The following is a 72,089-nucleotide window of genomic DNA, read 5'->3' on the forward strand; positions in this document are numbered from 1 at the left end:
GTTTCTCAGATGATCCAAATGCTCATCCAGCAAGGGATACAGCTTGGACATCGCTCTCCCCACCTTCAAGCCCGTTCCGGGGAATCCCAATCCCAGCTATTGAGCGTTTGAATCTTCTTAGGAATGGGAAAAGCACTGCGAGGACCCCGCAGACCATCAAGAACTGGGTTGACGCCCTCACCATTTATTTATTTATTTTATTTATTTTGGATTCTTATATACCGATATTCTTGTATGATATACAAATCATGTCTGTTTACAATACAACAGAACAATCGCAGCATAGGCGTTACATTGAAAAACATAAAACAAAGCGTCTAATAACAAATAATATAGTACAACTGAGCAATCGCTGCTAAGGCATAACATGAACCTTAGTGTCTGAGAGAATATAAATATAAATAAGCAAACATATGTACAATGCTAATATAGCATGAGGGGGTCCTAAAGAGCAATGGCACTTTGAAACTTGACGCAAAATAATCAATCATCCGACTCCTCTGGATCCAACTTAACCCCCAGCTCGTCTAACACCTGGGAAATGAGAGGGCGCAACTCCTCCCTTTTAAATAGGCAAACTACATGAGAATCATCGCCATCCGCCCCGGAAGCATCCACAGAATCCAGATCATCCTTGGTGGCATCAGGGCCAGGACTCAGACCAATATTCGGGTCCTCCTGTGGCTCATCAGAGTCCTCCAGATCCCTGGAGACAGGGTCCAGAAGAGAGTCCTGTGATCCACGATGCTTGACTGCACGGCCCAGACACCCCCAGACCCCGAGTGTGGTCTCTTGGATGACCCAGAAGACCTCTCCTTGGTTCTCTGAGCATCTGCCTTCCGAGCCAGGAAGGCGTCTTGCATCAGCAAAATAAACTCCGGGGAAAAGCCTCCCGGATCCCCCAAGGTCCGCTCAGGGCTACTGGATGGAGACTCCTCCCCCTCACCACGTCCCTGCACCACAGGTAGGAGGAAGGGATCCAGCATTGCCACAATCTCCAGGGGGAGCAGCAGGAGGGGAACACACACCCTTGACCCCTGCCGCGGCCTCCCATCGGGAGGCCCTCCTGAGTTTTGGCCCCTTGGAGGAGAGGCCCCCCGAGGTACAGCCTGTGCACAGGGAGAGGGAACTCAGGCAGGTGGACCAGGTCCTACAGGCCTTGCAGGCTGCTGCCTGCAGTTTTTCTGCCATCCCAGCAGAAATTCAATCTCCCCATTAAGCAGACGCACTGCTGTGCGAAGTGGGCCTCTCCACGTGGAGGTCGAGCCGCTCAGAAGCTCAGCCGTGGAGTAACCGTCAGAGCCCGAGAGAAAGGCCGAGATGGGCAGGCAGAGCGCGTGAAATGCAGATCTACAGAAAAATACCGCGGTGTGCTGAAATCGCAAATCCCTCGTCTGGAGAAGGCTCCTGCACCTGCCCACGCTGATCCCACTCCCGTACTCGCCCCAACAGCTCCGGAAGCCGGCCACCTGCGGTACAGCCCCCTAGGCCGATTATCTCGGACTAGAAACTCCGCAGAAGCAAATACAGGCTTTTTTTTTAAATTTTATTTTTTAGCTTTTACCCACAAAGATAGAGAAGCAAAAATCCCCAGTGGGGATACTTCCCTGGAGAGTCCAGCGGTGGGCAGGCGGCGACTTCAGGGCGCCGAGAGTGAGCCAGTCCCCTGTCTATCAGGGGCCCCGGAAACAGCGGGTATCCAACGCCCCATTCGCCCGGCTCGACCCGAGGGATAGCCCGCCAACAGAACCTGGCACCTTGGGGAGCTGCACTACTTCTCAAACTTCCAGATCAATCGGGACTGCAGGTTTTCCCCTCTACCATGTGCCTGAGACAGAGAATACGGAGGGACTGCAGGTGGCACTCGTGGTTATGTAGCAGTGCCTCACGGTTTTGTTCTCTGCCTCCATCTGCTGATAGGAGGTATAAACCCACTGATCTGGAGTGATCTGGGTATGTCCAGGAACTTTCAGTGAGTGCTGTGCCCTCCCCCTTACAAACCTGCCTATTGGTGGCAGGTCTGGCACAGCATCCCTCTCCCGTCCCACTCTGTGTCCATCTGTCACTTTCACCTTTGCCAAGCCCTGCATTTCTCTCCCTTTGCCCTGCCTCTCTCCTCTCTTCTTTCCCACAGCGTCCTCCTTTTCCCCCCTCACTTCTTGCTCAGCACATTAGCAGCACTTCAGTTTTTCTTGCCTCCTTTTTGCAGTGTCCAGCATCCTCTTTCTCTCTTTCTCCACTCACCCAGCACCTCTCCGAAATACCCCCCCCCCCCTACATCTACCCAGCATCTATTCCCTTCTTTTTTGTGGTACCGTGTCATAAAAGTGGGCAGGCAGCACCTGGAGGTTTTTTCCTGTCACCCCCTTCCCCCCCGCCCCCAAAAAAAAACAAAACCCAACTTGTGCCCTAAGCAACCGCCCAGGTCACTCATGGAAGAACTGGCCTTGACCAGGAGGAACAGCAATAAGGATCCATGGGCTTTTATTTAATGCTCAAATGGCAGGTTGACAGATTAAAGTAAAGTCACACTGAATTGTAGTGGAACTGTGAGTCAGACTTGAGCTTCAGGAGTTCAGCGCAGCAGGCTTTAAACCAGGGAAACCCGTGTTTAAATCCCACTATTGCTCTTTGTGACCTTGAGCAAGTCACTTTACCCTCCATTGAATCAGGAACAAACTTGGGGCCTAATTCAGCAAGGCATTTCTCCCATTCTGTGTCTATGGGAAAATGTCTTGATGAATCAGGCCCTTAGGTTGCAAACCCCCTGGGGACAGGGAAATATTTACAGCACCTGAATGTAATCCGCTTTGATGTGCCAGAAAGTGGAATGTCACATAAATACATAATAAAGCATGTTACATCGTAATGATGAAGTGAAAGTCTGCATCTCACAGTTATAATTCTTGCTTTTTAGGTATTTCAGCACCAGTTGTATATTTTGTGGACTACTTTTCCAACTGTATATATCTTGAAGATATTAAGGAATCTGTTACTGTCCGGGATCACATTATTTCCATCCAGCAGTCTGGAAAGGATGTGGAAACGCTCTTTCCCTTGGCAGAGAAGATTGGCCAGATACTCGCGCGAATGCACGATGAGGACGTTATCCATGGAGACCTCACCACGTCCAACGTACTGTTACGTTCGCCGTCAGAAGAGCTGGACCTAGTGTGGATAGACTTTGGACTCAGTTTTATCTCTGCCCTTCCTGAAGATAAGGGTGTTGATCTGTATGTCCTGGAGAAAGCCTTTCTGAGCACCCATCCAAACACGGAGAGAGTTTTTGCAGTGCTCCTGAAAAGCTACTCGGCCGCATCTAAAAAATCCAGTCCCGTCATCAGCAAACTTGACGAAGTGCGTTCGAGAGGGAGAAAAAGATCAATGGTTGGGTAGAAAAAAAGGGAAGAGGTGGGGAGGGATGTTGTAAGCGGCTAGGGTTCTGCATACTTTATAATGTTTAGTGTATTACAGGAACCTGTCAAAACAAAGGAACATTTTTGGGGGCAGTTTTAAGACCGCAGGGAAGGATATAAAGTCTTCGGGGTTCTGTTTGCCCACAGACTTTACATCAGTTTTCAAGTCAGACCCCCCCTGCTTGTGCAGACAGAACTAACGTGCATGCGTAAAAGTGTGCATGTGAGTTCCTGTCCCTATGCATGTGCATGCAGTGGTGCAAGCAAAGCACCACTTCACCTCCATAGATGTCCTGCAAAATCTCTCTCCTCCTGTGTCTCAGGGCAGCTCCAGGGAAAGGGTCCCAGATTATGTTGGGCCCATTCAGGCTTTGGTTTTTTTTTAAAGAAATGTGTTTACCGCAGTAGAGGTTTAAATTAACGCTTTCCTTTCCTATCACATCTCCTGTGTGCCTTGAAAAAAAGTTAGATTTGTATCGTATTTCAGTTTATTGTTTGGAATTAAAATTCCAGTTTTACAGACATACTGTTAGGATGTTTGTCAACAATATTCCAAGTAGAGACAAGAAGTGGCTGCAGTGGATGAATTTTGTACTCATTTTGTTGACGGAAGTTTTAAAATTACTTTCAGGCCACAATTTTTCTGCTTTAATATGTGTGTGTGTGTGTGTGTATATATATATATTTTTTTTTAATTCAGCGCATGTTGTACTCTGAAAACTTTGGGCTTTCAATAAAACTTTTGGGCATTTTGTGCCATGTTGTGATTGCAGATTATTGATTATTTACCCTTAACAGAACACAAGGGAGTAACTTGCACAGAGCAGCAATTTACTACTCTTAAATGCATGGGGCAACTTGCATGGAGAAATGGGGGTAAACTGCATGGAGCAGCAGTTTCCACCCTTAACAGAAACCATGGGGATAACCTGCATGGAGCAGAGTTTACTACCCTTAATAGAATGCATGGGGGTAGCCTGCAAAGTGGCAGTTACTACCCTTAACAAAAACATGGGGATAATCTGCAAGGAGCAGCAATTACTACCCTTAACAGCATAGAGTAACCTGCAAAGTGGTAGTTACTACCCTTAACAAAAACATGGGGATAATCTGCAAGGAGCAGAATTTACTACCCTTAATAGAATGCATGGGGGTAAGCTGCACAGAGCGTCAGTTACTACCCTTAACAGAACGCTTGAGACTAACCTGCACGGAGTGGCAGTTACTATCCTTAACAGAACATATGGGGGTTACCTGCACGGAGCAGAAACATAGAAACATATATAGAAATGCGATATTTATCGCGAATGCCGGTATAGAAAAACTTAAATAAATAAATAAATAAATGACGGCAGAAGAAGACCAAACGGCCCATCCAAGTCTGCCCAGCAAGCTACGCACTTTATCCATTTTTTTTTATTTCCCTTTTTCTCTCTCTCACCTGTTACTATTGGCTTCCAGTACCCTCCAGCCCTAATTTCCCTCCACCCCACCACCAATTTAGAGAGCAGCGCCGTATTTGCATCCAAGTGAACATCCAGCTCAATTAGGGGTAGCAACTGCTGTAACAAGCAGGCCACACCCTTACCCCATACTCTTACCCACCCCTGGTTTTTTTTTTGTTTTTTTTGTTGGGGTTTTTTTTTTTTTTTTTTTTTTTTTTTTAGGAGATGGCAGCCCTCCATCCTTCCACTCCATGAAGTTACTACCCTTAACGGAACGCGTGGGGGTAACCACGCAGCGACAGTTCCTATTGTGAGCAAATTTCTGGGCAGACTGGATGGACCATCTGGTCTTTATCTGCCATCATTACTATGTATGTTACTATTTATTTTTTATTTTTAGTGAAGTAATAACTTTGACCCAAATCTGATTTTAACTAATTATCCAGCAGTGGTGGTGCAATTTGATGGTGACTCATCTTGTCTTCCAGCTCCCTTTCTTTCTTTTTTTTCTAACACTATTTATGAGCCTTTATTTGGAAGTGGAAAATGCTGTGTTCTTTCAAGAAAAAAAGATTGAAGATTAACATTAAGTGACAAAATAATCATTGAATCCACTCTGGCAGCAGGCTAGGTCTCATCACATACTGAATATTTTTTTAAAGATTACAGTTTAAGCATAAGTCCACTTTTCTCCTGTGCAGTTTTAAGTATTGTGTGTACTATGATGGCCAAATGTGGCTTCTGAGCTAGGAGGCATTGTGTTTAAACTGGCGCTCAGTGTTGCCCGCCCGCTTTCCTAACACGCGCTCAGCACCTCTGTAGCTGATCCATGTAGTTGCAAAAGTTAACAAGCAAAGACATCTCATATCCCGTGTCCATTACCTCCAGGATTAATCTCTATAGCATTCTTCAAAGATTAGCCTGGAACTTAACAGAGTGACTTATTTGGCCTGCTAGTTTGAGGAATGGAAGCAATATCAACTCTGTTTATATTAAAATGTTTTGAAAAAATGCAGTATGATGCTAAGAAGAATCTACTTTCTATTCTGCACCGTTGTCTAATTGTGACTGACATCTCCTTTGTGTGACAGGTATTCCAGTCTCCTGTGAGTTATAGCATTTTTTTTTTTTGGCAGAATTTGTTGTATTGGATTCCCAAGAATAACAGAGCCAGTTGTATGGGAGTTACTCCATACAATCAGAAGAAATAACTTTAGATTTGCATGAGTGCAAGTCCACTTTTATATCACAAAAGAAACAAACCTTTTTTTTTTTTTAATTATTATTATTTTGCATTTCTTTGAGAAAGTTTGACAGACAGCGTACGGCACATTTCCCATAGCTGCACAATCCTTTTCTCACTTCCCTTGATTACACGAAGGGCCTCTGTGTCTCGCCTTGCCCCAGAGATAGTCCTCTTTCACAACCAATGCTATTGGATATTAGGGATGTGAATCGGGTGCCCGATTGTTCCCGCTTTTGGGTTCGTCTGGCCATGGGAAAATTTTGTTTTCCCGCGGATCCCCGTTTTTTGTTTTTTTTAAGTGAAAAATCATTTTTTGGGTTAGTGCGCGCTAACAAAAATAGCAAAATTAAATGTTTTTATGTTAGCGCGCACTAACCCGAAAAACGATTTTTACGAAAATTTTGGGGGAAAAGTGATCGTTTCTTTTTTTTTTTACCCGATATATTAACAAATTTAGAAATATTGTACAATATTTCAATTCGTTAGAAAAACGATTCACATCCCTAGTGGATATTTCACATCAGCTTTCAGCAGTATTTAGGGAGCAGCTCTTTCTCATGCCTGCCGGCACTGTGGGAGATGCAAGATCTGTGCACTGACCGAGCAAGTACAGTCTGCAGCTAGGCGTCCTGTTTCAGTGTGTGCCCTTTGAGTTCTGTGCTGTATTTATATGGGAACTGCTCTGGTACTTTCTTTGCTTGTTACTGTGGTCACTGCCTCCATTTCATTTTTCTGCTGACAGCAGTCTCTCGCCAGCCTAGTTCATCCCAGCTGTGTGCTTTCTACTCTGCTTCCCCCAAATGCCTGGAGCAGCCTTTCTGGGCTGGTGCATCTGTGCTCCCTCTTTGGCCATAGTCAAATCCCACCGCAATGTCCACCTTTTCCACACTTTTCAGTTCCTAATCTGGCTCTCCCTGCTCACGGCCTTGATCTTCATTGAGTTTCCATAGCCATCACAATTCATGCAGGTCTTGTCCAGATGGTGGGATCCACCGAGCAGGGAACGCTCCCTGTACATACAGGGGAATGTGCACAGAAAAAAACCCCTTTGTTTTTCATCTTATTACTTTGTGTATAAATTTTATTTTATTTATTTATTTATTTATTTATTTAGCATTTTTATATACCGACGTTCTCGATACAAATATCAAATCAGGTCGGTTTACATAAAACAAAACAATCGCGGTGAGGCGTTACAATAAACGGAGTTTCAGAACATGAGAATAAATATTAAACAACAGTGACTCATCAAATGACGAGAATCTATATAGTAAATAACATGTAATAAAATAGATAATGGTGTAAATAACTAACTTGAAATAAAATAAATAATAAATAGAATAGTATAAAATATATATGTAAAGACAACAGTAACTCGTTATGATACGTGAAACATGTAGAGAATAACTAAGAATAAATGATGTGTTAATTTGGGATATACAGGTATCAGGGACCAATGTTTATGGGCCTGGTTATGAGTAATGCATGGGCTAAAGAATTAATGCATCCACAAGTGGAACAATCAAACAGGTGGGCTGTCAAATAACGTGGATTCATGTGGAGATAACTAAAAATAAATGATGAGCTGAACAGTGACCAATGTTTATGTGTTTAGATATCAGTAATGCATGAACTAAAGAATTAGTGCATCCACGCGGGAGGCTTTCCCTACAGGTGTGTTGTAAGTGGGTTGTCCAGATGAGGTGGCTTTCACTACAAGTGGGTTGTCCAGATGAGGTGTAATCGGGCCTTGAAGTCGGGCCACGTGTACATTTCCACATTTTAGATGTGGAAATGTACACGTGCACAGAAAGAAAACAAAAAATGAATGCACATCCCTTATGAGATACTGCATGTACCTGGTGATGCTGCGGAGGTGTTTGTTCCCAATAGTGATAGTGGTCATTGCTTTCTTTAACTGCAGTTCCTGCTCTGAGGTTTCCTATAATAAGTTTCTTTTACAAATTCTACTGTGACCTTGCCATCTGCTAAATAAGGAGACGAAAGGGAACGAGGAAGAAGAACGAGAAAAAAATTCTGGCCAAACATCTTGACTGCATTCAAGCTACAGGAATTATATCTGCATGCAGCTCACCTCAATGAGCAGAATAGTGAAAGCAGAATAGCGAAATTGTCTTAAAAATAAATTGGGCCATGTCTACGTTCCCAGGGACCTTTGCTGCCTCCCCATCACCTGCAGAACTTCTCCTGCTGCACATTCGCATGGAATCCCGACCGGGCCAATCCTATTCCTGCAGCGGCCATGATATGAGTTGCACCATCTGCATGCCCAGAACACTGGCATCTCAGCAGATGCTTAGCCCCAGGCTGCAGTAACACCCAATGCTTCCTGCACCGAGTGCCAGAGCTGGAAATACTTCAGCAGTCCTGGACATGCAGCATGCACTCATATCAACCCACCACGGTGCCAGCCCACTTGACAGCTCTAGTAGCCACAGAAAGGCCGATGCAAGAAAGTGCACCCAGCCTAGCGCATGGGTTAATGAGTGGTTGGACGTGTATTTTGGACGCGCTAGAGTGGACTAACCCCCAATGCATTGAGGGGATCGGCGTGTTCAAAACGTGCGTCCCAACAAAGCTGTAGCCGATAGCGCTCGTCACATGTAAATGCCTTGTAGATGAGGCTATTAAATATTACCCGCCTCCGATGCAAAATATTGCCATGCGCCTATGCACTCTTTTTAACACAACAAATTTAACACTTACCCGAGAGCTGGCATAAAATCTTGCTGCGCGACAAGGGCTCAACTGAAAAATGGAGAAATTACTTACCTGATACTGGTAATTTAGTTTTCCTTAGTGTAGACAGATGGACTCAGGACCAGTGGGGTTACGCTCCCCTGCCTGCAGATGGAGACGGAGCAAGCTGACGTCGCAGTATATATAACCCTGCAGTGTGACCCCCAGCCTGCCAGTATTCTCTTCAAAAGCAACTGTGGACAGACTGGCAAAAAACTTTATTAAAAACAGACAACCATTCATGTACTCACCCATCAATAAACAGTGAACTCAAGTAAAAACATCTAAGGACTGGATGAACACATACCTGTAATTCCTGGGAACCCGTAGCCCCACAGGAGGACTACTGATACAATCATTTGGCAGCCAAGGACGGGAAGCTGAGTCCATCTGGCGACAGTAAGGTTTATCAGGTAAGTAATTTTTCCATTTCCTAGTGTGTAGACAGATGGACTCAGGACCAGTGGGATGTACCAAAACTACTCTCAAACAGGGTGGGAGGCTTCCCGTGCTCCAGTCAACACCGCACATGCAAAGGCTGCATCCTCCCAGGCCTGCACATTTAGATGATAAAATCTGGAAAAAGTGTGTAAAGAGGACCACGTCACAGCTCGGTGGATATCGACAGGCGATAACAGACTTGTTATTACATCGGGTGCCCAGGAGAAGTGGACATGCGTGCGTTGAAAAAACAGGAGACCGATCTGGATGCATGTTTTTACATGCATGGTATCGCATCGGACCCACGGTGATTAACCCGCCTGAGAAGCTGAGTCACAAGTTAGGAGGGAATTTGCACTGGGAGAGAGGAAGGGAGCAAGGATTCGGGAACTGAGCCAGGAGGGAAGCTGAACAGAGAAATGCATATTGTTTGGGGGCAATGTAACCCTTGCCCCCTCTTCCGACCTCTGTCTCTCCTGCCACCTCTTCCCGCTGCTGTGCTACTTCTCCGGGCTCTCGCAATGCCTCCCCTGGAATATAATAGGAGGAGGAGGAGGAGTCATTTCATTGTTGTGACCAAGGGAAGCAGCGTTTCCCCTCTGTTTCAGCCCTTCTCAATACTGGAGCTGCTAAGACGGGCAGACTGATGGGCCGTGAGCTCGTTATCTGCTGCCATGCTTCTTTCTACGAGAGGGCAACGTTTAAAGGAGATTTTCATCTCACAGCACCACATACTACTACAACTCCCCCTCCTCCTTCTCCTCATGCCTTTCCTCATTTTTCCTGGAGAATAAGAGCTGCCCTCTACACCTGACCCAGCCCAGCTAGCAGCAAATCTTCACTAACTTTAAACAATTGTGCAGCTTTCGCCATCTGTACTTTGATTTCTGTTCCCTGTCTCTCCTGGTTCTTGGTCTTCTATTCAGCTTTCCCTCTGCCTCTATATTTCTTCTCTTGTAACTCTTCTTTTCCCATTTTCCTGTCCTTTTTTTATCATTTCTGTCTGTTCTCTTTCCTTTCAATCCATAGTCTGTCTTTTTGCATTTTATCTATCTTATCCCTTCCCGCTACCTCCTTCCCTCTCCTGCCTCTTCTTTCCCTCCATCTCCTCACCCCTTCATGCCTTTTCTTTCCACCATGATCCCCTCACCTCTCACAACCTCTCAGCCCACACAGCTGCTCTCCCATCCTCTTCACCTCTCTCCTTCTCAGCCTGTTTTCCCACTTCTAGTCCCTCTGCCTACTCTTCTTCCTCGCACCCAGATCATGTCCCCTTTTCCCAGCTCCTTTCCTCCTTCACAGTCTGTGTTCCCTCAGCTCCTTCGTCCTGTCTGTACTCCCCTCCGTTTGATAGACTTGTAGCCTACCTTCCCCTTATCTCATCTCCTTCTTTTTAATCCCCTAACAGAAGTATTCTCTCTCCGGGGTAATAACCCCTCTCATTCCTCGTACCCCCTTTCCAGCACTTTTCTCAGTCTATCTGCTTGTAACACCCTTGTGTCCAATTACCTTGCAGGTTTGTCCCAGCAGGGGGACCAACCTGGCAGGAGCCCTCCATCAGGCAGACCCCATTGATCATTGTGCGCTTGGTGCATTCACCTGGGGAAGAAAGTGTTGGTAGGAATTCCCTTCTGTCACCCCAGGAAAGCCCAAAAAAAACCCAGATGGGACTGTAAACAGGGCTGGCAGTATTTAAAAGTATATGCAAGTTGTATTTAATTACACAAGTATATACATTTCTGCAAGATATCAAACAGAACATTGTTATGTTTTGTAAAGTTTGGCTGGACCCTTGGACACTGTGGCAGCTGACCACGCCCACAGGGGGAAGTCCCATGAGGGGCTACAGGTCAGGCTCAGCTCTGGACACACAAACACAGATTATATCTTTTATTAGACAGTTTATGAAGCCACCAGCGGTGGCAGTAGTGAGTAGAAGATGGAGCCTGGCTGGGTTAGTATTCCTCAGGGCGCTGGAACAGTTGTTCCTCCGGTAGCAGTGCTGTAGTGAAAAGAACTGAGAGAATGTGTACAATAAGATATTCACAGAGTCCCCAGTATGGAGAAGCCCAGAGATAGAGAGAACTGGCCCTCGAGGAGTGAGTACCAGATCCCTGGGAGCAGAAACTCGTTGGCAAGTACTCACGCAGCAGTTCCACGCAGGAGATGGCACTGGCGCTAGAATGGAGGCAGGCCCTCGAGGAGCGAGTACCTGGTTCCAGGGAAACAGCTCTGAGGAGTAGATGGTAGTAGTACTCACATATTTTGTCTGTAGCGAATTCTTCCAAGTAGAAGAGGAGATGGACCAGGCAGCGAGCCAGGGAACATGGGCCCTCGAGGAGCGAGTACCGGTTCCTGATAGCGACCTGAAAGAAGCAGAGAGGCCCCCGAGGAGCGGGTACACCGTTAGCAGAAAAGAGTCCAATAGTAGTTGGAGGCAGAGTAGCTGGGTATGGAGAGCGAATCCCATCCTTAGGAAATCCCTTGCTAAACCCATGGCTAGCAATAAACAATAGGCTTAAATATCCGGGCAGCGTGACATCATCACAGGGGGACGCTCCTGAGGTTCGCGCCATAGAGGAAATAAGAATGAGGGCTGCGCAACGCACGCGCCCTAAGGTACCTGAGGAGCATGGTGGGAGGCAGCACCCAAGCCGGTCCGGGGATGCCGGAGAGGACAGTGGGCAGACGCCGCGGCAGCCAGACGTCCACAAGGAGCAGGAGTCGCAGAAAAAGAAAGGTAGGCGGAGTGAAGCCGTCGGGCAGCGACGGTTGCAAACAACATTTAACCACTTGTGGGTATTAATCTCAGACTACACAAATATATATATTTTTACAAGATATCGACAGGCACATTGGGTTAATTGGGGTTGTTTGTTAGTCCCTACAAAATATCACCATAGAGAAAAGAAAGAACCTCTTGCATTCCATTTGATCAAATATAATTATCCACCCCTTTTTCCCTTCCCCTTGTACCTCATATCTCACCCATGTAAAGAAAAGCAAACGAGCTGCTGGGTAGGGTACTGCCAGTCCTAAGAGGGAGGAATCTGTTGCATCCAGACTGCTGCTGCCATCGCCACTGCTCCACATCTGCTGTACTGCTGCGTCCATGCTTTCCTGGGTACTAAGCTCCACCTCTTGAACCGCTGCTGGGGCCCACAACCTCCAGGGGATCTGACTGCCTTCTAATCCACAGCTGGGCCCACCTGGGGATCCACTGCACTTCCTATCAGCTGCTGGAGTCCACCTCCTCCTGGGGGACCCAATATCACCTCTCAATCAGCGGCTGCATTCCACATCCTCCTGGAGGAACCACTCTACTGCCCAATCAACTGCTGGAGTCCACATCTGCCTGAGGGATCCACTCCATCTCTCAATCTGCCACTGGGGTCAACATTTTCCTGGACAATCCTACTTTGCCTCCCCATCAGCAGTTGGAATCCAAATCCTCCTGGGGGACCTACTCCACCTCCAGATCCTCCCTTACCTCTACACAACTAATGCCCTGAGGCTTGTATCCCTTGGTAGGAAAGTTTTCCAATGCTCAGGTTTATAGCTCAGCTAGCTTCATGATTTGTTTTTATGCAGCCTGAACTGACTGCTCCTCTCAGCACAAAGCTGAAACTCAGAGAAGATTATTAAATAATAAAAAAAAAAGGTACAAGCTCTTCCAGACTGTTTTTTTTTTCTCGCTGCTCAGAAAACCCAGGTATCTCACTTTGTTGTTCAGAGTGAGGATCCGTTTGTTTGATAAGGCTATCTTTCAATACATTTCCAACACAAGTCCCTCCTTTAGTCAAAGTTCTATAATTTAGGACTTTGCCAGTAGTTGTTTGTGAAGTGATATTTCACTGTAAGTCAGCAGTAACAGTCAGGGAGTTGTTCCATACAAATCCCCTAACCTGAAACGCTGACTCACACCTCTTCAATAGGGGTTTAATTACCTTCTCAGTAGGAACCTAATAACTTCTTCAGGCTTGTTCTGATTTTCCCACCTGGCAGCTCAGGTTACTCTAGCTTTAGGATAAAAAGAGATGGGGGTGGGGAGGGGGAGGCTGGATTCATGCTGCGCTTCCCCTCCCCAGTGCCAATGCAGGCAGGGAGAATGTCTTTCTCAGGTCAGGCATTCCTTAGCCAGCCAAAAGACTGCGGAAGCTGTAGCCCAGGAGACAGAAGCAAGCATATCTGGCAGTTTATAGCTAAGCACTTGATTGCATTTGATAAAAGGCCTTTTTTCCCCATAAAAGAAAAACCAAGGTGACCTATGAGTTCTGGTCACACTGGGGCCGATGTTATAAAACTCTTGCTGAAACTGGAATTACATTTTAGCACTCTTGCCGTTGAAATCCATGGTACTGCAGGATGCAGCAAGCGAATGGGTTGCAAATTAATCAGGAGTTAAAAAAAAAAACCATGCTAAATGAAAAAAAAAGCACACTAAGAATGTAAGTTAACATGAAAATCTGCACCAAGGCATAAAAGAGCTTTAAAAACAGGAAGATGGAAAGTGTATGACCAAAATGACTTTGCATGCAAGACTGGCACTGTACATGACTTGGGCACCAGCTTGCATGCAAGGCCTTTTGGGCAAGGTATGCCAAATGAAATCAAATGGCAAGCTCTCTTGGGCGTGCATCAACAGCTGAACAGTACAGATTCTGAGCCCAAATCATCCTGATTTGGACACAAAATGATGTGAACTGTTCGGCTGTAGGTGCCCATCCCAGAGAGCTTACCTTTTCATTTCACTTGCTATGTATTGCCAAAAGGGCCTTGCATGCAAAATTGTGCCCAAGTTGGAATGCAATTTTACATGTTTTCCAACACTTCCGTAGGACTACTTAAGTTAATAGTACCTGTACATACTTCAACTGTACATAGTCTCCCTCTTTTCTATTTTATATTTGTTTTATACTTCATCTAGCTATGCCTTTCCCCCTCCCGCTCCCCATCCCCCTTTTCCCACTCCCCCCTACCCCTACCCTCCCTCCCCCCCCATGCCCTGCCCCCTGCCTATCCTCCCCCACCTCTCCCTCCCCCTTCCTCCCCCCTTTTGTTATCGCTCCTTTGGTTCATTTTGTATTCTGAAATTTGTTTCTGTTATTAATGTTATATTGTTATATTGTTTTATTGTATTTCCCGCCTGAGTTCTTTGTAAACCGGCATGATGTGTTTCACGAATGTCGGTAAATAAAAAGTTAATAAATAAATAAATAAATAAATATCTGATTGATTGTGAAGTGATATCGTAAAATGCATGTAAAATACATTTGCATGTAAAATTTTACATGCAAGTGCATGTAAAATTTATATGCATTGTGCTTGCATGTAAAAAAACAAACAAACAAACTGCTTTTCTGTACACCCTCCGACTTAATATCATAGTGATATTAAGTCGGAGACCCCCCCCCCCCCCAAAAAAAAAAAATTTACCCATGGCCCGCGGGTTGGAAAATGAACACTCAATTTTGCCGGCGTCCATTTTCCGAACCCTTGGCTGTCAGCGGGTTCAACAACCGATGCCGGTAAAATTAAGCATCGGCTGTTGAACCCGCTGACAGCCACCGCTTCTGCCAATAAGGAGGCGCTAGGGTTGCACTAGTGTCCCTAGCGCCTCCTTATTACCGCGGGCCCTCATTTGCATACTGAATCGCGCGCCCAGGAGAGAGGCCTGGGCTCGCTTCAGGAGAGCGGGCGCTCACCTCGCAGCGCTGGCTCTCCCGCGCGGTTTGCTGACTCGGCCTGATAGTGTGTAGGGAGGGCGAGACAGAGTGCAAGGCTGTGAGGTTTGCCTGGGGCACCTAATGCCCATGCACAGACCTTTGGCATTTCTGTGCAAACATTTAACAGAGTCTCCCTAATCTGGTGTCATGGGTGAGCCACCAAGCAAGTGGAGAATAAAAACACACACCAAAGGATAACTTCACTAAGGCAGGGGTGTGTCAGATAAGGTAAGATATCTACAGGCACAAGAGCTGTAATGAACTGGTAGTGATGTTTTATTCAATCAGCATAGTTGCCTGGCAGACGTATGTTACAAATTACTGCAGTAGAACAGGTCATTATGATAACGTTGTAGGTTTTCCTGACACGGGACGTGTTTCACGTTGGCTGCATCGGGCTGGACAAAGCAGGCGATCAAACCGATCTTCAACAATGTGAACAACAAACAAATCTTAACAGCCAAATTTTAACCAGCATACCAGTCTGCCAACTGTACACAGTAGAAAGCCATGGATTAAATAATGGGTGAGGCCACAATTTTTCACTTGGTTATAGGCGCCAAATTGCCTAGCTACGGCTCTGACACTGGGCACAGCAATAGATTAACACTGGCTATCGGAAATATGAGTTTACTTCACCTCCAGACCAAGGAAGAGATACATTTCCAGTGTAAGCTCTCTGGGTTGGGCACCTACAGCTGAACAAAATGTAAGCTCTCTGGGATGGGTACCTTCAGCTGAATATTATGCACTTTGGTGCTGTGCATCCTGGTTGGTCAGATGTAGATGCCTGACCCAGAGAACTTACACTTTGTTCAGCCAGGTCTAGGTAACCTCCACAGAGAGCTTACCCTTTGATTTTACTTGTCACGCTTACCAAAATGGCCTTGGATGTAAGAATGTCAGGATGCACTATGCCATTTTGGCAAGGTATGGCAAGTAAAATCAAACAGCGCCAGTGTACTAGGCACTTGCCCCAGAAAGCTTATGCTGGAAATTTAACTCCTAGGTCTGAGATGGGGTAAACTCACTTTTCTGGTGGCCGAAGGTATTCAATCATTGTGCCCAGTGTGGTAGAAGCAGCGAGACACTGCCACATCAATAGAAGAACAGTGCTAGCAGAAATGTGAGTTAAGTATTACTCCTGTTCTGACCCAGAAATTACATTTCCAGTGTTAAGAAAAGTCACGTTAAGCAGGCTTCCCTCTAGCACTTGTTTCCTCTATTGCCTGGTAATAGCTAATACCCTCATTTACATGGGATTAGCATGCACTTGTGCTAATCGTTGTGTTTTTCCACATTAAAACCACTGTTACATACTGGGGTTCTGTTAGCGTGGAGAAATCCAAGCTAAGACGTGTGCTAGGGTCAGCGAGTCTTATTACATCTGCCCCACTGAGACTGGAGTGTATTAGCAGGGCAGGGATGCACGTGGCACTTTTCCTCCTGCACCCGCCTCTCTCTCTTCCCCCTTCCAGGAAGATGATCCCAGCTCTCTCCCCATTCTGTCCCCAAGAATACATCTAGCACTCTCCCCCTCCCTTTGTCCAGCTCCCCAGGCTTGACATAACATCCAGTTTTATTCACTGTCTCCTCACCTCCTCAAGATTTACACCATTTCCGATATCTACTCTTTCTCAAACCAACCCCAGACTTCATGATCCCCTCCCGCCCTTTTCAGCATTCACCTCCCTACAAAGTACTTCCAGGAGTCACTTCCTCCCCCTACCCTAGGAGTAACCTAGTGGTTCGACAATTTATTTATTTATAACTTTTTTTATACCGAAGTTCAGGTAACAGAATTACTTATCACTCCGGTTTACATTATAACAAGTAGAAAACAATGACAACATATGTCTTACAATGAACAAGGGAGTGAACAACTTGGATAATATAACATAACATAACTAGGAACAGTAGCAGTATGCACCATTAGAGTGAAACTAGCGCATGGGGAGGGAGGTTTGCTAATGGGGGGGAGGGGGAAGGAAGGTTGTTCGTGGAGGGGGGGAGGAGGGAGAAATTTCTTATTGATGAGTAAAAACATGAGCATAGGTTCTGGATGTCAACAGTATGAAAACAGTCTATGGGAGCTGTGGAAGACTAAGTAAGTTAAGGGAATGCTTGACCGAATAGCCATGTCTTGAGTCTTTTTTTGAACGTGTTGGGGCAATGTATCAGCCTTAGCTCCGGAGGAAGCAGATTCCACTGTTTGGGGCCTGCTGTGGATAGAGCTCTTTTACTTAAAGATGATTTCATGGGAGGTGCATGTAGAGTTCCTCTTTGTGCTAATCTTAGCGGTCGGGAAGAGGTGTGAAGCTGAAGAGGGATTCTGAGGTCCAGTGGAGTGTTGTTGAATATGGCTTTGTGGGTGATTGATAGAAGTTTAAACAGGATTCGAGATTTGACTGGGAGCCAGTGGAGCTTCTTTAGAATTGGTGTTATATGATCTCTTTTGTTGGATTTAGTGAGACACCTTGCTGTAGCGTTCTGTAACAGTTGAAGAGGCTTTAGGGTGTAGACTGGGAGACCGTGAAGCAGTGAATTACAGTAGTCCATTTTCGAGAAGATGATGGATTGTAACACTGACCTGAAATCGTGAAAATGAAGGAGGGGTCGAAGCCTTTTTAGAACTTGGAGTTTGTAGTAGCACTCTTTAACTGTAGTGTTGATGAAATCAGAAAAGCTCAGATGGTTATCCATGACCACCCCAAGGTTTCTGACCCGTGGGGAGAGAACTGGGAGCGGCGTAAGGTGAGAGCTATTCAATGGAAGGGTGCCATCTTGAGTGATCAGGAGGAATTCTGTCTTGTCAGTGTTAAGTATCAGGTTAAGGTTAGACAGGAGTTTGTTAATGGAGAGGAGGCAGGAGTTCCAAAAAAGTACGGTCTTTTGAAGTGATTCGGTGATAGGAATAAGGATTTGGACGTCATCTGCATATAAGTAATGGGTTAACTTTATGACAATGACATCAGGCTGAGAAATAGGAAAACCAGAGTCTAAATCCCACTGCTGCCTCTTACGATCTTGGACAAGTCACTTCACTCTCCATTACTCTCAGGTATACAACCTTAGATTATAAAATCCTCTGGGAGCAGGGAAATACCTACTGAACCCCAGTATAACTCGCCTTGAAGCACCAATGAAAAGGCTTGAGCAAAAATCCAAAAGCCCTCATGCCTCTGAATCGGGCCGATACAGTAAGGAGCGGTAGGAAGAGCTGCGTTAGTGCCGGGCACACCCGCGGTTGCAGCACGCACAGTCCGGCTCACCTACCGCTCGATACTGTATTTAAATTGCTTGCAAATGCAAGCTGCGTCCAAGAAGCGTTAGGTCCGCGCAACCCATTTTACTGTATAGAGCGCTATACAGTATCCTGGGTGCGCTGGCCTAACGCTTCACGGACACGCTGGTATCTGTCATTTCAAATGTCATTTGAAATGACAGATACCAGGAAGTGGATGGTTCTCCTACGCTCGGGATTGCCAGTCCTCTCTCCCCTCCTCCCGAAGCAAGGCGCAGGGAGGGGGGGAGAGAGGACTGGTGAAACGACATGTAAAGTGTAAAGCAACGAAGTGACTTACTTTTCTTGCAGCCCTCCTCCGGAGACGGACCGCGGCTCCCCTGCCTCCCGGGGGGCAGCCAGTGGTGAAAGTGGCCCCGCCGGCGAAGATGGATGCCTGCACGGGCGAAAGTGGCCCCTGTGCGTGCAATTTGGCCGCTCAAGACGTGACTTCACATGCAGTGATGCCAAACGTCGTGACGTCACGCCTTGAGCGGCCCAATTGCACGCACAGGGGCTGCTTTCGCCCATGCAGGCATCCATCTTCGCCGGCAGCTGCCTCCGGGAGGCAAGGGAGCCGCGGTCCGTCTCCGCCGATATACGTCTCCGGAGGAAGGCTGCAAGAAAAGTAAGTCACTTCGTTGCTACTTTTTTTTCGCTTTTTTGATTTTTTCCGCTTTCATTGCTTTGAGAGGAGGGGAGAGAGGACTGGGGTTGCCCCGGAGGCCAGCACCCATGGACACGGCCAGGGCAGGTAAGGGGGGGGCTGGGGGAAAGTTTGCCGCCTACCCTTACCCCTGCCTCTAACACAGGGGTAAGGGTAGGTGGTAAGTTAGCAGGTTAAATGCGCGGCAAAACTGCAGGTTAAAAAAGCGATAGTCGGGGCGCGCGTTACTGTATGGGAGGGAATAGCTAATTCAATTGTTTATATCTAATATACATGCCGCGGGCGTAAGGGGTTACCCGGTAATTTAAAGAGACGGTAAGAATGGGTTAAAGGGGATAGTGTATCGCGGGTTGGACTAACGCGGCCGAAAAGTGAGTAGAAAGTGGGTTAGAAGCAGGGTAACCGCAGCCGCACTTTTACTGTATTGACCTGAATAATAGAAGGGACTGGATTATGGATCAAAAACAGCTCTTCCATGCTCCATCTCCTCCCCCGCTGCCCCTGAATGAAGGGAGGCAGGAAGCAGAGAGCTCCTCTCCCTCACTTTCACCCCGTCCCAGCTCCCAACTCCTGACCAGTAAACGGTAGGGCAGGAGAGAACAGTGCGGGCGTTGGTGCCGGAAAATAAAGTCGAGCTCAGTTAGCGTCTCATCGGGCGGAGCCGGCGCGGCAGTGTAGTATTATCTCAGGCAGCAAGCAACGCAGTTCATGAGACCGTGGAGAAGGGGAAACGTCGCCGCTTCCAGCTTAGTAGGTTGCAGGTTCGCGGCTCGCTTGGAGCTACCTTAATTGTAGGCAAGATGTCCAAGCGCAGTAAGTCCTCCCCGTGGCTGCTGTGCATTTACACTGCTTGCTAGAAGAAACGAATGGACCAAGTGCCCGATTTGAATCCCATGAAATTGCGGTTCCACCGGTTCATTCACAGTTTTCTTTTTGTCCAACACTCCGCTCAATAAACGGCAAAGCCCTTCGGCCCAGTGAGCCGAATGCCCGTCTTGTCTTGTTATTTGCCCGCGCATTCTTTTAGGGGAGGGCCGTTTGAAGTTGCGTTTGGTCGCCATGCCACTGGCCGGGGTGTGGTTTCAGGAGACGGCAGGTCGATAAGGTGCCGGAAGGTAAAGTCCGCCGGCGTTCACTTCGCAGCGCGGGGCTGTTTGACTCGGTCTGCGGGATGCGCGCTCTCCTGATCGTCTCCCACCTCGTAGTCGCAGGTAGGACGAGGGTAACAACTGAGTCCTTTTCCTCGCATTGCCTCTGCGTGCCGTCCAGTGGGGAAGGAATAGTAGAAAACATTCAGGGAGCCACGGCTTCTAGGGTAGAAAAGACAAAGAGAAATAAAAAAAAAAACAATCTTCCTCTCAATCTGTTATTTTGAACTTTCTGCCGTGCAAGCGCAGACGGGGAGGAGTTAGGAGGTGGGCACGGGATTCCGGGGGGGGGGTTCGGGAAACGGCTACGTGGTGAATGCGGAGGGGCCGAGAACTGCAAGCTTGCAAGTGCGCCAAGGTTTCTTTTTCCGTTTGAACTTGCTCGCCGTGATGATGATTTTTTTGTTTCTTTAAACTCGATCTTGTTCCTTTTTTTTATTGTTTGCTCGCTGCAATAGTTGCAGTAACGCGTATTAACCGCTGGCCTCCCCCCCTCCCTTGGCTTTCAGTTACCCTGAGGGTGAACACGAGCCCCGCTCAGGTCTTCAGCCTGGTGCACCGTGACGTCCTCTTGCCCTGCGATTTTCTCCGAGCGGGCGCCTTCCGGCTGGAGGACGTTGCGGTGAAGTGGACGGCCAGCACGAGGGCCGGGAAGAGGCCGGTGTACGCCTTCAACGGAAGCCACAGCCAGCCTCATCGCCCCGGGGCCGCCGTGGATCTCCTTTCGCTGACCGGAGGCCTGGCGTCGCTCAGCCTGCACGATGTCACGCTGCACGACGAAGGGAATTACACGTGCACCGTGTTAATAAGCCCCGAATATGACAGCGGGACAGTGCAGCTCAAAGTTGCAGGTAACTCCGATTTTTCACTCATTTAAACCGAAAAACAAAACACTGGATTAACACTGGGGGTTTAAAACCCTGCACTTAAATCACAGAACAGGGATCGCACTGTACATTGCATGCAGTGGGGGAATTGGGAAATGATGTGTTATCCATTTAATAAAATACATTTTGGAAATGTTAATTCTAAATTTAGAAACATCCCTGCCCGTTTTGATTCCAGACGACCGAACTGTTTGAATGGTCCTTCTTATTTTTTTTGTATTCTGTTGCTGCGCAGCTCCGCCTGCGGTGGAAATATCGCCGGCAGACCCCCGCCTTGCAGAGGGGGAAGAGAAGACCTTCTTTTGCGAGGTTCAGCATTTCTACCCCGTGGACATTGACATCGCCTGGCTGGTAGAGCGCGCTGGAGACCGGAAGGTGCTGACGCAGGGCATCTGCACTGGCACCGCTGCGCCCAGTGCGAACGGCACCTTCAGCGCCCTGAGCCGCATCACCGTGGTCATGGCCAGGGATGATGGAGGGGCCCTGTACATCTGTCAAGTCAGGCATGAATCGCTAGAACGGCCTTTAAGAAGAAATACAACTTTATTTTTGGCATGTAAGTGATTGTGAGTAGACTTTTTTTTTTTATATCACAGGTTTATCTAAAGCAGTTAGTATAGCTGTGTTTAAAAAAGGATTGAATAAGTTCTTGGAGGAGAAGTCCATTACCTGCTATTAAGTTCACTTAGAGAATAGCCACTGCCATTAGCAATGGTTACATGGAATAGACTTAGTTTTTGGGTACTTGCCAGGTTCTTGTGGCCTGGATTGGCCACTGTTGGAAACAAGATGCTGGGTTTGATGGACTCTTGGTCTGACCCAGTATGGCATGTTCTTATCAGTTTTGTACAGCTTAGGTTTAAGTTCTTGTGTGTTTCATGTCAAATCAATATAAAATCTATACGGAATAGCTGGGGATTTCATACATATAAAGCCATCAGAAAAGTCATTGTTTGTTTTGGCTCTTTAGTTCCTATTTTCTCTCACACCCTTAACCATACTTAAGCTAAGTATGGTAGTCACCATGGGCAAGAGAGCAGCATTCAGCTTCCAGACTAAGCCACCTCCAGTGCTGCTCCTTGGCCAGCTATCAAAGTAGCGTTTGGTTGTTTCTGTAGGAGAAGCCGGACCAGGAGTCAAACTCTGGCCTTCTCACTTGAGAGTTGCATGCCAGCGAGGAGGCTACTGATTCTGGACTTGGTCTTGGAGTAGTCCCTAACCAGCCTGGTTTTTAGGGTATCCACAGTGAATGTGCCTTCATTTTAATGCAAATCTATCTCATGCATGTTCATTGTGGCTATCCTGAAAAGCAGATTGACTCTGGGACCAGCTTCCTGCACTCTGTAAACCAGAATCTTTTGGAGATGCAAGATTGTGTGAAGCAGGAGAGCAAATTTTCTCTTTGGTTGGACCTGAGTAATGGAGCTCCCTCCCTGAGAATTTGAAGGCTAAAATTGATGTAATGAGTTTTAGAAAGGAGTTAAAAACTCATTGGTTCTCTGAAGCTTTCATAGATTTAATTATATGAAGAGGTGGATTGTAAACTTCAGGACTGATTGGCTTTGATTATTTAAACAAGATCATACCTTTTAAATATAGATGTTCGCTGACAAGAGGCACCCACTGGAGTATTGTTATGCACCAGGACTGATTTATTATTATTTGTATTTGAGTTTGTCTTTAATTATTTGTTTTATATTATTTTGTGGCTGTTTTTATTATAACTCCCTCTCAATTTAAAGATACATGAGTCATAAGTGTAGGCCATAGGGCCTCAGCTCAGTTCTAGTCCTGTGTATGCCTGATGCTGTGGTTCAAGAAATGCTTAGAGCCAGCAGCTGAGGAGAAAAATCCTTTTTTAAATTAAAGTCTACAATTAATATAATAAGGTATACTATACTACTGGTACTGCAGTCAGGCTAAGATTTGCTCACTTGTTGGAATGGAATTATAACCAGGGACTTCATTTACAGCACCACAGAGATACCACCCGGAAACTGGACTTGTGCTGGGGGTGGTCATTATCAGCGTTTTAGTGACTGCAGTGAGCAGTATATTCTTTACTGTCTTCTATCAGAAGCACATCGCAAAAGGTAATTTCCCATTTCAGTTTTTCATGACTTTCCTGTCAGATATTGCTTCTCAAATCTGTGCTTGGGACCCCCCAGCCAATCGGGTTTTGCGGATACCCACCACGAATATGTATGAGAGGCACTGTATTTCTTTACTGCCTTTTCAAAGTCAACCCAAGGCAATTTTCAATACAATTATAAAACAAAATTGAAACAAGTACATTACAAACAAAGTGCTTGATGACAAAATTGATAAAACAAGCAACCCAACAAGATAGAGCACAGAAAATCACATAAAGACAAATAGCATCAAAGAGTCTGCAAATAAGCCAGGAGTTAACAAAAATAAAGCTAATAGATTTGCGTATTCTCGTTATTATTATTCTTGTCTCGTGTATATTCCTTGTGCACGATGTCCTGTAAACCTGACTGGCTGGGGGCAGGAGGTTGTAGAAGTCCTGCATAAGGGTACAGTCTGCAGCTACACCCCCCTTCCTAGTGTTGGCAACACCAAAGGGCTGGGAATGTGGACCTTTCTAATTGCTTTAGAGTAAACTGCCTTGTACTGTAGGAGTTAGTGGACAGTGACTTTCATGTCACAAAGAATCCTCACAACACACTTCATCAGTAGGAGTCCCACAGGGCTCTTCCCTGTCTCCTACTCTATTTAATATTTACCTCATACCATTATGCCAACTTCTTACCGACCTCAACCTCAAACATTTCCTGTACGCTGATGATATCCAGGTCCTGATCCCCATTAAGGATTCCCTTGCAAAAACGCTGACTTTCTGGAACACATGCCTTCAAAAAATTCAACTCCTCCTCACCAGCCTAAACCTGGTACTAAATTCCGGCAAAACTGAACTCCTGCTCATCACCTCTGAGAACAGCACCTTTTCACCAACACAAGACACACCAACAATCACACAAGTGAGAGACCTAGGAGTCCTAATTGACAATCGCCTGAATTTCAAAGCCACCATTAACAAAACAACCAAAGACTGTTTCTACCAACTACAGGTGCTGAAAAGAATTAGACCTCTTTTCCATGCCCAAGATTTCAGAACCATCCTGCAAGCATCATTTTTTCAAAATTAGACTATTGTAACACCATCCTACTTGGTCTTCCCGCTTCTTATACTAAACCGCTTCAGATGGTACAAAATACAGCTGCACGAATACTGACAAACTCCAGGAGAAGGGATCACATAACCCCCATCCTAAAGAGCCTCCATTGGTTACCTATACACTTTAGAATTATTTACAAGGCCATCCTTACCACATACAAAAATATCCACCTACTGGCTCCCATCGACATACAGATCCCTCTCCAACTACATAATTCAACAAGACCAACAAGAGATGCATACAAAGGATCGCTACAGGTACCACCGTCCAAATCTACCAGACACATCACACTAAGACAGGGGTCGGGAACCCATGGCTCGCGAGCCAGATATGGCTCTTTTGAGGGCTGCATCTGGCTCGCAGACAAGTGTCGCCATACTTCGCGGTTCCCCGCTGACCCAGCTGCTCCCCGGTCCTCCGCCGCCCGGGCTTAAAATGCTGTCAGCCCGGGCGGAACGCGGCAGGACAGCTGGAGTCAGCGGCACCGGCGTGCTCTCTTCTCCTCCCCCCCCCGGCCCGGAAGAGGAAGTGGAGAGCATCGGGTGCCTGCGCGGGAAGAAGAGACCACACTAGCGTGGTCTCTTCTTCCGCGCAGGCACCCGATGCTCACCACTTCCTCTTCCGGGCCGCCGGGGGGAGGAGAAGAGAGCACGCCGACTGGAGTCATCCGGGTGCCTGCGCGGGAGTCATCGTGTGTCAGCCGGGTGCCAGCGCTGGAGTCATCGGGTGCCTGCGCGGGTCTTCCCGCGCAGGCACCCGATGCTCTCCACTTCCTCTTCCGGGCCGCGGGAAGAAGAGAGCACGCCGGTGCTCTCTTCTTCCCGCGGCCCGGAAGAGGAAGTGGAGAGCATCGGGTGCCTGCGCGGGAAGACCCGCGCAGGCACGCTAGTGTCCGACGGGAAGAAGACTGCAGCGCGGCTCGGAGGAAAATGAAAATCTTCAACCGCGGCCGATGGGACTCCGCCTTCGCCTCCGCGAGGGCTGAAAATGAAGGAGGTTAGCGTTGGGAGGTGGCTGCTGCTTCCGCGAGTTCCCCGGGGGGGGGGGGGGGTGGGAGAGAGAGAGTGAATGAGTGAGCAAGCATGTGTGTTTGAGATCCTGTGTGTGTGAGTGAGAGATTGCATGTATGTGAATGATTGAGAGCCTGTATATGTGAAAGAGAGTATGTCTGTGATTGAGATCCTGCCTGTGAGAGAGAGAGCATGAATGTAAGTTTACCATTGGGAACCTGTATGTGTAAGTTTGTAATTGAAAACCTGTTTGTTTGAAAGAGTATGTGTGTATGATTGAGATCCTTTGTGTGTGAGAGAGATCATGTGTATGTATGATTAAGAGCCTGTGTGTATAAGTAAGAGAGAGATCATGTGTGTCTGTGTCTGATTGACAGCTGGTTTAGGTGATGGAGCATGTGAGTATGTGATTGAGAGCCTGTGTTTAAATGAGAGAGAGAGACCATGTGTGTCTGTGTGATTGAGAGCTGATTTAGGTGAGGGAGCATGTGAGTATGTGATTGAGAGCCTGTGTTTAAATGAGAGAGAGAGACCATGTGTGTCTGTGTGTGATTGAGAGCTGATTTAGGTGAGGGAGCATGTGAGTATGTGATTGAGAGCCTGTGTGTAAATGAGAGAAAGAGAGGACATGTTTGTAAGCATGTGAATGAGAGTCTGTGTGTGAGAGAAAAAGACAGCATGTATTTATGTGATTGAAAGCCTGTGTGTGTGTAAGCGTGAAAAGATAGACAGCATGTGTGTAAATGTGTAATTAAGAGCCTATATAAGTGAGAGAGAAAAAACATTTGTATATGTGAGTGACTGAGAGCATGTGTGTATAGGTGTGTCATTGAGAGCCAGTGTGAGAGAGAGAGCGCTGGTATGTGACTGAGAGAGGAGAAAGTTCCAAGCAAACCACCCCACCTCCTGCTAATTCAGAACAATCTCAGGACACCTGGATATCAAACGTTCCCAGGTATGCAGAGCAAAAAAATTTTTGTATCCTTATTATTTTTCATTACTGGATCTTTGTGTCTGCTATTTTGAAATATTTTGTTGGTATCTGGAAATGTTTTATATGAGTTTTTAATTATTGGATATTCCACTCATCAGCTGTTTCGAAATATGTTCTTTTTGTTAGTACAGTTTTACTGCTGATGATTTTATATTTCTTGATTTGTTTTATAAGGATGTGTGATGTTTCTTTTTTCCTTTGTTACACTGCATACAGAGACTCTGGCTTGTTGCAGTTTCCAATTCAGTTTTTGTCTGCATGCTTCTTGTTATGCGTTTTGGTCTCTTTATTCTATGTTAGGTGAGGGACAGCACGTGATTCAGGTGAGGTTTTCTGCTGGCGTGTAGTTTCTGTGTAGGACTCTATAGCAGCCTGACTTGGTCCGTTTTCCTAATAGGAGATGTATTGGTGTCTTAAGGCCTGGTGTAATATTTTCAGAGACTTATTGTACTTTAAAAGTGTGATCTTACATAAAATGCACACATTTACTTGTATTTAGTTTTAAACATATTGTATGGCTCTCATGGAATTACATTTTAAAATATGTGGCGTTTATGGCTCTCTCAGCCAAAAAGGTTCCTGACCCCTGCACTAAGAGATCGGGCATTCTCTACAGCCATTCCACCGTTATGGAACTCTATCCCTTCAAACCTCAGACTTGAAACATGCATCTCAACCTTCAAAAAAAGACTAAAGACATGGATATTCACACAAGCATTCCCGGACTCAAACTGATCTACCTTCCACGCCAATCCTTACCTTCACATACACCATGACTAACCTTCTTGTTTGAATTTTATATTATTTTACACTATCGTTACATGTTTGAATTAATAACCTGTCCTTTCTCTTCTCTCTCTGCCAAGTTCTAATCTCCCTGTTATTTGTAACTGCCTTTTTCCGCACCATTGTTTTAGTTTTGTTTACGATGCACACTTGTTTTAATGTGAACCAGCATGATGGGACTGCGTTCTCGAATGCCGGTATATAAAAACCCTAAATAAATAAATAAATAAATAAATAAATGTCAGTGTCCGGGGTACTAAGCATGCGGAAGTAGGTCTTCTCGTTAACAAGCTCTTTGGTCTTGTTGCTTGCTAGGTGAATGTAAATTGTATTATTGAAGATGCATCCACCTTCAAATTCTAACTTAAGGGCAAAAATGTGGGACTGTGTTTCAAGCATTCAGGCTTTTCCCATCAACTTCCTTTTGTGTTTCCTGATTACCGGATTGGGTACCCATTGAGCATTTTAGTGGAATAACCTCTGCCGTTCCTATTCATCCCAGCCCTATAACAGGTTTACACAGTTCTGTGATGGATTCCTGTTCTAGTCCATGGATAAGAAAAGGTTTAACATATTAACATGAAGATGATTTAAAAAGAGTGTTTTCTCCCCTTTTATTTTATGTTTACCTGCTGCCATCCTTCTAAAAGGAAGCAGAGAAAATACAAAAGAGCATATTCAAGCAATACCTAAAATATACATCCGCTTCAATGAAGGTTACCTTTTTAAACAGGCGAGCGGGCGCACATGTGCCCGGGTTTGTTGACTCACGCCCAAGGACGTGGCTATTTTATAACATTCGCGTGTATATGCATGCATGTTATTAAAAAAAGGCTGAACGCGTGCACATATGCGCGGAATATTGAGTGGGCGCGTGCCTATGCATGCAAATGCTGCTTCTACCACATAAGTGGGGGGATTTAGGTAGAAGCGCGCCAACCCAATTGCCCATTTTCCCAGTTTGTTCTCAGTTAAGGGATAGGACTTCCAAACCCCGCTGATCTGTGTAATTCTTTTTATTACTTACACGCCATCCATAGCAGAAGTAAAGTTACACGGCAGGGGACCCCGTTGTGTGCCTGTGCTCGTGAGTATTTACATGCTGGTTTCAATGTGAAATCCAGGAATGCCCAGACTGTGCCCACGCCCTGTCCCTATTATGGGAAATTTGTTTTCTGCACGCAGCAGGAGATACACGTGGGCGCCTTTTTAAAATCTGCTCGATGCGCACCGGCCCGACATGTTCGCGTGTCTCTCGGTTTTGCCGCATGCCAGGCTTTTAAAATTTTACCTTTAACTGTCCCTATCCCCCACTCCTCTCTCGTGAGGGGTAGGTACAAAACGAACAATCAAAAATATCATTCCTGCCTCACCATTGCCACAAATGTTCCTAGCAATTTCACAATCTCTCCTGAAGGAGCCGCCAAATGGGCAGTCCCCTCTAGTTCACCCATTCAGGAGTGACCCACAGTGGGCCGGCCCAGAATGACAACTTTAAGCCTGCCATCTCTGCTCCCCCTCACCCCAGACAGCATACCAAGGTGGCTTAGGCGACCCTCGTCAGCCTGATGGCTGGAGAGGCGCAGGCTCGGGGGTTTCTTGTTTGCCAGTAAAGGCTGCCGTAGTAGAGGCAGCTATCTTCTCTCCCTGGGCCTGAGAAAACCACAGGGATCTGTCTGGATTCCACACCTACAACACCATGGTTTGAGCTATGGGTTGACCTAGAATGATGACTTTTAACATGCACATCCTGCAGGGGACAGGGCAGCATCAATACACTGCCTGTACTCATGAAGGTACTGTCTGATAGAGATGAGCCTTGTTTTTCTGGCTTGGGTCGAGTTTCAGTTCGGGTGCATTTTTCGACAAAAACGAAGCTGGAACCTGAACCCGAAACCAGAAAAATAAATTAAATTTAAAAAAAAATCCGAATCGGAAAAACCCCCAACCCTTCACTTTTACTGTATTACAACCCCCCTTCCCCTCACCATCCCGATCCCTCCCCAAGACTTAGTAAAAGCCCTGGTGGTCCAGCGGGGTCCCGCGAGCGATCTCGCCCTCCGGGCCGTCTGGCCTGCTACAAATCAAAAAGGCGCCGATGGCCCTTTGCCGTTAAGATGTCACAGGGGCTAGCGGTGCCATTGGTCGGCCCCTGTCACATGGTAAGAGCACAAGATGGCGCCGGCCATCCATTGCTCCTACCATGTGACAGGGGCCAACCAATGGCACCGCTAGCCCCTGTGACATCGTAAGGGCAAAGGGCCATCGGCGCCATTTTGATTCGTAGCAGGCCCGACGGCCCGGAGGGCGAGATCGCTCGCGGGACCCAGCTGGACCACCAGGGCTTTTAGTAAGTCTTGGGGAGGGATTGGGATGGTGGGGGGGGGGGGCTGTGAAGCAGAATCCAAATGGGAATGGATCTTGGAAACAGCATACAGTCATCAGTTGTTGTAAGTGCCCATCTAGTGCGGTGTTTCCTAGCCCTCTCCTGGATGCACATCTGATCACTCAGGTTTTCTGGATATCCTCAATGAATATGCATGAAAGAGATCGGCATGCATTGAGGACTCAGTGTATGAAAATCTCTCTCATATATATTCATTGTGGCAATCCTGAATACCCAACTGGCTAGGGGGTGGCTCCAGGAGAGGGCTGGGAAATGTCGATCTACTGTCATGGTTGCAGTGACTACTAATCTCTGATCACACACTGATGTAGTATCTGATCTAGTGTCGGATTTTAATTATGATTTTTATTCTGGAAATCTTGTGGCCATAAGCCCTAAGGAAGACAAATGCTGTAGGCAGACAACTTCCCATAGGAAAGGCATTTTACACATAACACATCTTCAGTGGCTCTAGGACGCAGACCTGCCTTATCTTTCTGCATTGTCTTTACAGTTGGCCCTCTGGATTCATTGGTTTTATTGCCAGACCTCATCACCATTAATGAGAAGACTGTGTTGACGTGCAACATAAATGGCTTTAGACCAAAAGCGATCCTCGTTAGATGGTACATCCAGAAGGAAGTGGTGTGCCCGAGTGAGGATGGTGAGGAAGAGTCCTCCTCCTTTCTTCAGCCTCAGGAAGACATAAGTCACTTAGCAGAACAGCATCTGGAGAAACACGGCACCCTTTTCAGTGTAACGTCCCGTTTAACCTATGTCCCCACGGTCAGAGATGATGGGGCCACCATTACATGTAGTGCTGAGCACAAAGCGTTGAAAACCCCTATTCAGAAGAGCGTGTCTATGAAAGTTACTGGTGAGTTCTTTCTTTTGGAATTTGATTTGTAAATAGAGGCCGTTTAAAAAGGACCTCTCCCCCCATTCTGTGTTTATGGAAATATAATCTATTGATCAAGACGTTTAGTGGCTTTTAACCCACAATACCTTCTCCTAATGGAACCTCTCTTCTCCCAGTATCTTGCAGGCAGCAAGTAAATATTTTTGTCATGCATAGGAGTCAGTAATATTTTAGTCATGGTCAAATCACTTGGTTCAAATCTGGGTTTGAATTCTTGCCTTAAATTTACTTGGTAAATAAGATTCAGCTTTATTAAGGTTCAAATCTGATTATCCTCTCTAAACTTTGATTACTCAGATTGGTTTGGATTTAATGGATGATTTGCAAATTCAAAGATGGTGCAACTAATTGAATCCAGATTGGGTTGCAAAATTATAAATTGGGTGAATTTGTTGGTTCCAGATGAGTTGTGATTGGCTTGTATTTATTCAAGTCCTTTCCTGGCCTGGCCCTATTCAACTGATTATTTGACTCTCTCATTTCAAATCATAGTTCATTTTAGATTTAATCTGAAGCAGTTTTAGCTTATGAATGCAATTAAGTAACATAGAATTGATAAGAATGAAAATGGTAGAGGATCAAAGATCCGAATATGCATAAGGTATGATGTTCTACAAGTGGTCAAGTTTGTATTGCTAATAGCTGGAAGATAGTTTAGTCACAACTGTGCAGACGGGAACAAGTTGGCAGACTCTGTGGACCAATAGGTTCTTCTCTGCCATCATCTACTAAGTTTCTCTGCTGCTGTTTTCCTATGAGTTTCTGATTCTTAGGATTGCACAGTTTGATCAGATTCTGTAAAATGATAATCAAAACTCTTCTTGTTTTTAAGTCAACATCTGCAAGTTTTGTTTTGATCCCTTAAATTTCACGGAGGCTGATTGTTGAGCTGACTATCTGTCAGGTTTAAATTTTGGGGGGGGAAATAGGTCAAAACTGTGCAAAACATTTGCAGATCTGTGTAGTTTTTTTTTTTTGCAGAATTTTGTAACAGTACATCTGCAAAAGTTCCACGGTTGGGTTTGTTTTGCACAAGCTGTCATGTATTTAGTTGAATATCATGGTTGCCCTGTTGCAAAATACTTTACCACATACTGTAGGCGTAGGTTTTAATATTTTTGCTTTAAAACAGAAACTTACTGCTGTTTTCTATTGCATCTGCATATATAATATTCATTAAATTGTTTTCCTAAAAGGAAATATATTTTTGTACAGCTCGACCAACAAGTCATTATATTACCAGCTGGCCTCAGGTTCCGAAGTTGGGAGAAAAGTTCGTTCTCAGCTGCATCGTGGAGAAGTTTTATCCAAAGCGCATTGCTTTAACTTGGTTTAAAAATGGGCAGCCAGTCGACAACATTGCTCGGTTTGGGCCTTTTCCTTACGAAAGTGACTATTACAGCATTTGGAGTCAGACTGAGTTTATCCTTACCAGGGATGATGAAGGGGTGATTTATACTTGCCAAATCAACCACAGTAGCTTTGGAAAGGTTAAAGAACTGTCCTATGAAATTAACTTAAAAGGTGAGTAGCATGTTGATAACTTCAGGTGACTTGAGGAGGAGCACTGGGAAGATCCGATGGCATGGATCCTGTGAGTGCAAATCCTGCTCTGTCGCTGGATTTAGATGATAGTTTAGGGAAGTCCTTTTGGATGTTATGGTAAATATCTCATCTGATTATGGCAGCGGCAGTCCTTGCGTCCCTGAATCTGGTCACTAAGTGTTGTTCCTAAGCAGTGACCACCCATCTCTCCCCTCCTTAGAAACAGTATGGGGCCGATTCATCCCAGTTCTTCATCTCGGCAATATTCATGGTAGGAAGTGCTGCATCTGTCCAGTAGCCGTCACCATTGGTGCATGGCTGCACATCGTTCATGCGGTTAGCAAAGATTGATACCCGTTCATCACCAGAAATTGTAAAATACTAAGGTAGAATTATCTGTCCCAGAGAGAACCTTCTGCCAGTCCAAATCTCTTCAGAATATGTGACCAGACGCATTTCAGTGTTTTTTTTTTTTCCCCATTTTGTGTGCATAGCTACGGCGCTTGGCACCACCTCCACCCCCTGTCCTCGCCTTTTCTCTTCTGTCCTCCATTCTAAGCACAGATTTTGTGTTTTCTTACTTCTGGAACGAGCTCTCTTTGGATGCCTCTCTGCCAATGCAGACCAAACCCCAATCTTTTCCAACTTCTCTGTCCTGGACTCTAAATACCTTTCTTCAGTGTTGGCATCCCACTTGTCATTCAGCTCTGCATCATGGCCCTTATTTTGTTACTATTCATAGTTTCTTTTCTAGTTCCAGCATTTTTATTGCTCATGCAAGCATATGAAAAGGGACAGATGAAACACGACTGGGAAAATGCCATCGTTTTCCAGTCATGACTTAGTTATTAACAGAGCGGGCATATTACAGCTCTAAGAGATAAGAATCCAAATAGGCTTCCAGCCTCTCAAAACGAAAAAGGCGATCATAATTTTCAACAGCTGCTCTTTAACACATGCTGTATTCCACCAAAATGCCTCATTAAAGTCTTCCCAATTAGCAAGAGCGATGTTTACTGCTGTAGAGAGAGCAACATGTCAAAAACTTACAATATTTAGATGTAATTGCAGCTTAAAGTATAGCTCGTTTCAGAATAGTCTCATCGGCCAGAACTCTCTTACGATGTTTTGGCCAAAGCACCACGTAAGAACCAGGGGCAGGCAGCTGCCTAGGGAGAAGCACTTCCACCACTGGTTTGTAAGTCCCCGTCATTGGAAGTGCTGCTCCTGTGCAGCCCTGTCCTTATTGTAGGCCGGCCGGCTGACTCGACATCAAGGGGAGCCCGCCACAACTCACTTGAGCTGGGGGGGAAGCTGACTGCCCCAATGCCTAAGGGCAGTTGGAGAGTTAAATCTGCCTGTCTCCATGGTTAGGGAAGTGCTCTTTATTCAGAGCGGGTTAGAAAGGTGCTTATTTGAGACTCTAGGGACCGATGAACTAACCCTCAGGAGTTCGTGGAAATGAGCTGGTACTGTGCAAAGTTTGTTTTTTTTTTTCTTCTGATATTGGCTCATTTAAAAATTTATTCAAATTGTGGCAATTGTGGGCATTTTGTTGTATTAAAGTGTAGAAAAATTGTGGATTTTATTGCAAAAAAGCATAACTACAACGTGGAGGTATAGTTTCACACACAAATATAGTTTTGCATATTTTCCCATGAAATTTAGCTACGTGAACAGAGGTAATGAGGTACTTTGCATAATTATGTAGCTCATTACCTAGTTTGCATTGCACTTTGCAAAAGTTAAAATTGCACATGAAAAAAGGGCAAATAGCATATGCAAAATTTTGCTAAAAAATTGCATGGATTATTTGGCATTTTTTCACATCAGTGTGTTTGCAAAGTGCAGTATAGCTTAGTGCAATAGCTTCTTAGCCTGGTATGTGGATTATGTATAGGCTACAACACCTTCTATTGCCTGACATATAAAAATGTTATAATAGATCACATAGGTCCCATCTTCAGATGTGCTTGTCTGAATTGTGAATTTAATTCTAGTGATTCTTTCACATTAGCATCAAAAAAGTAGAATTTTAATCATCCCCTGCTGGAAATATTTATAAAAATCCACACCTATCTAGGTATGAGGGCAGAGTGTCGTATGTCTTGTCTTTTTCTGAATGTAGGAATGCCGCCTGAGGTCCTGTTTATCACCGGCGACCCCTCTCGGCCTGTGGTGGGAGAGGAACTGAGGTTAAGCTGCAGGATAAACAACTTTTCACCAAACGTTATTGCAGTCAGCTGGTTTAGAAATGGCCATCCGATGCCTGAAGGGATCAGTAACTCTCTGTCCATAATGTGTGCAAATGGCTTGCACTCCATGTGGAGCGTTCTGAAATTTGTGCCTGGAACAGAAGACCAGGGAAGTACATTTATGTGCAGAGTTGACCATGTTGCTTCAAAAGACTCCGAAGAGCGATCATACATGCTGCTGTTTTCTGGTGAGTGCATTCATTGTTATTACAGGACCATCACATCATGAGTTCCAAAAAGCAGAGTTGCTTACCTGTAACAGGTGTTCTCACAGGACAGCAGAATGTTAGTCCTCACATATGGGTGACATCACCAGGATGGAGCCCAATCCAGGAATACTTTTGTCAAAGTTTCTAGAACTTTGACTGGCACCTACTGGGCATGCCCAGCATGGCACTAACCCTGCATCCAGCAGGGGTCTCCCTTCAGTCTCAGTCGCACACTTAAACTCTGGAATTTGTTGCCAGAGAATGTGGTTCGTGCAGTTAGTATAGCTGTGTTTAAAAAAGGATTGGATAAGTTCTTGGAGGAGAAGTCCATTACCTGCTATTAAGTTCACTTAGAGAATAGCCACTGCCATTAGCAATGATTACATGGAATAGACTTAGTTTTTGGGTACTTGCCAGGTTCTTGTGGCCTGGATTGGCCACTGTTGGAAACAGGATGCTGGGCTTGATGGACCCTTGGTCTGACCCAGTATGGCATTTTCTTATGTTCTTATATAGTCAAAAAAGCGTGCGAACAATAAATCGCAAGCATACCCAACTCCGCGGGGTGGCGAGTGGGTTTCGTGAGGACTAACATCCTGCTGTCCTGTGAGAACACCTGTTACAGGTAAGCAACTCTGCTTTCTCACAGGACAAGCAGGATGGTAGTCCTCACATATGGGTGAATAACAAGCTGAGGATTCCCACGCATGTACCAAAAGCACCCAAAGACGTGCAACAGGCATAACAGGGGTGGCCTTTTGGATAACGGGCAGCCTGAAATTCCCAGCGGTCTGTAGGATGGAAGTTGGGTATTAAGCTGAGAATAGATTGCGCAGAACAGACTGTCCAAAGATAGATTCTTGTGTGCCAGCCTTGTCTAGACAAGCAAGACTCAATATGGGGTAAATACCCCATATTGAGTCAGTCATACTTTTTTACTCAAAGACGTGCCAGAGCAAAATTTGCACACATTCAATATATGTTCCTCTCATGTGTGTACAAGGAACATAGAGAAATTTTTGGACACACATGTAGTGAGTCCTTACCATACATAAGGATTTCATCGCACCAGTTTTGCAGAATACATATGTTTACTACACCAAGTTGTCCAGCCTGAATCAAATGATTCTGATGTATGCTCAATCACATTGAAGACACCCATTAACAATAGCCCCTGAGGCAGCTCCTGAGGGAGAGAAACTCGGCCAGAGTCGGGCTTTTTCCAATAAAGGCTGATTTTTCACTGATCAGCTTGTTTTTCCTTGCTTGTCAGCACCTTGGATCGGTTTCCGATTTATTTCCTGAGTCCAGCCTTGTCCAGGCAATAATGGGCTGCAAAGGTATGGAGGGAACTCCAAGTAGCAGCTTTGCAGATGTCAGTAAGAGGTACAGAACGAAGGTGTGCTACCGACGTCGCCATTGCTCTAATGGAGTGCGCTTTAACACGTCCCTGTAGTGGAAGGCCTGCTTGTTGGTAGCAGAAGGAAATAGTCCGTCAATCAGGAGGACAGGGTCTACTTTCCCAGCGGGATTCCTAGCTTAAAGTTATCAAAGGAGACAAATAGCTGGGTGGACTTCCTATGGCCTACAGTGCGTTCCAAATAAAAGGCTAGTGCACGTTTGCAGTCGAAAGAATGCAGAGCCCACTCACCAGGAAGTGAGTGGAATTTTGGAAAGAACGTAGGCAAAACGATAGATTGATTTAAATGAAACTCAGATACTACTTTCGGTAGAAATTTAGGATGAGTACGAAGGACCGCCCGATCATGAAGAAATTTTGTGTAAGAGGGGGTAAGTAACTAGCGCCTATAGCTCACTGATCCTACGAGCAGACATCAATGTAAGAAGGAAGAGCATCTTCCAAGAGAGATGCCGTAACTCGCAGGAATGCAGAGGCTCAAACGGAGGTTTCATGAGTCGCGCTAAAACTACATTAAGGTCCCAAGCAGGGGCCGGGGGACGGAGTGGGGGCTTGAGGTGAAACAAGCCCTTCAGAAAGCGCACTACTAAGGGCTATGTCGAAATAGAGACATCCCCTGTACCCCGATGGAAGGCGGCCACCACATTGACATGCACCCTTATGGAGGAGGTTTGTAAACCCTATTCCGAGAGGTGCCAGAAGTAGTCTAAGAGCTGAGTCATGGGGCAGGGCCTTTGCAGCACACCACAATGAGAATCTCTTCAATTTGGAATGGTAAGATTTTCTAGTAGAAGGCTTTCGTGAAGCTATCAGGACCTGAGATACAGAGTCCGAGAGATTGAGCGGCTGCAGAATCAACCTTTCAACATCCAAGCTGTCAGCGACAAGGCTTGAAGGTTGGGATGGTGCAATTGTCCGTTCCTCTGCGATATCAGGGACGGATCCGTGCCTAGGCGAATCTGCGGATACACTGGGAGGTCTCGAAGGATGGGAAACCATGCCTGCCGTGGCCAGTAGGGGGCTATTAGAATCATTAGGCCCTCTTCGTAGCTTCACGAGAGTCTTGCTGATTAGAGGAAGTGGTGGATAGGCATAGAGGTGGCCCTTCGCCTAGGACAGGGCGAACGCATTCTGTGGTGGAGCTTGACGACTGCAATACAGGAAGCAGAAGTTGTCCACCTTGCGATTGTGAAACGACGCAAAGAGGTCCATGCTCGGATATCCCCACTTCCAAAATATCCAGTCTGCCACCGCGGGGTTGAGGGACTATGCGTGGGGCTGAAATGCTCGGCTGAGATTGTCTGCTAGAACATTGTCCACACCCGCCAGGTAGGTAGCTCTCAGTAGCATGGCATGAGAGAGAACAAAAGCCCCAAATTTGTGCTACCTCCTGACATAGGAGGTAGGAACCGGTTCCTCCCTGCTTGTTGATGTACCACATTGCTACGTGGTTGTCCATTTGGATTAGGATTGTTTTGTTGGACAAGCAATCCTGGAATGCGCAGAGAGCATATCTGATGCTCGGAGCTCCAGAAAATGTATTTGATGCTGTGACTCCTCTGCCGACCAGGTTCCCTGAGTCTGCAGGTGGTTGACATGTGCTCCCTACCCTAGAGTGGAAGCATCGGTTGTAAAGATTATCTGAGGTTCTGGAGTTTGAAACGGTAGCCTTTTGAGCAGGTGGGACTCTCGGATCCACCACGCCAGCAAGAGGCAAAGCTGCCTGGTGATATGGATAATGTTGGACATTGAATGATGTGCCTGCGACCACTGGGATTTTAATGTCCACTGCATTACTCTCATGGCCAGGCGAGCCATTGGGGAAATATGGACCGAGGACGCCATATGTCCCAGCAAGATGAGTACATGAATGACGAGCTGTCGTGGTTCGGCAAGACTGTATAGCACGCGCCAGCAACACCAGCGTGTGAGCTCGGTCCCTGGGAAGAAAAGCCCTTGCCTGGATCGTGTCGAGCTCCGCTCCAATAAAGGAGAGGATTTGAGACTAAATCAGATGAGACTTCTGATAATTGATTAGAAATCCCAAGGACAGTAGCAGCTACTCCGTAAGATGTAGGGAGTGAAGAACCCCTTCCGGTGACCGAGCAGGGATAGACCGAGCAGGGATAGACATGAGTGCCTAGTCTTAAGTATGCGGCCACTACTGCCAGGCTGATGCAAGGCCGAATGGAAGTACCCGGTACTGGAAATGTTGGTTTCTGACAAGGAACCGGAGGTACTTTCTGTGAGACGGGGTAATTGCTATGTGCATGTAGGTGTCTTTTAGGTCTAGAGAGCAAAGCCAATCCCCTTGTTGGAGAAGTGGTAGTAAGGAGCCTAAAGTTACCATGCAAAACTTCGCTTTCCGAAGATGTTTGTTTAGGGCCTGAAGGTCTAATATGAGGCGAATGCCTCCCGTCTTTTTTGATATTAAAAAATATCGGGCGTAGAAGCCGTGTCCCCTCTGGGAAAGAGGAACTGGTTCTATGGCATTTGCTTGCAGGAGGGAAGTTATTTCCTCCTGCAGATGAGTGGTCGGAGGAAGTCCATCCCGGCCAAGGTGGAGTGTCCGGGACAGAGAGGAAGTTTAGATGGTAACCTTGAGCTGCGACTGACTGGACCCACTGGGCTGTGGTGACCTTTAGCCACATGGTGGTAAAGTGGCAGAAATGGCAGAGGGGGAAGACTACATTCGCTCCCTAGCCGGAAGTCAAAATCCCGAGGCAGTACTAGGTTGCGCGGGAGGTTGTGCCTTCTAAGTCCGTGGCTGCCGTGGTGGAGGCTTCTGGAACGGACAAGCCCGTGCTGATGGAGGATAATATCTTCGGGCTTTGTACACTGGTCGTTTCATCTCCCGTCTAAACGGCCGTTTGGAGGAAGTCAAACTCAGCATGAGCAGCCGAGAACTGACGCAGGGTTTCATTGTGATCCTTCAGCTGGGCCACCGTCTCCTGGATTTTTTTTCTCCAAAGAGATTATCCCCTGTGCAGGGAATATCAACCAAATGATCTTGAACCTCCGAGCGGAGATCCGAGGACTTCAGCCAAGTCCAACACTGAGCACTGATGCCGGCCGCTGATAATTGGGTTGCCATATCAAATACATCATACGCCGACCTGACCTCATGCTTCCCGGCATCGAAGCCTTTCTTAACTATCGAGTTCAGCTAATCTTGAAGCTGCTCTGGGAGGGACTCACCAAAGTCCTGCAGTTGTTTGAAGAGATTCCGATTGTATTGGATCATATACAATTGATACGACTCAATACGTGAAATAAGCATAGCTCTGTGGAACACTCTGCACCCTAAAGCATCGAGGAACTTCTGCTCCTTCCCAGGTGGTGCTGCACTAGATAGATCACATCCGTCTTGCGATTTACAGGAGGAACCGTCCCAGGATGCTCCAGGTTGCGCTGCATCAAATCTAGCAGAACCTCATGGACTGGGACAGACATTACTTCCTTTGGAGGATCCAGGTACTGAAGTACCTCCAGCATTTTATACCTGGAGTCCTCCTCTGTCTGCAGTGTAACGGGAATAGTCTCCGCCATCTCCTTGATGAAGCTAATGAAGGAGAGGTCTTACGGCGGACTCTTACGCCTTTCCTCCGGAAGCAACGGCACTGATGGGACATCGGCAGAGTCTTGGGAATCCGATGTGTCATCCATCCATGGATCATATGGCTGATTCCCCGCATCCATCAGTGGTCGTTGTGGGACAAAGGGACCTCCCCTGGCTGGAGGAGGTCTTGGCACCGTGGTAAAAGATGCAGATTTTTTCACACGAACTTTGAAGTTGCATCACTTAAAAAATTAAAAATGACCGATGATTAAATATTGTGGCACCAATTGGATGTGCATGGCACACTGAATCATGTGTACTTACCTCACATTTTGCCCAGATATGATGGTCATTGACAATTATGTGTTGATATTTGTTGTTTATTGATTATGGTATGTCAGGTCCTCTCTAGGCTGCTGAAATAGCGCCATCTTTTCCAAACGTGCCCGACGGCCCTTCGGAGTCATTTGGGCACAATCGGTACATGTCTCCATGTCATAATACACAGACCAAATGAGGGTCTGTGATCGACATTGTCCTTGGACAGTCAGGGCACCGACGAAAACCCATCGCCATCGTGGCCGTCAAAATTTAGGCCGGCCGCGGTCTGTGCCAATAAGGCCTACACAGGTCCCTGCCGGGAACTGACCAAAAACGGGGCAAACTTACCATACAGATGCGGCAATCGGCGGAGAAGGGAGACCCCTAGGGGGTATAAACTTTTTTGCAAGTTTTTAAGCAAATTTCCTGAGAAGAAAATTCCTGTCAGTAGCTTGTGAAGAGCATCAAAAAATCCGTGTGGCCAAAGCTGCGCAGAAAAAAAGAGACTGAAGGGAGACCCCTGCTGTATGCAGGGTTAGTGCCATGCTGGGCATGCCCAGTAGGTGCCAGTAAAATTTCTAGAAACTTTGACACAAATATTCCGGGATTGGGCTCCATCCTGGTGATGTCACCCATACGTGAGGACTACCATCCTGCTTGTCCTGTGAGAATGAGAGGAACCTTTAGAATTGGGCAATACCATGTCAATAATTATAGAAACTGTTTGTGTCTGTGTTGATTCCATGTAGTGGAGGGCTCGCTCCTGGTCGCTGTCCTTAATAGCAAGAGTGGTAGCAGCGGGAAAAGTGATGCATTCCATCTTGTAAGAGGGCATTGAAGGGTGTCTTCTCTTATATGTGAGAATGGTCCCAGAGCATTATTTCTGGAGCCAGTTTTCCTATATAAGTAATACAAATGTATCTCCAATGCAGAGAGTCTGGACTAGTCGATTGAACGGGACACAGGGTAGATCAGCACAGGTAACGCGTACAGGAGAATGATGTGCAAACACAGGGAAAGAAGCAACAGACAGGTCGATACAGTAACGTGCGGTTAAAGATTCCCCGTCTGTAACGTGCTGGGAGCGCACAATACAGACGAGTAAGGCGATCCAGCGATACAGTCTCCAGTTTCACGCGTCCTTAGCGCTTCGTAAAATAGACACATAACCCTTTCCGCACGCAGCATGTATATGATGTGTAAATGAACGAATTAGCTGTATAATGAAGGAATTAGCTATTCCCCTCCGATACTGTAACGGGCACTGATATTATCTCCTTAGTAACCCGCTGTTTTGCCGCGGCCTTAACGTGTTAGTTTACCGCCTCCCCCTAGTAGGTGTTAGGACTGTGAGTCTAGTAACAAATCCATCGACACCGCTTAAGATACTCAAAAACAATAAAACACAATAAAAAAAAAAGCGATACAGAGATGATCGAGAAAATGTAATGCTGTGGGACACATAAAACCTGTCAGAAAAAAAAAATAAAATTTTAAATACCTGTCGGAGGGCCGCGTGGGTCCAGGCGGCTGGCGGGATCCGGGGGGCGGGTGGTCGCGTGTTAAATCTAGGCCGCGGGCGGGTGGACGTGCGTTAGTTTCAGGCGGCCAGCGGCGGGTGGTCACGTGTTAAATCTAGGCCGGGTCGCACAGACGCGCATTCATCCAGGCGGAGGAGCGGGCTGCCTCTGGCAGCCCCCACCGGCAGTGAATGAATGCGCGCCTGTGCGACCCCTGCGATTCGGCGCTCAAGGCGTGACGTCACGACGCCCGACGTCACGGCATGTGACTGCCTTGAGCACCGAATCGCAGGGGTCGCACCGGCAGTGAATGAATGCAGGCTCCTCCGCCTGGATGAATGCGCGTCTGTGCGACCCGGCCTAGATTTAACGCGCGTCCACCCGCCCCCGCTGCCGCCACCTGGAACAGGCGCCCACCCGCCCGCGGCCTAGACTTAACACGCGACCCCCCGGATCCCGCCGGCCGCCTGGACCCACGCGGCCCTCCGACAGGTATTTAAAAATTTTGTTATTTTACACTTCCTGGTGCATGTCATTTCAAATGTCATTTCAAATGACATTTGAAATGACAGGTACCAGCGCACCCAGGTTACTGTATAGGCGCTGTATTAAGCGCCTATACAGTAAAATGGGTTGCGCGGGCATAACCCTTCCCTAACGCTTCACAGCCGCGGCATGCATTTGCATGCAATTAGAAGAGAGTATCAGGCGCTAGGTCAAGAGAACTGTGCGTGCGGGGAGGAAGGGTGCGCCTGACACTGCCGCACTGTTTCTACCGCGGCCTTACAGTATCGAGCTGAGAATTTGCCAAACAAGGGAAAAAAAACCTCTTAAAAACTCAGACCAGCAAACAAGGGAAAACAATTGGCAAAAGTTTAGTTTTTCCCATATACAGTGTGAAATACAAAGAGTTACTGCAGCAGCCGCGCACAGATCAAAACCTGATCCAGGACTGGGTAAGAAAGTCAACTCAATGATGAGAGATTGCTAACTGCAGCACAGGACAGTGGAGTATGGACAAGATAATTCACGGCTGGCAAATGCAAACAAATGCAGATTTTGTAGAACATTACTGGAAAGTTACACATCTCAATGCTGGCTGTGAGGTGCTGGTGTTAGAAGACAAGGTGACGTGGCTTATCCACTGGAAACTGTATAAACCCTATAACATTGCTGTACCAGAAAAACCCTGGGATCACGACGCTGACAGAGTTGTAGAGAAGGAAGAAGCTGTGATCACTTGGGACATTTCTATCCCAGCTGATAAAAAGCCCAAACACAAAGAAACTGGACACTGGTAAAGGAAACAAAAAAAAATCCAAGAATGGCACTGCTGATAGAAGTGTCAGTACCAAGCGGTAACTCTGTGCAATGTAAATAGAGAGAGGAGATCCCTGAGTATCAAGAAATGCAATCAGAGACCAAGAAAATGTGGCAGAAAGATACAGAAAAAGTCTCAGTTTTATGTTTAAAACTGTTTATTGATTAGACAAAAGTGCAACATACATTGGTTCCTTAAGCAGGTCAAGCAACTCACATGGAACAGTCATTGAAACAATCACATTTTTCCCTTGTTTTTACCCTCGCCCAGGGGGCCAGCAGTAATAAAGCAATAAAAAACAAATAAACCTAATGACTCGGTGCACAACACTGTGATACCCTCAGAGATCCTACACTTATCAAATAGAGCAACGTCAAAGTCCCCCCCCACTCCATAACAGAAAACCATCCAAACGCACCTTGCTGTGTGCCTGTCCAGATGACTTTCTAAGAACTCGGGCACAAGGCAGGTATGAAGAAGTTCATTAGCTGTAAATATGAGAGCTTGAGATCAAATCCATGTTCTTATAGCCAACATACTCTGGAGCAAGGCTTCCGCCTGCATGGTATGCACAAAACATATTGTCCTAGGAATGAATATGCATTTACTGTACCTGAGCTCTTAGATGAGTGCACTACATTTTTTGCCTGTTAAGCTAGGTAGGAGTGAACCAAGAAATGATATTTACAAATTTGCAATGTTCTTTTATTGCAGCATGACTTCGATGCAGACGAAATCCGCTGATGAGTAAGGGGAAAAGCCATGCCATGTCCCTCAGCACTGTCCTTTATATTCTCATATCAAGAAAACCCAAACTGGTGTGTTGCATGCACTGGAGTCAGATATATGTGCTGAACAATGCATACTTTGCTTGCACAGTTTTTTTTGTACTCATGTTTTTTAAAAGAAATAAACTTTGTATTATCCTTTTATTGTACTTGCTGTGTGTGTGACCTGCTGAAATGTATTTGGGTAATAATATATTTACCCACTTTGAAAGTTAACTTTCAGAGCAGAAACATGGAAAAACAAATGAAGAGTAGGAGTTAGCTGAAGGAATAAGGGAGGATAAGGATGGATAAAAGTGTGAAGAAATCAGTCACATCAGGAGATTTGGTGGGGCAGAGGACATTCTGCAATACAGGATGTGACTGGAACTGGAGACATCTGAAACCAGTCAGAAGAACTTGCATGTTCCTCATCACTCAGGAATAAAAAGATGGCTTTATATTTATATTAAAGCTTGACTGGATTTTATATATTGGTACATATTCCTATTTAACTCAAGGAACTCTTTTTCCCTGAAGCGAAATATTCCTTGCATTAACACACAGAACCAATATGCAGAAAAGGGATTTATACATGATCATGGAATACACCAATTGACCAAAAGGTGGCACCTTTTCCCCAAAGTTTTCCTTCTGGTTTTCCAGGATGTTCAGATGTCTTTTTTTTTTTATTCCAGTTGTATAATCATTGGGGCTGATGCAATACAGTGCGCTCAGCTGAATGCACTGTTTAACCCACAGTTGGACGCTGGTTGTATAGGCACAACCTAATCCCATTATACACTCCCAATGTAAAACAAAAATGTGCATCCAATATGCACATTCTTGCACTCAGAAATTAATGCTTGCCCGGAGCAGGTGTTAATTTCTGAGCACCCCAAAAAGTTGTACAGAAAAGCAGAAAATACTGCTTTTCAGTACATCCTCCGACTTAAATGTCGTGGTGATATTAAGTTGGAGGAACAAAAAGGAGTTAGGTAAAAAAAAAAATGGTCTGGCCCGATGGGCTAAGCAGTCTGGGTCAGATTTGGGGGGTTCAGTACCCGAATGGAGGTCCTTAGGAAAGCCCTTTGGCAGCCAGGAAACTCTGCTGGAGAACCTCCTCCGGCAGGGCTGTTCCCGATTGGTCCTTTTCACTAACATTTGTCAGTGAAAGGACCAATCCCCTTTCAGGACAGCCTTCTGAAGGATTGGTTCTTTCACTGACATGTGACAGTGAACGGACCAATCCGCAATAAGGGAAGGAGTGAATAAAGGATTATTGTGCCTGACGCTGGTGTAGTTGTAGACATGATAGGTCCTAGTGCCACAGTGAACAAATGGCATCCTCGGGAGGGGGTGCCTCCTTCCTCTAGGACTGTCTTTGTCTTTTGCTACTCCTCTTGCAGGATTCTGACTTTGGGGTAGTCAGGAAAAAATTCTAGCCACACAATGCCCTTCTGCCTGGTCACCTGCTCTGATGAGAGTGATAGAATTAAACCACAGGAGCAGGAAGCCTTGCTCTCAGACGGGGCATCATGTCTAAAGACTCATCTGCAGTTTTTGGAGTGTGATGGGTGATGGGTCTTCTCATGTGCATGGTTGTTTAGATTTCCTGAGGATGCTCAGACGTGCTCTCCATCAGACCATGGGGCACTAGCACCAAGGCCACTTTTCCCCGCCAAAGTCAGATTACAATTATGGGATACTTCTTCCATCACTGTCCGGATATAGCAAAGGTGGCCAGACAGAGACAAACCAATGTTCTATCTATCGAGCCCCATATCCTGATTGAGACAGTGGCCAGTCACGATCACTTGGAAAAACCCGGAAGATACTAATTGGAAAGTCCATTTCCTATTGCTCACTCCCAGAGGTATGATGAAGAGATATCCGAGTCTGTCTATTAACTGTTTATGGACCAAACCTTGAGAAACTTGTTCATACCTTTTTTCATCTCGGCTATCTTAATAGCCTTGACCATTTTCTCTGGCAACAAATTCCACAACTTAACTGTTGCCCCCAAAAAATTCTATTTAAAATTCGATTGAAATCTACTACTAGTTAGGTTTCATGAAATATTCTCCTACGGGCTAATTTTTAAAGCCCAGCACGAGCCAAAACGGGGGGATACTCGTGTGGCCAAGCTGCGCGCATTTTCAAATGGCTCGCGATCACGCATGTATCACCCGGTATGCGCACAACAAAGTTTTTTTGTTCGGGGTGGGGCAGGGGCCAGCTGAAACCGCCATCGAGCAGGTAAGTTAGAAAACAAAAAAAACATTAGCTAGAGGGCTTTTAGGGGTTGGGGAGGAGAGAGGAATAGGCAGGCTAGGTAGGTAGGTTAGGGAACTTCCCTCCCAGTCTCCTTTATTGGAGCACGCATGCTATAAAATTGGCACGTTCATGTGTGTGGGCCGGGAACCGCGTGCACGTGGAAGCCTGTGTACCGGTTTCAAGATCTACCTCTAAGAACATAAGAAATGCCATGCTGGGTTCATCGAGCCCAGCATCTTGCCTCCGACAGTGACCAGCCTTGGAAGCTCCCGGAAGATCATCTTCCTTTCACTCGTTCCTAGCTATAGGAGGTGGCAATCCTGGTTCCAGCCTAGCTTACAAGGGTTAATGGACCTGTCCTCCAGAACCTTGTCTATTTTAGACCCAGCTATGCAATTAGCTTCGACCACATTCTCTGGCAACAGCTTAATTGGAGGTTAACTGAAAAAAATATTTTCTGAGATTTTTTAAACCTACTACCTGTTAGTTTCATGGCATGCCCACTAGTTCTGGTGCTATCTGAAAGGGTGAAAAACCATTGCCTATTAACCTGTTCCACTCCACTCATGATTCTATCATGTTCCCTCTCACTCTGTTCTTTTCCAAGCTGAAGATCCTTAGCCTGTTTTTTTTTATAAGGGAGCTGTTCCATTCTTATCATTTTTGGAGCCGTTCTCTGTACTTTTTCTAGTTCCACTATATCCACTCATGATTCTATCATGTTCCCTCTCAGTCTGTTCTTTTCCAAGCTGAAGATCCTTAGCCTGTTTTTTTTATAAGGGAGCTGTTCCATTCTTATCATTTTTTGAGCCGTTCTCTGTACTTTTTCTAGTTCCACTATAACTTTTATGACCTGGGGCAGCCAGAACTATACACAGTACCCAAAGTGTGGTCGTAGTATAGTTCTGTAGAGTGGTATTATGATATTCCCAGTTTTATTCTCCATTCCTGTCTGAATAGCTCCTAATATTCTATTTTCTTTTTGACCGCTGTACATTGATCTCAGGAAATCAATGTATTATCCACAGTGGCTCCAAGATCCTTTTCCTGAGTGGTGACATCTAATACGCAACCCAGCATCATGCATCTATAATTAGGGACCTTCATTTCCAGTTTTTATTTTATTTTCCCCTGAAATCTATCAGTGTTTATTGTAACAAACAAACTGCCGCTGAAGTTCTCCTGTTCTGATTGGAGGGATGTATTAGAGTGATTTTGTGGAAGATTCAAGACATGGGCCTATATGCAGCATTAATGACCTCCCCAGCAAAATATCCAGAAGTGCCTGACCTCCTGCTGGTTAATACAAGAAATGTAGGGCCGGACTTCCGGCAATGACGTAATCCGAACGGAAGCACGAGCCCGGAGCTCCACAACCCTGCTCCCCAAACCAGGCGCCAAACCCCAAAATTGGACGTAAAAATTCGAGGGCTCTTACCCCCAGACAACGCTAACACTCCGGGTGTCCCAAGTCACACGGGTGATGCGCCAACGCAAGAGTGCTGCTCACTGGCCCTGCGGTTCGAAAGTTATGGAGGCTGTCTCTGAAGATGTACTGCTCCAGATATCGCAAAGCGTCACGGCAGCCCTCGACCTTCGCCTCATTAAAATTCAGTCCTCTATGGAGGAAACTAAAGCTGCAGCTGAAGGGCAGGTTAAGTGGATAGAGAAAGCGGAGCACATGCTGTCAGATCACGGAGACCATCTGGCTGAATCGGAATGCCATTTGGCCGACCTTCAGGCCCAACAAAAGGAGCTGCTAGCCAAAATAGAAGACCTGGAGGACCGTGGACGCTGGAACAACATCAAAATTATATGGCTACCAGAAGCCGTGAAAGATGGGGAACTGCCTGACTTGGTGGAGCGGTGGCTTCCAGCACAGTTGGGTCTGGACTTTGCTTCAGATCCTGTGAGATGTGAGAGGGCCCACCGCATGGGACCACCTCATGAAGGTGCCACTCGATCCCGACCGGTGATAGCGAAAATATTAAATTGGGCACACAAAACGTGCCTGCTGTGAGCTTTTAAGCAAAAAGCAGGAGCGCTGGACTATCAAGGAAACAAGCTCTTACTGTTCAATGATTTTTCTGCTAGCACGGCAGCGCAGCGGAAAACTATGTCGCTGGCCTGCACTGAACTGCATAAATGGGGCATTAAGTTCGGGTTGCTGTACCCAGCGAAGCTACGTGTCTACCATGACAAGGTTCTGCACTTCACATCTAAAGCAGAAGCGGATGGATTTCTTGCTACCTTGCCGCGCACTGGAGAAGCGTGAGAGGGGTCTACAATTAACGAGTTACAACTTTAATTATGCTTGTTGTGGTTCTTCACCTCTGAAGAAACAAGGACTTCTTCTCACCGGATCTATAAGCTACAGAGACTATTTCAGAGACCAGAGGCCTAGGAGCGCTAAGACGACAGTGCCCGTGGTCACAAGAGACATTTGCGCTATATAATGTACAGCCATACAGCCCCTGGGAGTCACGGTGGGGATGTTTGGGCCTGCAGTTAAGAATTTCTCGCACTGTTCGAGAGAAGCATAGCGCCCTTATAGGCTGAGAGGAGGGGAGCTGGTTTGGGGGGGGTGTGTGTCAGAGGGGGCACCCCCTTGAGTACTACTATGTTGGTTGGGGGGGTAGGGGGGAAGGCCCCGAGCCTCTTGGAGCGGGAGAGAGTGTTGTGGATAAGGAATGGATGGGAATGCTTGTGACGGTTGAATGGGGGTATGGATGGTAAGGGGGGTGGGGGGGGTGGCTGCTCTGCAGAACTCAAGTCCAGGGTCTATGGCTAGACAGATGCACTGCTATTTGCGCTTGTGACCTAGGCTGGGGAGCCGCAAGACCGAGATATATAGTGGTTTGGAGCCCTATGTGGGGGCTCAGCATTGTACTTTTTGTACTGTAAGATGGGATGGCAAAAGTTAAGATCACCATGCTGAATGTGGATGGCATTCACTCCCCTATCAAGAGGAAGAAACTGCTAAACATGTTCAACCATATGCACTCTCAAATTGTATTTCTGCAGGAAACTCATCTGAGCGATGCTGAACACCACAAACTTAAAAGGGAGTCGGTGGGCCAGTGCATATACTCCTCATATACTTCTCGAAGGTGAGGATTAGCCATCCTCATTCATAAACAGTTGCCATTCCAGATAACGCGAACTTGCCATGATAATGAGGGACGGTATGTGGTTGCAGCTGGGGTCTTAGGTCATCAAAAGATGGCACTCTGTAATGTTTATGCTCCTAATGTCTACTCCCCAGATTTTTTTCTCGCACTTCGAGGGTATGCTGGCTGATTTTTCAGATCATATTTTGGTGGTAGGGGGTGATTTCAGTGTGGTAGCTAATAAGCAGCTTGATTGTAAACCGCCCAAGCCCGTCACGACTAAGGATCAGCATGTGGGGGTTAACTTCCTCTGCACCGAACTGCAGCTTATGTATGTGTGGCGAGACCTCCATCCAGGAGAACTAGATTTTACTTTCTTTTCCAATCCTCATCAGACCTACTCTCATATAGCGACCAATTCCACGCCAGATGTCTCCTCAGCGACCCTGTGAGAGGCTGGGAAAGTGGTTATGTGGGCGGAGATCATAGCTTATGTGGCCCAGGTTAACCGAAAACGTAATCCCGAAATATTAAGGCTTACAGAGGTGTTAAAAAATGCACACTGCCAGCACGTGGTTGATATGACCCCAGAACCGAAAGGACAAATGGAACAGGCTAGGGAAACCCAGAACTTTTGCTCTACCAACGAGCCTCCAAACCTCTCCGATATTATCAATATCAACTATACAAATATGGTAACAGGGCTAGTTGGCTGCTCGCCAATCTGTTGAAGCCTAGGGATCATAGGAAAGCTATCGTGGGTATTAAGGACCGTCAGGGTGTCCATAAGACTGCCCCGAGTGATATTTCAGAGAGATTCCTTGAATATTACTGACTGTTGTATGAGGCAAAGCATCAAGATCTGGAGGTTACTGAGGCCGTGTTCAGTTCATCCTCCTGTTTGCGGATGGCGCCAGAGCAGCTGAGAGCCCTTAATGCCCCCATCAGCGAACAGGAGGGCTATTCTGTTATCCAGAAGCTTAAACTGGGAAAGGCTGCGGGACAGGATGGGCTGGGCACCGAGTTCTATAAAATCCTAAAATTTCTTCTCTTATCTCCCCTCCAAAACTTCTATAATGGTATCTTGGAAACAAATTCCTTGGCGGAGACACTGTACCACTCAGTAATAGTAGTTCTGTACTTCCAAAAAAATGCAAGGACTCGTTGGAAGTGGGCTCCTACCAGTCCATTTCTCTTCTAAATGTTGACGTTAAAATCTTAGCTGTTATGGCTGCGCGGCTTAATGCTGTGCTTCCTTCGTTAATCCATAGCGATCAGATGGGGTTTGTCCGGGGAAGACGGGGTAAGCCACGTACACCGCCTGGAAGCGTTGTTAAGCTACAATTCAGACTCACAATCCCAGACTCACAATCCTACCAAGACGGAAAGTCTTCCAAATAAGAAGTATCCCCTAATTATGGTCACCATACCAAGTCCTACCTTCAGGTCTCTGCAACTGGACAACAATCTTTGAGTTCTAAAAATTAATCTTATTTATATTTTCCTCTGCAACTGGACTACAATTTCTAAGTTCAAAATTCATTTTATCTTATTATTTATATTTGGCATGGTTATTATGTCACTATATCCAAGTTAAATATTTAAATTATACAGTTTATATTACATAATTTTATTAATTACAAGTAAAACTATTCTATATTATTTATTATCATTATGTTAAATTGTCATCCAGTTATAATGTTCCATATGTACCACTGTTCTATGTAAAGCCCCCTTATCTCTGTTGGGCAGTTTATCGTTATATGTAAACCGGAGTGATTTATAGTCTCTATAAGAACCTCGGTATATAAAAAATTAAAAATAAAATAAATAAAAAATTCAGGGGTGGAGGCAGCAATCCTCAATTTGGATGCCAAAAAAGCCTTTGATTCTCTGTCATGGGAGTACCTGTTTTGGGCAATGAGGCAGTACGGGTTTATGGGAATGTTCTTGAAGTGGATAGAGCTCTTGTACAGCAATCCTATGGCTAGCATTTTAGTAAATGGCATGACAACTCCATCCTTTGCTCTGCACTGCGGAATGCGGCAGGGATGTCCCCTTTCTCCCTTGCTTTTTGTCCCTGCAATGGAACCCCTGGCCACTTGGTTAAGGGGAGAACAATAATTTTGGGGGCTCAGTGTGGGGGGTCACCAACTCAAACTAGCAATGCTTGCTGATGACATTTTGCTTTTTGTCAGTCGGCCCCGCACCAACATACCGGTGTTTATTGCCCTTTTCGAACAATTCCAGTGGGTGGCGGGCAGCCACATTAACTTTGCAAAATTCGAAACTTTGGCTGTGGACCCCCGGCTGCAGCATTCCTGGGATGGCCCCTTCCCTCTTGGGTGGGTGGATGACAGGCTGAAGTATCTCGGGATCTTGGTTCCTAGAAACCTGGAGCCCTGTATGAACTTAATGTTACCACTATTATAGACACAATACAAACCCTATTGGAGGGCTGGCGTACGCTGCCGCTGTTTGGTAGGTGCGCCCTTATTAAAATGGTGGTGACCCCTAAGATTCTATATGTTTTGCACATGATACCCTCTTGGTTGTGGGTGGAAGACCTTCAACGCTTGTGCGCCCTAATTCAGCAATTTTTGTGGAAGGGTAAAAGAGCACGCCTTATTTACGCAACGTTGGAATGCCCTAACGTGCCATGTCCAATGCGCTTCATGGGGGAGTGGATTACAGAAACATATAAATATTGCGAACCGGATTTGCTAGCGGGAATGACAGCCCCCTGGACACCTCTGAGCCTTATCCAAACGAGCCGGGGTGACCAGCACAAGCTCGAATTCCCCAAAATCTTTATGTATCCCTGTATTCGTGCTTGGCAGTGGCTCCGAAAGCAGGGAGGCATGAGGGGGGACACCTCGCTACTGCTACCCTTATTGGGAAATGTGGCATTTGAGCTGGGCAGGGAGTGTGACACTTTATTTTAGACATGGGCCTGCAAAGGTGCGGTTTACGCACTTCATTTTTATGATCATGCTAGTTATGTGTTGCTGGACTTGACTACCTTTGCCCGGACTTACCAATTGCCTGCTAAACATTTTTTGGCCTATCTGCAAGCCCGGCACTACTTTTTGTCTCTCAAATGGTCACCGGAGGTTCTATCCTCGGAGTCGGTATTTGCTACAAAGATCTTCAACACAGCCAACTTAGCTAATACTATCACTGGATTGGCTAAACTCAGTCGCACTTTGAGGAGAACAGCCGGCTAAAATATCTGGTGGCGAAATGGTCTACTGTGTTGGACATGCCATTATTCCCACAATATATGGCACAATGTTTTACAGTGATACACAGGCAGGTCCCAGATATTGGGTTAAGAGAAGTCCAATTTAAAATTTTGCACCATCTGTACTACGATGATGTTCAAAGGTTCAAGATGAGATGCACGGACTCCCCTCTCTGTATCAAATGCGGACAGGAGGAGGGTACGCTACTACACCATCTCTTCCGAGGCCGGTCCCTGACAACATTTTGGGGAGACATCTCTGGTATTATTTCTCAATGTATTGGAGTACCAATGCCGACGACTGGGCAGTTTCTACTCTCCATTCCACACGCCTGTTCTACTGAATGTAGCAAATCAAAAGACAGATATAGCAGAGTGGCGGTTCTGCTTGCCTGTCGTTCTATCCTTGCAGTCTGGGTAGATCCACACATGACGCCCTCGGCCAGGGTGTGGTTCCAGAGGTTGGCCTCATTTTTACAACTGGAACTTCTGGACTATCTGGCCAGAAAGCACAAACCGGACAAAGAATATGGGGCTTGCTGCCTGCGGACATTCAAGAAGGACTGCGGGATAGCGGATACACTGAGGGATGGTCATAACTCTGGTCTCTGTGGGATGGGTGGGCAGAGGGTAGGGGTTGGAAAGGGAAGAGGGGGCTGAGGATGCATGCAAGGGATAGGGGTGTGACTGGTGAGCACGGGAGATGGCTGAAGTTGGGAAGGGTATATAGGGGAGGGGGATACAAAATGGTCAAAATGAAGGGAAAGAGATATCCCAGCTGTTCAAAGTTGTAGTCACTTAATAATACTTGTTTTGTAATCTGTAACCTGTTTTGCACTCTGCAGTGTTAATGCTGTGAGTTTCTGACAGCAAGGTGGTATTTCTTACCAATAAAAAGTATTTTGATAAAAAGCAATAAATGTAGGGCCTAATTTTCAAAACCGTTCATGCACATAAAACATGGCTATAAAACAGCCCGAGGCTCATGTGCATTAAAAGTATACTCGGGGCCCGGTTTCCTGTGTATTTTAACAGTTCCGAGGAAGGAGGGAAGGTGGAGTTGTGTCCTAGGTGCGTACATTTTGGATTTAAAAGGGATACACAGGTTATGCCTTCAACAGAACAGATGCAACTTTGTGGGAGTTACTTTCGGGCCGATTCAGTAAAGTCCGCGGGAGAGCGGGCGAACAGGCGCCTGTGCGCGCGATTCTGTATTTAAATGAGGCCCAGCAGTAGAAACAGGCAAAAAGAGGTGCTAGGGACACTAGCGCGTCCCTAGCGCCTCCTTTTGTCCCGGAGTGGCGGCTGTCAGCGGGTTTGACAGCCGATGCTCAATTTTGCCAGCGGTGGTTCTCGAGCCCGTTGACAGCCATGGGCTCGGAAACCGGACGCTGGCAAAATTGAGCGTCCGGTTTTCGACCCGACAGCCGCGGGCCGACTTCAAATTTTTTTTTTTTTTACTTTTTTTCCCCTTCGGGACCTCCGACTTAATATCGCCATAATATTAAGTCGGAGGGTGCACAGAAAAGCAGTTTTTACTGGTTTTCTGTGCACTTTCCCAGTGCCCGATGAAATTAGCGCCTACCTTTGGGTAGGCACTAATTTCTGAAAACAAAATGTGCGGCTTTGCTGCACATTTTGTTTTCTGAATCACGCGGGAATACCTAATAGCGCCCTCAACATGCATTTGCATGTTGAGGGCGCTATTAGATTCAGCGGGTTGGACGCGTGTTTTCGGCCCCTTACTGAATAAGGGGTAAGGGAAAACGTGAGTCCGTCGGAGCGCACTGTACTGTATCGGCCTGTTTGTGCACAAATCAGGCCACTTACCTGGGATTTTTTAAATCAAACAATGCGAATAAGTTTGCTTTCAAAACTCAGAGTAAAGGCTGTGATTAAAATGTGCCTGCAGACTTTACCTGAAAGGCACAGCTCTAAAATTACCTTCTTAATGTGTGAGCAAAAATGTTACCCTTGCCCCAGGTCAGATGTCTTTCCAAATGACTTTTTGACTTTATTTGCAGCGTTTAGCCCAGGTCCAATGATTTCCTTGAAGTACAAAGTGTCCTGTGGAAGAACCTTAGATGACTTTAGCTTTTGAATCTGAACATTCTTGACTCAAAGGCGTGAGGCAACGCCGTGAAACATTAAATGAAGAAAGCTGGATCATATAATTGGTTTTTAATTGTTTTTTACATTTTGATCTAAGATAATCTGGAATTAAAATGTTACAAAGTTCTCCGAGTTGGACTCCCCTAAACTTCATAACAAACTTTTCTTAGTCAATGCACTGGCTGTAAACGTCACTGAAATTCACATGGCAGGATGGCAGCTGTGCAAGCAAGGCAAGAGTTAAGTGTCAGAAGTCATGGATAAGGTGACATTTTTACAGCCTTTCATGGATCTAAAAGATTCATCCCTTTCTGCCACATTGTTCAACTTGACTTATTTCCTCTCTGCCAACTACTAGCTAATCTAGGTGTCGCATCCAAATTATTTGCTGATGATATCCAATTTTTCTTTTGCCAACTATGGTTAACACTCTGGCCAATATCTAGCTGTTTATCCAATATCAAGGATAGGCTATAGGACAATAAACTTGTATTGAATGTTAAGAAGACCGAGATTCTGATTCTGAAGTTCCTCCTAGTTGGAATCTTGGTGTTTTACTACATTTTTTGCTCAGTTTGTGTCCACTCCACATATTAAATCTATTATTCAAAGTTCTTTTTTTTTTAATTGCATCTCCTGTGAACTTTTAAGCAGTTTCTTTCTGCCTGTGATTTTCACAGTTATTCCAGCTATGATTTTGACGTCTCTTGACTACTGTAGTGCTTTATTTTTGAGTCTTCCTCAGTCGTCAACGAGGGTTTTACAATTAGTCCAAAACACTGCTGCTCGTTTAGTATCTGGTTCCTCTGTATGTGAAAACACGCCTGTTCTAGTGAATCTGCATCAGCTCCCATTTATTTGGAGGGCAAGGTTCAAGATCCTCACTGTGATTTTTAAGGTTTTTGATGGCCTGGCCCTGAGTTGTTTAAAAAATGTACTGCCCTTCTCAGAATCTGCTCGACTTTCCTTTTAAACAGCTGCATTTAGGTGAATCCCTTAAGAAAATATTTGGTGTGTCCATTCTGTGGTATTGGAATTATCTCCCTGAGTCAATTAAGTCAGAGTCAGACTTACCTCCCTACAGGAAATTATTAAAAACATATTTTTTTTCACTTGCCTTTCCTACCCATACCTGTTAGGCTATCGATGGATTCCTACTGTTTAGGCTTTTAATCCTGGCATTATTCAGTGCATCTGTTCTGGTTGGCTTTTGTCAGGCTGTCTGTCTTGGTAAGGCATGTGGATAAGTGCCGTATGGGCTGTAGTGGTCCATGTATGTTACTGTCTATTTGTGTGTTTTTGTTTTATTTGATTTTATAGATGTTTTGTTTTTATGGATGGATGATTGTAACCTGCTAAGAATTCTGGATCAGTCAGTCTTTTAAATAAATAAATACAGTGAATCAAGTTGTATGTGTTTGAAATAGCTCCTTAAATGTTAAAACATTTGGAGGCCAGTTTTCAAAAGCCATTTACCTGTGTAAATGGCTACTTACATGGATAAAAGGGCTAATCAGGAATGGGCAAAAATATGTGTGTTGTGGAACAACCTGCATACTTGTTACTCACGTTCTTGCGGAGGCAGCACTGGGGCAAGGTTAGGCTGGGGAAAGAACCAATGTGTGTAGCTCTGCATCTTCAACACTATGGGGGTAATTTTCAAAAGGATTTACATGCATGAAAGTAGCCTATATTGGAACAATTTTCCAAAGCTCACTTGTGCATGTAAAACCCAGTTTCAAATGCGTAAATCCTTTTATAAATAACCCCTTATGTGTGTAGCTTTGCATTTTCAAAATGGCATGCATTGTTAAAAATATCCCCAGAAAAAGCAGATGCAAATTTCTGGAGGTCCTTTTTTCCCTTGGGCATTTTTCAGATGGGACAGTGCATGTGGGCTTTCCCTTTTGAGAACTGGAGTAATGTCTGAGGAGAAAAATACAAGGACGCTTTGCACTTGCCCATGCAGTTCTGAAAATTGCCTGAGAGCCCATAGACCCCTGTGTGCCATAATTTACACCAATATATTAATTTACTGGTTTATTTTCACACAAGCAGTTTGTTACTATTAGCACAGAGTAAGAAATCCTGTTTCCCCATCCTAAATGCCACTATGTTGCTGTTTTATATTAAGTCTAAGTTGTTGGGTTTTTTTTGCCGGAGTAGAGAAAGCTGCAGGGTAGTAGAAACACTTTGTGCTAATATGGAAAATCAGCTAATTTATCAGTAAAGCAAAAGCTTCACTTTCACAACCCACAGACAAGTGACATTTGTAGCCGAAAATATGTCAGTTAGGAGCAACTGCTCTAAAGGCAGTCAATAAGAATGAAACAAAATATTAATTTGCATACTAAGGACGCATCCATTCACTGGTATCATAATACATTTTTAAGGTTATTTCTTTCATAGGCCAAACACCAATACTATATCTGCTGGTTAATAGATGTCCGACCTTAACACTCTAAAAGTAATTTAAATTTTGTAGGACCGACCAATATAGAGCCCAAATATCGAATAATAGGGGCTATCCAAGGTAAAGGTCCGAGTTGATCTATCTTTTTTTATTTTTTCCATTGCTTGTAAATGAAACACAAGTGTCACTTTTATATCCTCATATTTCAAAAATGCTTCCAATGAGTTCAAATAAAATCCAATACTAAACCACTATACTTAGCTTATTAGCTAAGGGGCCGATTTTAAATTTTGCGCGCTTGGGGTACATATGTGTGCGTTACCCGGCGCGCACAAATGTACACCCGATTTTATAACATGCGCGAGCTGCCGCGCGCATGTTATAAAATCCAGGGTCGGCGCGCGCAAGGGGGTGCACGCTGAGCCCAAGGGGAGCCCCGATTGGAGGGAATGGGGAAAGCCGAAATCGGAGCGGCCTTGGAGGGAACTTTTTTTTGGACCCCCCCCCCCCTGTGCCACCTTTCCCTCCCTTTCCCTATCTAACCCAACCCCTGGCCCTACCTAAATCCACCCCCCCCCCCTACCTTATTTGATGGCGTTTCGCCTGCTGGTGTGCGATCCTCCGGCACGGCCGATGTGCCGGAGAACTTGGGAACGTCCCCGGCCCGCCTCCACGCCCTGGCCACGCCCCCGGACCACCCCCGTACTGCCGCCACACCCCCGGTCCTGCCCCTGATCTGCCCATTTTCGAAAGCCCCGGGACATATGCGCGTCCCGGGGCTTGCGCGCGCCGCTGAGCCTATGCAAAATAGGCTCGGCGTGCGCAAGGGTAGGTTTTCGGGGGTTACACCCTTTGAAAATCTACCCCTAAGTGTAGCAGTTTAGTATTGGCTTTTATTTGAACTCACTGGAAGCGTTTTTGAAATGCTAACAATCCTTGCATTATAGATCTTGCATTATGAGTGAGTGGACCCCGGGATTGTTTGGGTTGGCAACAAATCTGACAATTAAGGCAAAAGTTTCGATGCCCCACTCAGCCTCCTCTTTGGCCAGTAAGACCTTTGCCAAGTGCTTTTCTGATAAAATTGTTAGGATTCACGAGGAACTAAAACTGGACGCTGTGGCTTCTTCAGTTGTATCAGCAGTGAGCATGGGTGAAGGTTTGCTTATGAATGCAAGTGCCCCTGAAGAAGGAAGTGGCAGGAGAGGGGCCAGTGCTTAATTCCTTTTTCCGAGTTGTCTTTAGGGGAAGTTGAACAGCTGGTAGTACAGCTTAAGGGCCGGATCTTAAAAGGGTTACGCGTGCTGGGCCTATTTTACAAAGGCCCGGCGCTGCGCATAAAGCCCCGGGACGTGTGTAAGTCCCGGGGCTCTACTAAAGGAGCGGGGCCAGAGGCATCCAACACAGCGGCCATTGCTGCTATGTCAGAGGATTGTTTGTTGGCAAGCTGCCAGCAGGCGCAAAAGGTAGGATATTAATTTAGGGGGGGGGGAAGAGTAGGGCTAGAGGGGAAAGGGAACGGGAAAAGGCAGCGTGGCTCAGCGCGCGCAAGGTGCACAGTTGTGCACCCCCTTGTGTGCGCCGAACTCTGATTTTATAACTTGCGCGTGCCTGCGCGCACGCCGGGTTTCACGCGCACATGTACGCCCGCGCGCAACCTTTTAAAATCTACCCCTAAGTCTATTTACTGTAAATTACATCTGGGTCCAGCTTGGGCTTGTCAAGCTGGCAAGACATACTCTGACTTATCCTTCAAAAAAAAAAAAAAGAATACCTGTTTGCAATCTGGATACAAACTAAAGGGCAGATTTTAAAACCCCTACATGCGTAAATCCAGGAGGATTTACGAGCGTTAGGGGGGGGTTACGCGCGTCGGTCCTATTTTCAAAAGGCCCGGTAACGCGTGTAAGTCCCGGGGCTTCAAAAAATGGGTCGTCCGGAAGCGTGGCCAGAGGCCTCTGCAAGACCGCTGGGCTGGCAGGCATAACTTGTGAAATAAAGGTACGGGGGTTTTTTTTCGGGCTGGGGGGCGGGACAGGGAGGGGAAGGTTGGGGAGGGGGGGCGAAAGGAAAGTTCCCTCCGAGGCCGCTCCAATTTCGGAGCGGCCTCGGATGGAACGGGGAAAGCCAGCTGGTCTCCCCGAGGGCTCGGCATGCACAAGGTGCACTAGTGTGCACCCCGTTGTGCGGGCCGACCCCTGATTTTATAGCATGCGCGAAGCTGCGCACACATGTTATAAAATCGGGCGTACATTTGCAGGGTAGTGCGCACAAATGAAGGCCGCGCGCGTACATTTTAAAATCTGCCCCTATAGGCTTTAAAGGAAGCCATAGTACTCGCCACCATCGCATGATACTTGAATTGTCAAATTTCAGACCAGCCGTCAGCATTTCTTTTCTGGTAAAAATATGGGAAAAGGCAGCCTTTCTACAACTGTGCCGTTTGTTGGAATAGTTTGATGTTCTGGATAAAAAGCTTTAGATGTAACCATAGTACAGAAACCGCTTAGGTGACCTTTCTGGATCATTGTCTTACTCAATATTTCAGCGCTCTTCGATACTTTAAATCATGATATCCTCCTCATTAACTTAAAATTTGTAGGCATTACAGACACAGCCTTTCAGTGGTTTGCCTCTTTTATTTCTGAATGCTCGCCACAAATAAACTTTGGATCACATTTCTCAGACTGGTCCACCACAAATTCTGGAGTCCCACAAGGCTCCTCATTGTCGGCAATGCTATTTAATATTTATTTACTTCCCCTTTGTCACATATTATCCGGACTAGGTATAGATTTCAAAAGATATGCAGATGACATACAGCTCCTTGTACTGTACAATATATCCTGGTCTCACACTTTTTCTTTAATTACCTTGAACTTCGGTATATAAAAGTTAAAAATAAATAAATAAATAAATAAATTTAGAAACTATTAAAACCTGGTTAGCACATAACCATCTAAAACTAAATGCCACAAAAACAGAAATTTTACATTTAACTACTGTATCAAACTCTTCCAATCACTCCCCCTCATACTTTAAATTTGTCGGTCATGAGATATTAATAACCAACCAATCTCATAGTCTAGGAGTCATGCTTGACTCCAGTTTGCCCATGTCCATCAATATAGCCAAAGTTGTTAAACATCCTTTTATAAACTCAATCTTATGAAAAGATTGAAACCACTACTACTCCACGCTGACTTCAGAACTGTCTTGCAAGCTCTTATACTTTCAGGCTTGGATTAATGTCATTCATTATACATAGGACTTCCAGATTTATCAATTCTACCACTACAACTAATCCAAAATGCTGCTGCCTGCCTTCTTACAAATGTCAAAATCAGAGAACATATCACCCCCTGTCCTTAAGTGACCTTCATTGGCTACCTATACGACAATGTATCCACTTCAAAATACTGACTTTAATCTTGAACCTAATTCATAATCCCACCTCAATCTGGCTATGCATGTCCCTTTGGCTATAATCAACCTCCACGACAACTGCGGTCAGCTGATAAAAATCTCTTCCAGGTTCCAACAGTAAAAATAGCCAGGCTTGACCTAACAAGAAAACGGGCTTTATCAATAGCAGGACCGTTGCTCTGGAACTCTTATGCCAGTCTCATTGAGACTACTAACCAATCCCAAAGAATTTAGAAAGAAACTAAAAATTTATCTATGGTTACCATACCCAAAGTAACACATCTCATTTAACTTCTGGTTTATGCAATGCATTGTTATCTGTATACCACATCCTACGTTGTAAAGTATTTTTAACTTTGTGGTTTGTGTTATTTTAATTTGTGTATGTTTATTTGTAAACCGCCTAGATCTTATCATTGTATAAGCGGTATATAAGAGATTTTAAATAAATAAATATGCTCTTGTCTGGATAAAGGATGGGATATCGCTGTAGTTTTGTTAATCTCACATAGCGTTTGATACAGTGGATCTGTTGATTTTGCTAAATAGACTTCAGTCTACTGGGATCACAGGCACTGTTTTGATTGGTTTAGATCTTTCCTTGAAAATAGGAAACAACAAATTTTGGTTGGTTTCTCTTTATCTGCTGCATGCCAAACTTCATTTGGAGTCCCTCAAGGGTGACTTTTATCTCCTGTTCCTTTTCAATATTTATCTACTGCTTTTGGCAAAAATAATCAGGCAGCCTGGACACCCATGGTTCAACACCGCCCCACCCAGCCTAACTTCCAGTAACACACCGAAGGAAAGCGTGACACATAACTTGGATGAAATGGCCACAGCCATTTATTAGAGTACCCTAACAGGGGAGTTTAATTTAGGCACAGAGTCCTACCAATAATGCCTACTCTCGCCACTAGGCAGGTGTCAATTGACTCCGCCCAAGCGGAACCGCAGGGTCTCTTTCTCTGTGAGCCCCCAGACAGGCATCATGACCACCAACACTGGAGAGATCTCAGCCCAACCACCACATAGCAAGCCCTGCCGGAGCCCCTCCCCACATACCTGGCCATTTATCCGTCAAGGCCCAAACCCTGGGTCTGACTGACATTCATCATCCATGGCCAAAACCCGAGTGGTGGCCCATAGGCCCCTCTTGTCCATACCGGCACCTCCCTGATTCCTTCTACTGCCGTGTTACAATAGGCTTTCCTGGACTCGGTCGCCACCGCCACAGGGGCCCCGGCATGCAAGGGCAAGGAAGTACCCTTCCGCCTGCACATGATGGCCTCCCTCCATACAAAACTGCTATGGCTCATGCATCAAACCAGTGAGTAACCTCTGAATAGCTTGCAGAAACAGATCATTTCCCATGTTTGAATAGTGTATTCCATCTGGAGCGTACAATTCTGTGCAATGCACATCAGTATTTCAAATGATAACCATCCCAGTATTGGATGGCTTTGGCTACTTGCTGATTGAACTTGGCATGGTACATTCCCCACTATCCAGTGCCCAGCCAGCAGAATTTTGAAGATGGCCACGATGAAGCGAGGTGGCTCAAGTTGACCTTGATCATGTTCAACAGAGCAAGGCCATTGCCGTTACCCAAATCATTACCACCAAGGTGTATGATGTTAAGGTCTGGCGGTGTTGGATTCACTCCTCCCAACTGCAGCATGGGCCAGAGTTGGTGCCATCTCTTGGCTTCTTGACCCATCCATTTCATAGTCCATCTTTTTCCCTACAACCCGAGATTGTGCCCAAATTTCCTGCTCTTGGCCCTTTTCCGGGCATGTGTGATGAATGAGTGGTCAATGATCCACGCAATATGACATCGGACGGCAGCTGTAAGTGAAAGGAGAATGTAAATCTTAGCACACGCCCAACCAGGCGTAGGCGCAGGGGAACCATCATTGTGCTTAATGTAAGATGCATAAGCCTGACCTCCATTGACCCATCTGCTGTAAATCAGCCTGTGAGATAGTGGCGGTAGTAGTACTGGAAGCTGCTCCGATGAAGAATGATTGAGTGCTGAAACATTCGCTCTGAAGTCCTGCTTCCGTAAGGGTTTTCTTGAAAACTGCAAAAAACTGGTAACAGCTTAATGGGGACTTATCGCAGTGAAGCAAAACTTGACCATCCCCTTTTGGGCAGAGGGTTGAGTATAGGGTCACGTCCATGATGGACATGTTACCAAACCTCTAACCACTATCAATGTGGTGACTTGACTGCAGGCCCTCTGATCAGTCTTGGACTGTCTCAATCTTTGGTATAAGGTGCCGTTCGAGATGCTGATATCCTTGCACAGTAAGCCACATAGCTGTGATGCATTCCACAATGGCACTGTGAACTCGCTACCGTGCAAGGCACCGAGGAATGCTAATACAAATGCAATCCAGAAGAGTGTAGTCTTGAACTTGTTTATTGTTGCCAAGGGCAAGATGTGCCAAAGCCGTAACAACTTGGAAGCCTGTTTGTTTATTGACTGAACTACTGCCGTGTTGTCACACCATAACACCACCCGTTGACAACTAAGCACCTCACCCCAGGTGTGTACAGTGACTACAATAGAAAAAAGCTCAAGAAATGTGATGTTCCTGGTTAGACGGTTCATGTCATCTGTGGTCTGGCCAGCGCGCAGTGCACCAAGCTCCCCTGAAATATACGCCAAATCCAATGCCTCCTGATGCAAGTATAGCTGAAGTTCGCTGCTGCTGACCGTGGTCTAGGAAGCCACGCTGAAACACCATTAAAGTCCCTGAGATACCTGGACCATAAAGCAAGGTCTTCCCTAATAGGCCTGCTAACCCATAAGAGGTGGTAGTCATGAACCAGACCTACCATGGATCAAATTAAGCAGTACAGAAAAATCCTGCGCATAGGAATAACTCACACGGCAAAGATCAGGCTGCCTATGAGGGACGTCATGTGCCTCAGCGTGACTTTCCTGCTGCGCATGGTGATAGCCACCAGGTTGCTCAGTTTCGCTAATTTGTCGCCTGGGAGTCTGGATTCCATCCGTGTGGAATCAAGCTCAATTCCTAAGAAAGTAAGGACTGTTACCGGGCCTTAGGAATTGTCCTCTGCCAAAGGGACACCAAACCCCTGCACCAGCTTGTGAAATGTATCAAATAACTTAACACATTTGGGTGAACCTCCTATAAATAAGAAATCATCCAGATAGTGAACTAGCAATACTAGCCTGGATGCCTCTTCGGTTGCCCAATGTAGGAAGGTACTGAATGTTTCGAAGTAGGTGCACAAAACTGAGCATCCCATTGGCATACATTTGTCATAGTAAAAGCCCCTCTGAAAATGGAAATTGTTTTGGTGTACTGGGAGCAGTCTAAAAGCAGACTCGATGTCCACTTTCACCATAAGGGCGACCTGCCTACAGGATCTTACTAAGTCCACCACAGCATTAAAGGACAAATATTGTACCAAGCAGTATTCTGCCCCTTCTCCGACACGACGTAGTGCACTTCTCTAGGCTAATCCGGTGGCCCGGCATTGTTGTGCGTTCTAATGCCAGAACAACCCGGAGGAGCGGTGTCAAACACGGCACTGCCAAAAAGAGGACTCACCGTGGGTGCCGGGACCATCATCTTTATCATGAGGTAGGGGGAACAAACCCCCACCTGGTACACCCGTGGTAAGGCCCGGCCCGGTGGAGATGGCAACCCACACAGATGCATCGGGCACCCGGTTATTTGCGGCACCTACACATCTGTGCTGGGGGGCCAGCCATTGATAAGAGGTCTCAGTTTGGAGGCGTTTATTTATGCTGGGATGCCAGCAAGAGGAGGCAGTTAAAACAATGAATCAGGATCTGGAGGTTATATGTAGCTGGCTGTAGAGTAACAAATTTAAAATTAATCCTGCCAATCAGAGCTACTGTGGGTTAGGAAACCTTTTTCAAAATCAGCTTCAGTAGTTAAGTTATGAGGGGTCACTTTGCCAATTTCTGAAGATGTACATCTACTAGGCATTCATATAGAAACATATGAGTTTGGAAACACATGTGGTGTCCGTGATTGTAGGCAGTTATTTTGTCTTGCATGTAGTCAGCTATATTCAAAGGTTTTGGCAGTTGAGGATTTTATAACAATTATCCAATCTTTAGAATTTGCCAAATTAGACCATTGTAATGTCCTACATGTAGGGTTTGCCAAGAGATCGATGCAGCGACTTCAGGTGGTAGAGAACTGTGCAGTGTACATACTGATGGGGGTGAAAGAGAGCGAACGCATCCCCACAACTTTAATGGCCCTTCATTGGTTATGGTTATTAATCTCAACCCGAGCACAGTTTAAGTTGCTGAGTCTGGTCTTCAACACCTTGCAGGACTTGGCTTCAGCTTACCCAGGGGAAAGATTTAGTGCTTTGTGCATCGTTGAAAATTGCAGTCAGCTCAGTTAGAATTTATTGCCAGAATCACTATCAAACTACAGAGTACTCAATCAAGCCTTACTTGTTAAAATTTTAATCCATACTCAACACTATAGCATGAGGTGGTTTACAATAAAAACATTCTTAATAAAAACAAAAACAGATTACATATTCCAGGCCCTAAACTCTGGGAGGTTAGGTTGCTGACTGCCCTGATGACATTCTGCTAAGCAGTCCTATGTAAGGCTACATTTAGGGGATGGGAAGTTGAGCCTGTCAGAAAGTTAGGTATTGTGTTGTATGAACCAAGCTAATTGGAGGGATATTGGAAGTTAAAGGTGGCTGATGAAGGTTATGGCTTTGATTTTTGTTTGTATTTGCATTGATTTTTTTTTAAAATCTAATTGTTGAAACCATTGCAACCCACTCCAAGCTTCTGGTACAAGTAAAGCGGATATAAATCCCAATAAATAAACCCAAGTAGTTGGATCATTTGAAAGGTTAAAAAAATGTGGGCTTTGAGAACAAACCAAAGAATACAACACAAAAAGTTGTTGTAATTGCCATCAACTCATTTTCAGCCAATAAAACCAATTTTGAGGGTTTGATGGGGGAAGGTGAGCAAGGTCAGAGATAATAAACGCTTTTGATTCCTTGTTTGCTATCTGTTTAGTGTCAGAGATTAGAATTGACCTGTGAAGTCCTCGTCAGCTCATGGGTATGGGGAACACAGAGAGGGCCATGAACCGTGCAAGGCCCCATGACCTCCAGGGGTTCCCGCAGCTTTTCAATGTCCTTTCAGTTTGTTTTCTCAGGTGCTCTTCCTGCTCACCCGTCCAGTCACTCCAAGAAAACGGTCTCCACACCAGTGCTGTTCAAATAAAATCTGATGGCAGGGGCAGTCAAAGTCCAAAGTAGAAACACTTCTGAATAGTGCTTCAACAGTAACTCAGTCCAAAACGTCACATAAACACACTCTCTTTTCACCCCAAAACAGGTCAACTCTGTTTCCTCCAAGGCCCTTTTCTCTTTCTCACTCTCTCTCTCTGGTTCTTAGATTGACTGTTGATGAATCAGTTTTAGACTCTGGTGAACATTCCTGGGCAGGCTGCCCTTATGCCGGTCCACACACTCTCCAAGGAAATCCTCTTCTCCTTAGTGCTCTTGACTTCACTCTGATGAACTTTCCCAGGCAAAGTGCATCTCCTCTGGCCCCTCTCATTACACTTGTCCCCAGATTTCAGGATCCTCCTTTTCAGATCTCTGGACTTCCAGGCACTTCTCTCTTAGAATCCTCTCCCTCAAACGTCTATGGGCCTTGTCTGTGGAGGTCCCTAGCGCCTCTTTTTTGACGGAAGCGGTGGCTGTCAGCGAGTTTGACAGCCGACGCTCAATTTTGCCGGCGTCGGTTCTAGAGCCCGCTGACAGCCACAGGTTTGGAAACCGGACGCCGGCAAAATTGAGTGTCCGGTTTTCAACCCGCGAGTCGCAGGCCGATTTAAAATTTTTTTTTTCAACTTTTTTAAAATTTCGGTACCTCCAACTTAATATCGCTACCTCCAACTTAATCCCTCCTCCAGGTCTATGCCATATAATACCTCTTAGCTCAACAACTAAAGAATTAATTTTCCAATCCATCTAGTCTATTTTGCAGATATCTTATTCATACTGATTCTTTTAAATCGCCTGTATATAACATGTCTATTACTACTGTTGTTTTTAATGTTATTTGTTATTAGTATTTATTCAATTTTCTCCAAGTTCATTTTCCTGTTCCATGTAAGACTCGCATGTTAAGTCACTCCAATGTTATATGTAAACCGAAATGATTAGCAACATTGTTGCTAGAATTTCGGTATATAAAAAATGTTAAATAAATAAATAAATTAAGTCGGAGGGTGCACAGAAAAGCAGTTTTTACTGCTTTTCTGTACACTTTCCCAGTGCCGGCAGAAATTAGCGCCTACCTTTGGGTAGGCGCTAATTTCTGAAAGTAAAAAGAGCGGCTTGGCTGCACATTTTGCTTTCTGAATCGCACGGGAATACCTAATAGGGCCATCAACATGCATTTGCATGTTACGGGCGCTATTAGGTTTGGGGGATGTTGGCCGCGCGTTTTTGATGCGCTATTATCCCTTACTGAATAAGGGGTAAAGCTAGCGCATCAAAAACGCGCGTCCAATCATGGGTTAACAGTGCGCTCCGCTGTACTGTATCGGCCTGATACTGAGGGCTCTCAGACCAGCTGAAACCACACATTGAATTTTTGTAAGGGGCAGGAAATGGAGACCCCTTACACCTGCATTTTGGCTTTCAGAGGGACCTCATACAGTTGACCCAAGTTATGGAAACACTGTGTGCTGATAATACTTTGAAGACATTTTAATTCTTCAATCTTGTATATAGTGTGTGACAATGTAATACTATATTAAAACATGACATAATGTAAGAATATTAAGGAAAGATGCTGAAAATGTCCAAAGTCATGAAATACAGCACAAGCAACACTCATTTTAGGGAGCATAAAGTATGCATTGCGTAATGACTGCTGTTAATCTACAACTTTATTGCTTATCTATAGACTTAGTTCAAATATTGATTGCTCCATGCAGATGTTAAAGTTTTGTATGACAAAGGCTCAGAGCTTGCAGAAGATTTTCTTTCCTAACTCTTGGAAAATGTAGAAAGATGAAGGCTGAATAGTGCCTGCTGGCTTCAGCTTTATACGGTTGGTCCATGATTTGGTGGTAACAATGATCAGTTGTTGTCTGTGAAGAGGTGAGGTTTAATGAAGCCAAGGGTGATTTGCCTGTCCAAAAGATGAATATAAAATGCATCTCCCTGATGTATATATCATTAGCACAGGAATAGGCATCTCTGATCTTGGAGTGCCACAAACAGGCCTGGTTTTCAGGCCATCCACAATGTACATGCATGAAGTATATTTGCATGGTCTGCCTCCACTGTATGCAAATGCACTTCAAGGTCAATATTCAAAAGCCATTTAGACGGATAACTAAAGGTTATCCGTCTAAATGGCTAAACCGGCATATCTAGAGATTTATCCAGCTAAATTCTATTTATTTATTTATTGTTTTTATATACCGACATTCGATCGAGATATCACATCGGTTCACATGTAACTAAAACAAATAAGGCATGAATTGCTTATTTTACATTAAAACATGGTAACTGTTTGTAACATGGTAACAGGAAGGGAAGAACAAGAGACAATATACATGGTATTTGAAGAGAGCGAACAATAAGCTGAACATGTGGCTAACTGGGTAGCAAGATCTACTTATTTACTTATTTACAAAGAAAGTGGGTAACTGCTAATGACGAGGAAAGCGATATTTACAGGATTGCTCTAAAATTGCACAGCAGTGGTGCTGTGGAGAGAGGAAGGGAGAGGGAGGGGTTGTGGAAGGCTGTAGGGGGAGTTGCTTTCAGGGAGAGTTGTGTGCGGGGGGGGGGGGGTGAGTTAGGTGTCTGGTGGGAAGGCTTTTTTGAAGAGCCATGTTTTGATTTGTTTTTTGAAGACTTGAGTGGAGGGTTCATTTCTGAGGGGGAGAGGGAGGGAGTTCCAGAGTGCGGGGCCTGCCACGGATATGGCTCGTTTGCGGGTTGATGAGCGGTTTGCTGTTTTAGAGTTTGGGACGGCTAGGAGTCCAGTGTTTGAGGACCTGAGGTTTCTGTGTGTGGAATGAGGGAGTATGACATTGTTTAACCAAGTCATATCCTTGTTGTTTATCTTCTTATGGATGAGGGTGAGGGTTTGTACTGAATTCTTTGGTTGATGGGAAGCCAGTGAAGCTCTTCTAGTGTGGGAGTGATGTGGTTGCATTTTTTTATGTTTGTAATTGACCTTGCTGCGGCGTTCTGTAGTAGTTGAAGGGGTCTGATGGTGGCTTCGGGGAGACCGAGGAGTATTGTGTTGCAATAGTCGATTTTCGCGAAGATTATTGTTTGCAGGTCTGTTCTGAAGTCGTGAGCATGGAGAAGGGATTTGAGCTTTTTCAGTGTTTGCAGCTTGAAGAAACCATCTTTGATCATGTTGGAGACGTGGTGCTTGAAGTTGAGTTCCTTGTCGATGGTGACTCCCAGGTTTTTTGTGGCTGATGTGAGTTGCACCCCAGTGTTCTTTATGGAGGTGTTGATTTTGAGGGAGGCAGATGGGTGATCATTGGATATGAGTATGAATTCTCATATCCAATTCTAGCATATCCAAATTCTAGCAGGGTAAGTCAGAAGCAGGCAGGAAGCATTTCAGGGAGGAGTGGAGTTAGCTGCATAAGTTAACCAGCTAACTCCAGAGTTAGCTGGTTAACTTATGCAGCTACCTCTGGTCATTCTGCTGACCTGTCCTAAAACTGGCTGGATAAACATATCCAGCGGCACTGAATATATCCTGCTTATCTAGCTAACTAGCTGACTCACTCAGCAACTGAATATTGCCCCTTCATGCATATTCATTGTGGATGTCCTGAAAACCAGACCTGTTTGTGGTGATCCAGGACTGGAGTTGCCTGCCCTTGTGCTAGAATGAACTCTCGGAGGCCAACCCCGTGCCTCAGTGGCAGTACACGGTACTGCCATACAAAGGACCCTGGTTCCATTCCTGCTCCAGGACCCTGTTCTTTCAGCCACTAGGGCAGCTCAGGCAGTACCAAAAGTCCCTGGGGGCGAGGATGGGGATGGAGTCCTGGCCATTGTACAAAAGTGCAGGGGCGGATTGGTCTATCGGGGGATCGGGCATCCCCCGGTGGGCCGGTCGCTCTGGTCACATGGTCTGCCGAGCGCAGCCGCAACAGAGCCGCACTCGGCAGACCACGGGGTATCTCCTGGGCCAGTTTTGCCGAAAATCCCTGGGGCCAATCTTTTCCTGGAATCCGCCCCTGCAAAGGTGACATCCAGCAGCTACACTCCAGGCCTGTTACCATGTTTTGGAGAGAACTGTGCTCTGTGGCTCCCAGGCTGTCCCTGAGGGAAATTCCATGAAGAGTTGTGAATAAAGGCTTATGACACCACAATCTAGAAGATCCCAGTTCCAACGGAGCTGGGAGCCTAAAGGAGCAGGAAGAAACTACTAAACTAAAAACAACAAGACAAATCCTCTTTTCTCTCGGCGCATGGGCTGTTGCTGGTCCTGATAATCCCCTTTCATTCAACCACCTCCTTTTCTTTCATTCCCTTCCCTCTCACCTACTCCTCCTCCCCTCCCCACCCTCTTTCCTCTCACTCACTTCTCCTCCCTTCCTTCCCATCCCCCTACCTTTGCCCTCTCTAAGAACATGCCATACTGGGTCACACCGAGGGTCCATCAAGCCCAGCATCCTGTTTCCAACAGTGGCCAATCCTGGTTCCAAGTACCTGGCAAGTACCCAAACATTTGATAGATCCCATTCTGCTAATGCCAATAATAAGCAGTGGCTATTCCCTAAGTCAATCTGACCAAGAGCAATCCACAGATCCCTCCTCAAAGAACCCATACCAAACCCTTCCTCTTCCCTTCCCTCCCCTCTCACTCATCCCCCTCCCTCCAACTCACTTATTTCCTTCCTTCTCTCCTCACCCTCTCACTCAAAACACCCTCCCTTCCCTTTCTCAACTCAGCTCCCCTTTTCTCCCATCTCTTCTTGGTAAGAAGGAAGGGAAGGGGAGCTGAGTGAGTGAGGGGGATGGGAAGGGAATTGCGAGAGAGAAAACTTCTCACTCCCCCTCCCTTCCCTTTCACCTCCTCTGGCCTGCTGGCACCTCTTCGATGTTGCCGCAGTTTTGCCCACTGAGGGTATATCATCAGCAGGCTGCCGCGGTTTTCTTCCATTCTGACCTCATGAGACTTGACATGTTTGAGAGTATGAGGATCGTGGCTTTGCAGTACCATGGGCCACTTCCTTCTTGGCTGTCGATGCCTGATGATGTCATTCAGGCGCCGGCAGCTGAGGAGGAGGAAGCGGTCCGAGGCACTACAAAGCCACGATCCTCCTAATCTTTCAGTGCATGGAGAATATGTGAGAGGATCGGGGCTGGGGCAGCAGTAGCGGCGGTTGGGATTGGGGGGGACATGGCTCCTGCAGCCCTCCATTCTGATGCGCAGTGATGGCAGCAGAAAAGCTGGTGGGGTGACAGGGGGATGTAAGAATTACCCTAAGGATTACCAGTATCCTGTTTCCAACAGTCGCCAATCCAGGTCACAGCTACCTGGCAGGGAGGGAAGGACGGGGAAGAGGAGGTGAATGAGGGAAGACGAGTGGCAGAGGGCAGTAGGAAGGGGAAAGGGTAGGCGAGAGAGGGGAGGGGTGGTTTCTTTCTTGGTGAGAGGCTTCCTTTGGCAACCCCTCCCGATTATCTACGATACTTTAAAACCCTTTGAAGTAGATTTTTTTTAATGTCATTTGTATGTTATTGCCCTGCGGGACATGGGATCAGCAAGAGTTTATGTGATGGCCAAGAAAAAAGAAGGGCTCCTCTTTTTCTCTGTATGGCAGCATGGCGATCAGCAAGGTATTAATTGCTCCTGGCTTTTTGTAAGTTTTGGCCTTAGTTTGGATTTTATTGCCGGTTTGATTCCGGAAGGGAAGTGCTTTTTTTTTTTTTTCTGTTGTGAGGCAAACCCAAAACAGCCCTGACTCCAAGGTAATTTATTCTTTCTTTCCATTTTATTTAAAATACATTTTGGATCAGAGAGAACAGTGGGCTTTTTCCTCTTCTTCTCCTTTTTAAGAATGACTCCTGAAAAACAAGGGAAGCCCTCTTTGAGCTCCTGGATTGGGTGAGCTAAGGGATGGGCTCTTGGCCTAGACGCAAGAAAGTCATAGGTGAAAGGGTGACAGGACCCACATAATGGGACCTCTGGTACCCACCTCACCTCACTGTCTGGACAAACTTCCTCCCCTTTCTTTATCTTTATTACAAATTCCTTGATCACCTATGCACCAGGGACTAGGCGATGTTCAAAATTAGGACATTCATAATTTAATTAAAGACATCACAACAAAAACAGATGAGGTAAAATATCCCTGCAGCAATAATGAATCAAATAAAATATCCCTGCCTGGAATTTCTAAAAACAGCCAACTCAGGAAGCAGCATACTGCCAGCAACTCAGAGAAGGAGGCTTGCTTGAAAAGAAAAGTTTCAGTTTTCCCCCGTTGCAGGTAAGCCTTCCTGCACCACCCACCCCTGGTCCAATGGGAACCCAATATAAGGGCCTGGGGAGCAGGCAGACATTTAATAAGCACTATGAAGTCCCTGGGAGGGATGACTAGTGTGGAGGGCATGTTGGACAATGTTACGGTGAAGGAGTGCACACCTCATATCCAGTCTGTCATATTAGGTGGGGGGGGGGGGGGAAGCAACAGCAGTCATAAAGACCAAATGGACACACCTTGCTTCTTTGAAGCTGTGTGTTTAAAATTCTTTCAAAGTTTGAGAAAACTGTAGTGCTACACCCCTAATTAGTGCCAGCAGAAACATTTGGGCTTGGTGTCTGGTCAGCCAACCAGGATTCAGGAAACCTCCTGAAGGCAAACATCAGCCAAAGATAATATAGCCAGACCCCCTTGGGGGGTCATAAAATGGTTATTGTAATTTAGAATTGATTTTGGTTCATGAATATGCCATTTCTTTCTCACGACGAACTTCTCTCCGAGAACATCCAATTGATTTGTGGTGCTTTCAGTGATGGATTTGGTCTTTTGTTGCCCCTAGGCACTATCTGTGTGGGTTCCAGGCTGCCCCCCCCCCCTATGATTTTCTCCTCTCTCCATGACCCTCCCACACCAAGTCAATTCCCAAGCTTCGGTTCTTTCCCTCCCACGCCTGACCTCTGGCTCTGAGGGTGTGCTTATCACAAGGCAGTGTGCTTGATGACTGAGA

The 72,089-nt window shown here is 45.8% G+C and overlaps 1 protein-coding gene and 1 gene segment (V, D, J or C); both read left to right on the plus strand.

Annotated features, from left to right (window-relative positions):
• Nucleotides 1-4,173, plus strand: part of TP53RK (TP53 regulating kinase) — a 6,864-nt gene extending 2,691 nt beyond the window's left edge. The window contains exon 2 of the mRNA XM_029613761.1: nucleotides 2,918-4,173. Within this exon, the coding sequence (XP_029469621.1) occupies nucleotides 2,918-3,396 (479 nt within the window). The 3' untranslated portion in view covers nucleotides 3,397-4,173. The remainder of the gene's footprint in view (nucleotides 1-2,917) is intronic.
• A 15,439-nt stretch (nucleotides 4,174-19,612) lies between these two features.
• On the plus strand, nucleotides 19,613-43,404 carry LOC115097017. The segment is given in 8 exon segments: nucleotides 19,613-19,797; nucleotides 20,642-20,983; nucleotides 21,255-21,575; nucleotides 22,993-23,112; nucleotides 29,913-30,275; nucleotides 31,533-31,841; nucleotides 33,991-34,305; nucleotides 43,182-43,404. Coding segments are annotated over 8 exon segments (1,788 nt in total).
• Nucleotides 43,405-72,089: the final 28,685 nt, after the last annotated feature.

The sequence above is a fragment of the Rhinatrema bivittatum genome, chromosome 8 (genome assembly GCF_901001135.1).
Source record: "Rhinatrema bivittatum chromosome 8, aRhiBiv1.1, whole genome shotgun sequence".
NCBI lineage: Eukaryota > Metazoa > Chordata > Amphibia > Gymnophiona > Rhinatrematidae > Rhinatrema > Rhinatrema bivittatum.